The sequence below is a fragment of the Tachysurus vachellii genome, chromosome 4 (genome assembly GCF_030014155.1).
Source record: "Tachysurus vachellii isolate PV-2020 chromosome 4, HZAU_Pvac_v1, whole genome shotgun sequence".
Lineage (NCBI taxonomy): Eukaryota > Metazoa > Chordata > Actinopteri > Siluriformes > Bagridae > Tachysurus > Tachysurus vachellii.
In genome coordinates, this window is record NC_083463.1 from 11,346,993 (window position 1) to 11,407,940 (window position 60,948).

Below are 60,948 nucleotides of genomic sequence, written 5' to 3' on the forward strand. Positions count from 1 at the left end.
CAGTCACTGTGGCGCTCGGCTGGATAGACATGTGTTGCGCCAAAGCTGGAGTTTGGCTCAAAGTCTGCACTTGAGGATAGGGTCTAACCACTACTGTCTCCTGCTTATCATCACGAAACTGCAAAGCTGCTCCAGACAATCTGCCACTAGGCAGAGGGTCTTGAGGGTGGTCTGCATCTCTGGTGCCTTCTTCTCCACCTACAGGAAGTAGACAATGCAGTTCATTACAGTCAAATTTGCTAATCATGTCAAATCATATGCAACTAAATAGTGTAAGAAAAAAAACAGAATGGATATGGCATAATTTGAGCTTTAGCATTTAGCCACAGAAAAAGATTCATTAAATAATATCTTATTTGAAAAAAAAAAAGACTGAGGCATGACATGTTATTTTCCTAGAACAAGTTACAAGAAAGTTCAAATCAATTAACTATACACAAAGGCAAACGCATATGGGTTAATGTGCCGGTTAGCACAATAAGCATGTAAATAGCACGTACTATACTGTTCATCGGCAGCAAATCAAAATATTTGATACTATTGCTGGAACAAACTGGAAATGAGCAACTACCTGGTTGGCCTCCAGGAATGAGGGTGCTGTTGCCAGCAGGTGCTGGGCCTTGTCCCACTCCTGTAGGAGGCAAGGGTGCCCGTGGAAACTGCTGAGAACTCATTTTACCTCCACAACCTAGAAATCATAGTCAGAAATCATACTGTATTCCATATACAGTGCACTATTCAGGAATTCCAACTATTGTTAGAATATTTAACACACTTATGGAATCCCACAATGCACTGCATCTGGTTACTCTGAGGTGAAATTAAATTAAACCCCGTGTGTGTGACTGTTTAATCGACTGGTGGTTTACATTATTTTCAGCTTCATCTGCATGTTCCCTCTTGGTAAATATGGTACCTGGATAAGAGGATTTTCCATATGCAGCATTGCTACTCCAGAATGGCTTGGTTAGCAGTTTAAACGGTAGCACTGCAGAGAATTCTGGATAGTTTGCTAAACTAAGCTGAGCCATTTGTGTATAGATATTTAGGATCTGTGCTGTGCGGACATGTTCACTTAATTAAATATCAGTTAATTAAATTTGAAAATGAACTGAAACTGTTCTGGTACCCGTTATGGAATCCGTACAATGTTGTCCCAGTGATGGTTCTCTCACACACACCTGTTAATCCATCCAGTGTTACCAAATTATAGAACTTGCCCCTATATTCGATGACTTTTTTAAACCTCTTTAATGAAAAAAGGAGATCCTAGCAACAATCTACTGACTTTTTAAACACAAGTGAATGTTTTGAACCCTAATATTTTGAACTTCTCCAGTGCAGATACATCAGTGTGTAATGCCTGTGACCAATCACTGAGCACCACTGTTCCTGATGACGCATCATTCTTCGCTTTTAAACTTTCTTCTTGATGATATTTACTAAGCAACTGTTTACTTCGTGATTACTCACCTTTCACAGCTATGTATGCATGTATAAAATCAAGATTGCTTAAGAAAAAAATATATTATTTTCTATTCTGATAACATTCCTATTCTATTTTATTAGACTACGAGTCTTACAAATCTTTCATGTAGCCTTATTTGTAATTTGGCATGCCAATGACCATCATGAATATTATCACTATGCCAATGGGCTCGTGACGTCATCACGTAACCCTTTTTCAGCACGTTAGAGCTTGGAGTCTTTCAGCAAATATTCAAAACACAATTACAGCGTGTTCCTTCAGGCAGGTGAATCGATTCAGAGTCGAATCGCTTTAAAATGAATCACGATACTGTCGGATCAGAACCGGACCGAGACTACTAGGGTGTTTTGGTCTACATCCGAGTGTGTTTGTTGTGTTCTCATCTGTCCAAACTCACAAAAATAAAACAAAGAGGACAACATAACCAACAACAAAGCCAGATCTACCAAACCATACAGCAAACTAAAAATACCAATTTCGCTCTGACTCGGATTCAGCAAACTGGGAAAATGAGTCGTTAGCGACACTAGAGTTCCTGTGGAGGTGTCTGAGCTTCTCTGAGGTCTTCGTGGTGCTTTTATACATGCAAACAATGTGTACTGATGATGATGATGATCTCCAAACACGTACGAGTAAACAACACAGATCCATTACACTGCACAACAGCAGCTAAATTTACACTTTCTAGCTAGCTAGTTAGCTAATCGTAGCCTACCTAATAATATATATAGCAAAATTTACCAAATGACCAAATGTTTTGCTTTGAACACAAAAACACAAATCATCGGTGCTTAGCATTATAAGAAGTTCTTTAAAACGAAAATTAAGACGAATTTAACTGCAATAACAACGAAATATATTAGTTGATAATCTCGCTAGCTAATTCCTGAACAGCACAGAGCTAGCCTTCAATAAGTTTTACATTTTATAACATTAACAGCGAATAAAATAGCAGGCATTTAATATGTAAACAACAACAAAGTACAAAACAAATACCTGAACTATACAGCTAGGTTTAGAGGCAGCGTCGGATTTAAGTAGGCTAGCGACGCTAACAAATCACAATCTGATAACACACCAAGCAAAGTGCTGACATGCTAAGCTAAACTAGATAATGCTACCATAAACAGTAGGTAACTACCCAAATAGATTGGTGTACTTATTGTCGATATTTTATATATTATATAATATATAAACAGCTCTGAAATCTAACGTCGGCTAGCTAACTTACTAGCTTGTTAGCTAAGTAACAATTAGCTAGTCGTTACTCACTATAGCTAATAGTGATCTGTTTTATGTCGCACAGCGTTTTTATATCATGCAACACCATTAGAAGAACTTGAAGTATTATTAGAAAAAAGATACCGTGAGTCCGTCATTTAGTTCTGCTCCATAACTAGGGGCTGAAAGTAGCAGCAATGCACCTGAGAGAAAATGGATAAAGGGACACGACTTTTTACGATAAAAGTCTAACGTAATAAAAGTCTAAGTCTCACTTATTATTATATCTCGCATATATATTTAGTCTCATCAGTTATTCAAATTATTTATCATTGCAATCTAATTTTCAATCGAATTAAAACGAACGACACCTAGGTGATATTTATTATTTATTATTATTTATTTATTTTAATAATACGTCAGTAATAATATTCTCATAATTTGAGCGTGTTATTGTTTTAATAATAAAGGTTCTGTTTTGGCTTGACTATGTAGTGTTTGACAAGAATAAAATTAAACAAAACCCAAAACAACAACAACCGTTGAATTATTAACATCTTGCGACCAATCAGATTCCAGATTAGTTTTGTTTAAACAACAGTGCTGTTAAACACATGAATCTGATTGGTCGCGTGGTGTTGAGTATTTTTTATAATATCAGCTTTGATAATTGTGATGGCGGTAATTAAAAATCACAACTTTATATTAAGAAGTATTTTTTTAACATCAAGAGAGAGAGAGAGAGAAAAAAACTAGACCCGTGAGAAATGATCATTTGTAGCTTTTATATCATAAATAATAACAGAAACTAACAGCAGACATTCAAGAGCAAATGTTTTGTCATTCAATCTAAAAGGGATATGAATTACGTGTAGGTGAAGAATAACCCCAAAAGCATTTTCTAACTTCTATCACTAGATGGCAGAGTAAGATTAAATGCCATTTAAAAAGTTCCTGCATAACTTGATTTCTGTAAGGTTTATCCTACACATGGTCGCCCAGAACCTGGAGACTATCTCAGGGGATTCAGGGCACAAGGCAGAGGACACCCTGGACGAGATGCCAACCAATCGCAGGGAGCAATCCCATACAGACAATTTAGAGATGCCAATCATTCTATAACTCATGTCTTTGGAATGGGGAGTAAACCAGAGAACCCTGAGCACAGTTCCACACACACATATACGCCAGAGGTGAGAATCAAACCCAACACCAGGCAAGCTTGCAAATCTATGCTGAATTCCGTTAAATTGTGTTTATTTAAATATTTATGCAAAAAAAAAATCTCAGTTTTAGTTAAACGTGTAAACAACAGTTGTGCTGAGTTTTATGATTACCTTCCAAGCTTTCATCGGTTTCACATCAATCCCTACAAAACCAGCATCTGAAAGCGTGTACATTTTAATAAATAAATAAATGAATATGTTTTTTATTATCTATATTTACATAGCAAACCATTATACAAAATTATAATTAAGAACAAGTTAGGATATCTTAAAAAAATGAAAAATATAACAAATATAAGATCATTATTATTTCTGATGTCTAGACATATTTACTTATTTCAAACTTAAATTTGTCTTATTCTACTGGCAGATCATTTTGCTTATTTTCAGAAATGAATGCTTGAAATAAGCTGGCTGCAAAAATGCCTGCCTGTAGAATAAGGCCTTTTCAAGATTAAAATCTAGTATTAAAAATAATTACGTCTTATATAAGTTTAGAAACAAAATGGAAAAATATTAGTTGTTAAATGTGTCTTTACACAAGTTATCTTTACCTACAAAGATGTGTACAAAATTCTTTCAGACATAGAATTTTAATTATTTAATGTTAATTATGGAGCAGTTGAAACTGCTCCGTTTCAACAAACTGAAAAGATTTAGACTTCACTGTTTCTAATCTGGCAACCAGTGAGGAAGTGAGTTCTTCCTTTTTTGTCTAATGTGACATTGTTTCCCATTTTTTGATTGCCGTAACACACTTCCGCATTCCACGGCACATTGTAACAAGCACAAAGCCTGGGTAGTTCCAGTGGAACTGAACAAGCCAAAGGCACCATTTGTATTTGTATAAGATGCACAGTCATCTATTTTGTCATCTAAGTTAAATTCTATTGTTTTGTTGTTAAGAGGTTGACACGAAGAAGAAATCTTTTACATCTTCAGTGGGATTATAAATCATTACTGTTATAAAATAGTTCTAAAAGTGTCCTGAGATGTGGACACAGGACAATCTTTTTGGTAATAGCATCAATTCCTAGGTTCATATAAAGTATCCAGCTGTAAACATCCTCTGCAAAAGGGCAATAAACTGTTTTTGGGAAGTACAAATGTTAGGGTATCCACATGGAAACTGGCCTTTACTATCAGATAGGAGATAATAGATAATCAGATAAGAGCAGGAGTCCATCAAAACGAGCAGAAAGCTCCAAACAGAGGTTCAGGTTATAAATCAGGCAGCTCTGTAGGTCAAGAATAGCTACAGCAGTAGAAGTGTGTATCACATCATACAGCAGGATTGCATATACAGTTTATAGTAATAACCAAATGTGTCAAAGTAACTACTATAATAAACCCAAAATTACCAAACCAAGTCTACAGTCTCAATGATTTGAGACTGATGTTGTATATATTGACCCAGAAGTTTCACAGGTCCCATAGCAGGAAGCCGTTTCCCAAAATATCTCATAGAGTGACCGTCCATAGAAACAGATCAGGAAAGCAAATGGTTCAGTGCTTCCAGCTCACATTCCAGAGCCCTCCAATAATATTTACACAAGGCATTCCTCTATATTTCTCCTCAAAGTCAGTAGCATTTTTCATTCTATATTTAGTACATTAGAACCTTTATTATTTATGCTTTAATCAGCCAGGTAAGTGAGACACAAGATGTCTTCTTTCCTGGACAAGACGGCAGAACAAACTGTTTCACATATAAGAACAATTTTACACATTAAAACATGAACAATACATAAATCAACATAGGAGAAATAGCAAAATGGGAAATACATAAAGGCCATACCAGCTGTATGCGTAACACCTTTCTATTTAGGTCAATTGTGTAAAACAGCAGTTTTTTTACATTTACAGCATTTGGCAGACGCCCTTATCCAGAGCGATTACATTATCTCTTTCTTGAGCAACTGAGCAATTGAGGGTTAAGGGCCTTGCTCAGGGGCCCAACCAATCACCCCTCAGGGTACACCATAACCACTAGGCTACCACATGCCCTACCTTTAGGGCAGTCTGTAAAAGGCCTTTGTGTTTCTAAGAAAATAATATTTTGCATTTAAATGAAGTAAATGACAGTAGACCTACTGCTATAATTGTTAATATGATAAGATAAAAAGCTGAAGATTTAAATAAGTAATTTGTCTAACGATATCTTGGCAATAAGTAGTAATGTGAGGTAAAAAATGTTCTCCTTTGGTATAAAGAAGACCATCCTAGAGATTCAAATGAAATACAATGGTGAGTAAGTTAAGCTGAACCTGTTACAAGGCAAAATGCAGCATGATTATAGAGACAGAATCCAGTTTTTTACACACTGAAGAATAATTTTCACACATATAAATCACATCACCATAATCTAATACAGATAGAAATGTTCTTTGTACAATGTTCTTTCTTGGTTCATATAATCTAGTAAGAACAATGTGTCTACATCAGCTTTAATCATACTCGGTAGAATATAAGTATAATCCCATTAGACTTTCTCGAGATGTTAATGTTAACTAGGTTAATGTTAATAAAGTTAACGTAGATTTTCAACATTAACTTTATTAGTTTATTATTTTATTAGGATGTAGGACTAAATGCAGACTTTAGAAAACAGAAAAAGAGGAAAAGATTTGGGGAAATTGGCTGTTATCAGATGAGTGAACACGGTATATATAAATCATCAGATAATACATAATGGATAACGACTTTGAAAGCTGTTATTTTTAGCACTCCTCATGACTTCATGTCTGTAACAACTTGTGTTTTATCAACTCAGTACTAGAAATGTCAAAACTCAAAGTCATCTCGCATCGTATCAAACTTTCTATTCTTCTGCTACAGGTGAAAAACAGATACCTTTCACTGTATGCAGTTGAAAGACATGATAAGTTCAGCATATGCACAAAAGCTCATGGGATTGTTGGGACCATGATGTCAGGTAAATGACAGACCAATTTGGACCTCGAAGGCCTACAGCAATGTCATAGCTTTAGCATTAGGTTGCTATTACATCATCTGGATATCAGAGCAAGTTGGCAACCCCAGGGTGATGTGTGATCCGAGACGTTGTAGCTATTTTTCCAGGGGACTAGTGTGTTATTTATGGACGTGCATGCTATCCACGATCCCCCTTGCAGATATACAGCCGCCACCACCGAAACTCCTGAGAAAGGTGATTCTGCATGATGCATGTGCTGATGCTACATCAGTCATAGAGTCCTTACCCTAAGCACCTTATTACAATTATGTCCTCAGTGTTAACCTTTTTTTTCTTCAGTTTAATTTAAGTCCAAGTCAGAGACAGAGATGATTTAATCAATGTGCTTTTTGAAAAAAAAGAAAAGAAAATATTGTTTCTTTACATGTGTTACATGTACAAGCGTTACCGTAATGCATTTAATAGCTCATTTCTCTCTTTGATTGGATTTGGATTGCAATGGACAGATAATAAACCCAAAAGGACAATAAAGTGTCCTTTACTATAAAGAACAACAAACAAGGTTTGCAGAGCCATATCCGATAAGTGATGAAAAATTTATGACCATGTGTCCATAAAACCATTAAAAATTTTATCAGTTGTGATTGAGGATAAAACATAATTCAGTAAGAATGAACTTAGATTTTCCAAAATGTCTAGGGTGTTATTAAGCCAATACATAACTGAAATTGAACTTTGAAGTTTATTAAATCTTCTTCCATAACAGAATGACATCTTTTTTACTGTTTACTCTGAAAAATGACAACCTTCACCTTTATGACTGTAGAAAAAAGACAGAGCAATAAAAGAGATTTGATGAATGCCAGATTTTGCTAAAGGAATGCTCCTTTGCCCTACATGTGCAGACGGCAATTTATCTATGAATGAATTACTTTCCAGGTTTCAGAGTGTTGCTGAGCCTTGCTGAACATTAAATATTTTTGCGCAATGCTATGCTGCATGTTGGAATTCCTGGCAGCTTCACTGGGAGAAGTCATCAAACGAGAAACAGCGTACCAAATGATTAAAGATACTGTTCTGGTGAAGTAAATGATAAAAGCAAGACATCAACATGCAGGTGCTCTGAGCTAGAAACAAAGAATAATTGGAAAGAGGAGGAGGATGTCTGTGCTTCTAGGTGGACATTCATGTTTCTCATGATTTAAAAAAGTGTTAGCATGGTTTGAATGACAAGTTTTTTATTTCTGTTTCACTGTTTGTTTCTGTTTAGTTATACTGCTAAGGAAAAAAGGTGGAAAAAACGTATAATTTTAGAATGTTTTATCCACTAATTCACAGCAGGCCACAGCTAAACTAGAAATATGTATGTGCTGTGATCTTTATTTTGAATTAGTATCCCATTGTTCAAATGGCACAATTATCACAATTCACTTAAAGATAATACACAATGAATATTTATTCATTCATCTTCAGTAAACATTCAGAGTCACAGTAGTATGTCCCAGTAACGCTGGCAAGAAAATTTATTCCAGTGCATTTAATGCTCCATTCACATACACATTCACAATTGTGGGAAACCTGATGACCTGCTACTGTATTTGGCCCACCTTGAAACCAGAAAATCTGGGGAAACCCATGCAAACCAAAGGAGAACATGCTAAACTCCACATGAACAGTAACAAGGGACCCTGGAGCTATGACGTAGCAATGTCATAATGCCAACCCTGCTAAACCTGCTAACATTTCAGTGTTATGGTCTTCCTCCACTCTATAGCTCACCACTCACAAATTGCAGGAACTCAAAACATTTATGCTATTTAGGGGGCATTCTTTTTAAAAGCTTTTCGTCCTTAAAACAGTAATGAAATTACTTTACTAAAGTCATCAGTACTAGCACGCAACTCACTGGCCCTGACCCACAATGTTTATCTCGGTATTCCTGTGGTAAGTCATTTTGAGAACTATCCTCTATATAACTCACAAGTTAAATATTTCAAATTTTAAACAATTAAAAAAAAAGTGTGAGTGTTTTGTATACATAAAATGAGTCATGTATCTTTAGGCATGCAGGTTACTTGAAGAAAACCTTTTCAGAGAAGGAACATTTTCATGTTAATGCAATAAATTGATTTTTGAATATACCCAGGAGAGTTTGGTCTGAAACTATGGGGTCTCACCCTGGAATTTAAACGGTGTTTTCAAGTATTAATAAGAAAATACAACAGCTGAAGAAGTTATACACTTCAACAGAGGGAAAAACATTCCATAAAAATAAATCTATGATGGAAAATAACCTTTATAGCCTTTTGTGCGTTATCCTGTGAAATATTTCAGATTCTTCAAGCGGTTTAGGAAGTTGAAGTTGTGCATTGCTGGAAGACACATAAATATCCATCAGTGTCTGCCGAGGTTCATCTGCAAGTAAAATGCACGTGCACATATCATTCATGCCTCCGTCCCACAGATGGGACCTTTGTCCGTATCAGGTCTGCATGTCTCCCTTAAAGCTACATCACTGAAGTTATATGAAAACTGCCTCTTCTGTCCCTCAACCCTACCCGGCTACCAAACTCAAAAAGTGTGACCACAAACCCTAAATATGTGGCAGCATGCCTTTGCTCACCTGTCAGTCTGTGGCTCTAATAGAGCTCTTGTGAAAGAGACACAGGGAACATTCCTGTGTGGAGCCAAATTCCTTACCAGCTTATTATACATGCTCATAAAATAGAAGGTGTGAATGAATAAGTCTCAAAAAGAAATATGTTTCGGAATTGGTTACCTGATATAGGCATTAAGGCTACATAATATGTTGTTATTTGCCTTGTGATATGGGAACAGCTGCATTATACATATAAGCCTTTTAATCTACCAGTAATTTATTTATCCTGCAAGCTTCCTGACCAGTCCAAATGAATCAGGCACCAACACTACTTGATGTGCCAATGTACAGCACCTAATCACTGTATAGACTAGTATTATGACCATGTAGCCCTATTATACAATAACATATCCAGCTATCCATTTTATGTATTGCATATCCTATGCAGGGTCAGGTGGTACAAGGCAATCACCAGTGTACAAACCACTAAGCCACTGTGCCCCCAACATTTCTTTATACACATAATACCTTATTACCAAGACACTTTATTCCACCTGACTCTGCATGCATGTACCCTACTTACTGACTTACAGATACATGTGGAATAAAGTGTCTAGCTAATAAAGAGTTAATAAATGAATGGATGGAACCTGAAATGTCATGTATAATATCTGTAATTGTCTGTCACAAACATTACCAAATAAAGTATCTATCTATCTATCTATCTATCTATCTATCTATCTATCTATCTATCTATCTATCTATCTATCTATCTATCTATCTATCTATCTATCTATCTATCTATCTATCTATCTATCTATCTATCTATCTATCTATCTATCTATCTATCTATCTATCTATCTATCTATCTATCTATCCACTCACTACAGTACATGGCCAAAGGTTTGTTGACTCCTGATAATCACAGAGATATGTGGTTCTTCCCCAAACTATTACCACAAAATTGGAAACACAGAATTGTTTAGAATTAAAAGTTTTTCCTTCACTGGAACTAAGGCCAAAATCTGCTCCAAGCATGACAAGACACTTGTACACAAATGGTTAGCTACGGTTGGTGTGGAAGAGCTCGAGTGGCCTGCGCAATGTCCTGACTGCAACCCCTTTGAACACATTTGGGATGAACTGGAACATAGATGAACACCAGTGCCAAGCCTCACTGATGCTCTTGTGGCTGAATGTGATCCACTCCCTATTGCCACACACCAAAAACTAGTGGAAAGCCTTCCCAGAAGAGTAATCGTTATTATACTAGCACAAAGGGACTAAATCTGGAATGGGATGTTCAACAAGGGTGATGGATGATTGAACTGGTTTCCTCATAACCCAGCTTGTTGGAGCCAAATAATTACACAATGTACCTATATAGCAGATATAAATAATACAATACCAAATAATAGTGATTACATAGTTTACATTTAGGTAAAAGCTTTAACAAGGTTTACTAACTGGCAGAAGATTTATTGCTTTGGCCAACAAAGTCTATATGAAAAACTGTTCATAAGGCTAATATAAAGGAGTTTTCCTATGGAAATTTTGGACTAATGTTGCGTATATAAAACACTGCAGTTGAACACCTGGTTTTGTGGTTCTGTGTCTCATTGCTTCACCAGTACATGGCAGCGTGACTCACAATCTGGTTCGGCTAATCTATACACCGCTAAAGTGCGAGACTCAGTTTCACTTCACCTAGATGTTACAGCTCAGACAGGAAGGCTCGTAAAACACTGTAATGCCAATTAATTTCTCATTTTCCTTTGTGAAAAATGTCTCTGTCTGGTGGAACTGTTTGACTCAGAGATGCAACACCATACCACTGGGATGTGTCGTTTGGGAACAAATGTATTTCACGGGTTACATGACACACTAGGATTTTAAGATATTCCAGGAACAAGCAAAAAATAATGCCGAAAGGATTTTTTGGCGGTTTGGTTGTCTATGCAGCATTCTTTATGTAGTAAAATTAGACGTTGAAGGCAATAAGAATTAATGTGTGTCTGACAAATAGATAGACAGAGATATAGACAATAGGTTGAGGCCAAATGACAGAGGAAGGGGAATTTTTCAGCAGGAGAAGGAAGAAGAGGAGGGGGCAGATGCATTCCATGCACAAACCAAGCAGGAAGTTTTGGAATCTCCATGGAAATCAAAGTACAACACAAGACTTTACTGAGCCATTTTGTCAAATATTTTTGGTAGAAATCTTGAACAAAATGTATGTGTAAAGGTCAACATCTCAAGCTAAAGCTCTGCTCGTTTCAATGTGTTTTGGATTACTGATGCTAATAGAGAAACAATGTAATAAAATCCAGTAATATAGTTTCTTTCTACTTGAATATAGAAATTAAATTTGGCCCTATTTTATTACCAGATTTATCATCTCTGTGATTTGTATTTCCCTGGAAAACTAGTCATTTCTTGGTATGTATCTGAACAATGGCATTCTGCAGAAATGTTAAAGGAAAAAGATTTTGATTGTGAGAAGGTTTCACACATAAAGATCAGAAGATATTTACATTGAGTTGGTAAACATCTTCTTAACAACATCACCTAAAGTGTAAAAAAAGCTGCAGAAGATTCAAATGAATACTAAAAGCAGTCAAAGCGAGAAAGTGACCTTGAAGCATGCCTAGACCACCTTGTTCTGCTTAGTAAGGACAGAGTGAGACATTCCTCAAGTAACTTTGCTTCAGTTTCCCCTTCCTGAGCTGAGGAAAGTCACACCCTTATGCCACAAATAAACCCACCACCCAAAAAACCTGCAAAACTTTTAAGGAATGCGTAATTGCGTTTATCAACAAAAAAACGCACTAAGGATTTCATGTGAAAATCAAGACCTTCAAGGAATACTTTATAATAATTCACAGACTAACATTTTACTCATAACACACATAAGGCTTTAAACATGTGCAACACACACACATACTCTCTCTCTCTCTCTCTCTCACACACACACACACACACACATAAACAAAGTTCATCTCCCGCCTTGTGAATCAACCGTCTGAATTCTTGAGGTGACTATTTCAAAAATGTGCCGAATGCCTAGAGTAAAGAGTTCATGTGAGATTATCACTACAGAAAGAAGCCAAAAAGGGAGGAAAGGTGAAACCATTCCAGACAGATTGTCATCATTAATCACTGGCGTAGTTTCAACCATAATAAAAAAACACACGAAGTAGTGCTCTCACAGTGTTGCCTGAGGGAACAGTTACAAGCACTAAAATGTAATAAAATAAACCTTACTATTGTGGGCTCACCTGGTTACTAACCTGAGTTCCCCACTGTTTAAGTGGAACATTTTACTCTATCAAGATAATATTAAATCCCAGATGTTCATCTGTCACTCAGTGAACAATCATTTCTCATTGTGCTAGCTAAAGATCATTTGTCATTGTGTAAAGTGCAAAATGCTTTGTTTTTACCACGGCTGCACTCAGAATGTGAGTAATGCTTTTCCAGTACTGAGCTGTGTTGTACTGGACCATTTACAGGGAACTCCACCCTGAAACATGTGAAATATGTTTATTTTAAAATATTTATGTTGTGCTTAGCAATTCTGGTGCTAATTATTGATTGGTGCTGTATTTTTGTTATTGCTCTGAGAAGTTTGTGGTTGTCTGCTGCGCTAACATTACACATGGACATGGATAGCGCAGTTATGATGCTGTTTAATAGGTGGGAAAAAAATTCTAAAATATCAAGCATGATGGACAGGATAGCTGACAGGTTTCCTTGTTGGCTCCTCAGATTTAAAGTGTCTTTTTTTAATTAAATTCACGTACTGGCTATGTATTTAGTTTATTCGAAATAAAATAAAATAAATTTATAATAATAAAGTTATTTCAGTGAATGATTTTTTTTTATGTTTCACCTCCATTATCAGTCACTATTAATTCCTTAACATGATAATTGGGGGGTATATAAGCTGCTGCTCATTTACTAATTTAGATTTATAAAGGAGACACTGCCACGTGTGTGGAACAAATTATGACACTGGGAAGAGTCTGTAATTTACATGACTTTGTTGAACAGTAATTTGGATAATTAAGAAAGCTAAGAAAGTCTTTTTTTCATTGGCGTCTGTATTCATCTTCTTATGTTCATTCTTATGTTAATCTCTTGAAATAAAATTTGTGTATGTTGAAACATAATCAATTATGACAATCACAATCATTAATATGTATATCCGATAAGCATACAGAACATTAACAGCATTACCCTAAAGTAAAGTTATTTTAGATTTACTGTTTTAGATTAGAGAAGCTGAACGGTTCAGAGACTTCGATTTGTGAAAAGTCAAGCATTTTCTTTGTTTCGTGAAAACTCTCCAAAAATTCCAGAGCACTGTGAGTAGTATGTGAGACCCTTTGTGTGAGCATTCTTGCTAAAGCATGGTGACTATAGGGGCATGAGTCGAACCTGAAGTGATGGACATATTCGAAATGCAGGTTTGCCCACTTGCACTCAAGCTAGTGGTAGAATTGTTTTTCTCATAGCAAGCCTGCTTTCTTCCGTGCATGGTGAAAGATACCATTCATGCCTATGAAGGGACTCAGATTAGAGAAGTTTGTACAGACTTGCACTGGTGAAAAAAAAGGCAGTTGGTCAGAGCAACAACAATCCTCCTTCTTCCCCTGAGTACATTCCAAGCAAGTAAAAAAAACAGAGAGAAAGAAACAGAGAGAGAGAGAGAGAGAGAGAGAGAGAGAGAGAGAGAGAGAGAGAGAGAGAGAGAGAAAGAACCAGGCAACACAAGTTTTTGAAAATATATATTAAAGTTTTATTCAATTAATGAAATGTTAATGGCATACAAAAATCCCATTCCAGAAGTTCACAGCAACATCTAAGTATGGGTCAACCAATTTGAGCAAGGTGTTTACACTTGACCTTACTAATTCTAATATTCTTATTATATAATTTATTTGTAATGCAAATCTTTGGCATTATGTTCATGTCACTAGATACTATAAAGGCATAATAATATACAAAATATATTAACATCTTTTCTTTTCAAACAGCCCTTTCTGTAAACAGTCCAATTTGAGCGTAAAACATTATGCCTCCTACTACAAATAATTGGCCAGCAAATAATTTGTGTTGGAGACAGGGTAAGGGAGAAAAGTAGCACTCAGTGACAGTAAAGGACATGGTACAATACTGATTACCCACATTTCCAGTCTAGAGTGAGAATGGCTTTCCACAATGGACAAATGTGTCTACCCTTATTTTACCATCAAATCCCACACAGCCTTACTAGAATTACTAGCAATAAATTCGCATCACACAGCTCACACATGCAGCCACTTTGACCACAGAAATGCAAGTTAGACAGTAACAATTTTATAATAATACCATATCAGATCAACTACCATTTTAGCTGCATTCCCTATATAAAAGGTATGGTTTTTATTATTAGTACTATAACAACCAAGATGATGAAACATGGTCAAATATGAAGATGTTGTTGCATGTGGTAGAACCAGCTACCATAGCGCTGAAAAAATAAATAGACCCAGAAAAAAAATAATGATGTGAATGCCACTCATTTCACACAGACCAGAGGTCAAGCAGCAGAGAGCCTTTTTCACCAAGCAGGAACATTCTCGCATGTCAGACTGTAGCTCCAGCTTGTCAGGACAGAGGCATGCTGAGTAGATGCTGTTGATGATGATCTGGTATTTAAAACATCAGCCTCCCCTCTGTGCCTCAGACGAGTGACATCTCTTAAGTGTCACTAAAAGAGACAAGTATGTGCCCAGCAGCCTAAGTCCACAAAAGGAGGCTTCTCATTCCTCTGCTTAAAACAGGGTGAGAGAAGCCCATTGGCAGGCAATTATAATAAGAACACCAACTGTAATGTTAATTTAGTCAAAGGGAGTGTCAGAGTTCAGTCAATCGGTATTTACCCAACTATTCTGGTAAATGGTGTAACCCTAGGCCTGCCAGTTTACACTATACTTGGCTTTCCACAAACCTTATCGTTCTTTTTTGGGACACTTAATTGTCAGAGTGACCAAAGAGACTGTGTGTTTTATCCAGGAATGCAGGATAGTCTTACACAGAAAGCTATACTAAGATGTTTCAGAAACACTGCCCTTGGATAATGCTTCAAGGAAAACTGGACAGTTGGGTGTCAAAAACAGACATAGAAAAAGGTCTTACTACAGTTGTTCCTACTCACATACAACACTCTATATAAAATCTCACACAGTTCAGCAGCAATTATCATAAATAAAAATGCATGGCAAAAAGCTCACAGATATACTGTATTATATGTTCTTATGCCATTTCACAGCAGCCTCTTGGAGTTCTGCACAGTCCTGTACAAGTACCTCAAATTTGGAGGTCAGCCAGGGGAGAGTTCCCAGCACTGTCTGTTTTATTTTAAGAAAAGGGAGCTCAGCTCTCCTCTGTGCTGGGCAGAAATCTGGGGTTCCTCACTCTCTTTTAGCTCATTTAGTCCATCACAAAGCAGGCCGGCTTCTCGAGCACCATTATAGATGAGAAGATTTTGCTTGGCAACGCTTAGACATTTTTCACAGATTTAGTTGGCGTCAAGCTGAATGCCTTTAACGTGTACATGAGACAAAATCGGACTTGGTTGAGTGTTTCCTTTCCAAGGTTTTTAGATGAGGATCTCCAACATATCACTCTCTGCGCTCTTGGTAGCACTGATAGAAGTTTGGATCTGAGGCTTTTCTGTGGTAGCATCTGCAAAGATACACATCATCAGTTAACATACATATTTCTTAAAAGGCTGGAGAGAGTCCACTTTAACTACAGGATACTGTTCGGCTTTGCTGTGTTAAAAAAAAACAACATGTGCTGTCTTTGTTGGCAGAAGGAGCCACTAACCAAATAACCAAAAATTACTCATGTTTGTTTACTAATATAAAGTTCTGAATGAACTTCAAGGAGTAGAGTATTGCCAGGTACACACCAGAGCTGGGTGCGATTGTGTGTTGAGTAGCATTTGTTGAAATGGCAGGCTCTGTCTGCTCTTCACACTGGGTGCTGCAGTCTCGGTTCTGGGTCTTAACAAGTACATGAGCAGCAGAAGGCATCGTCACGGCTGCCGTCTGGTCATCTGAGAGGCTCTTCCCTGTCAACGAGACAGAAAAAGGAAGCAGTTTAATTGCTGGCTCCCACACACAAGTGTTCCTCCACCCTTCCCTTAAACACATCTGCTCTCCTGTAGACATCCCTATCTATTCTGGCTAGTCTATTCCAGAATGGGAATGGGAGTTGAAAGCGCATTCCGATTCACAAGACCAGGCCTATTTGAGGTGCATCAACAGCAGCCTCTGCAACATTATTTTGGAAAAGCACGTTCTTTCCAGGGCAACTTTACATAGCTGTCTATTGAAGAAGCTACCAGTTGTCAGGATAAATGTACACACAGTATCACTTTGGCATTTCTAAGCCTGGCTTGCTAACCCCTGACCCTCTCACCTTTGGGCTGTGCAGTAGTTGTGGTGGAGACGGTGTTGATGGAGGGGACGGATCGGGCTGGGCGGAGGCCTGCAACTTCAGGACGAGCCTGCTCCCGCCGTGAGCGCTCCTGCAGGACCTTAATCATGGCATCCTTCTCCAGAAGCTTGGCGTACAGGGCTCGGATTCTAGTCAAAAGAACACAATTGTTTGAACTGTCATGGTCGCGTACAAAAAGTTTTACTGGTAGCATAACCCTAATAATGTTTGTCATTCAACTGTGAACTAAAAAAGTACCTGTTCTCCATCTCCTGATGTCTGTGGTCAGACGATGGCAAGACGCCATTGAAGCTGTTATTGGGAGAATGTCGGGGAGAATGGTTAATGATGGTTGTATCCCTGCAAGAAAGGAGCAAAATATATTACAGTCATGCTTAGATGGTTAAGATAGTTAGATCTCTTTTCCTCTGAAGGTACGTTATTAGAAATACTGACCGCTGGGCAGCAGCAGTGGCTGCAGCATCCATGGCAAACTGTCGCATTGTGCTCTCTTCCAGATACTTCTGTTCCCAACGAGTGATGTCAGCCTCCAAAGCCAGAATGCGCTCTTCTCTCTCCCTTAGCCTCTGCTGCAAAGAGATGACATTCAGACTGGATGTGGAAGTGCTGATTGGCTGCTGGCCTTGGGAGTTCCACTGAAAATGAGAAAGAGAAATGGTTAGTTAAAAAAAGAACACCCAGCCAGACTGTTATCTCCAACATATGAGTGAGGATTTACCTGCTGTGCTCTGAGGCTCTTCAGCTCCTGCTCCAGTCGAGTGCGAAGCTTCATTTCCAGAGCCTCCCTTTTCTCACATGCGGCCTGAAGCTGGGCCAAAGCACTTTGCAGCCTCTCCACCTTCTCAACATATGCCCTCTTCTTACGCAGCTCTTCCTCCAGCTGTCTGTTTCGGGTCTGAGCAGACACCAAAGCCTGCTCTAGCACCTCACGACGCCGACACCACTCCTCCCCAGACGCCCTTAGACACTGCAACTCACGCTCAAGCTGCTCCCGTTCTCTCTGATGCTCCTCACCTAAACATACAAGAAAGAGACAGAATATGAGACTTTTTGACTTTTTTTTTGTATTGTTTTTTTTTGTATTTTACAATACTACTACAGATGTACTACAGAAGCATTTTGGCATGTATCCTCTTGTTCTCAACTTGAAATGAACTGCGTCATTGTGGCAGAGATACTGAGCATAGTTGTTAAGAGGGCCACAAAATGAATAGTAGCACTTAAGTTCTAGGGTGTGCCTGCAGCATTCCACAGGCCTCAGCTTCATTCTAACGGATCCTTATGAGACAACCTTCCCACAGGAGCTTGGAACAAAAGACGACTGCTTGATTTACACATGTCTGTCTGGACTGTCCTCTGACCCAACATTCCAGAGATCCGGCAAAATTCCCAGACTACCAACTAAAATACAATTTAGTGCACCAAATTCAGCCACTCCAATTAGCACTTAACATCTTTTATTATCAAGAAAACACTCTTTTTTGGGGGCTGGACATTATTTATTCAGCTCTCCCCAGAACACAAGCCCTGATTATACGACCCAAAATGCTGAACTGGAATGGAATGTAGACTTCCTCTTATCCACTTACTCACACAGGCACATCTTCATATCCAGTGAGACTCTGGAATGCCTTTGGTCATGTGGTAAACAAGTAAAAGAAAAAGCTTCTCAAGGTCAAAGGAGTGTTATTGAATGCCTTGCTTCAAGATATGAGGAGCTGAATCACCTTCACCCTTGAGCTAATAGTAGATTCTAAAAGTAGATATCAGAATCTGCCATGCTGAAAAATGTTAACACTTGCATATTAATATTTATACAAATAGCCATGGTGCCTTTAAGACAAACATCTTAGTACCTCAGGGAAAGCTTTCCATCATATAACAAACTAGGATCACTTTGAGCAGATTACTTTCCAGCTCAAGGTCCAAATTAACATTCTTGTGAAGGGCTGTAATTCACAAAGGGTCAAATCAAACAGCTTGGCCCGAGCAGCGGGGGTGAGCAACATACCAGAACATACCAGAACCCCTTCAGAGATGCCAGTGCCATCAGCAACTGAAAACCTCACTCAGCATTGCACAATAGCTGTTTACTCCATGCCTGTTTCTGCATTCTTTAACACCACTATGCCCAAACAAGGAATGAAAGTGAGCCAGGTATTGCTTAAATCTGGACTGGGTATCTTAGGCTTCCACAGAAGGGTAATCTGGGCCTCTTCCACTGAGCTGAGAGGGTGGGAGGCATTCCAGGAGCATGGAATAGCCCAAAATACCTGAAAATATTTCTGGAATCCAGGCCACATTTACTGACGCTGTTAATAATGGCTGGCTCTCAAGTTCTGAGAGCAGCTCCTTTAGTTGGATGAGAGCATGTTCTCCCTTTTACTGGGCCTCAGCTACCACAAACTAGCCACAACTCAACGTGCTACTATAATTTGTCACAGGAGAGCTGGCCTTTGCAATGCTAATGGGCGCGTAATCTTGGAATGTGATTTGTCAAAACAAAAGCTTTCTCAGGAATTACAGCTATCATAAACATGTAGAGGAGTGTTGCTTGAGGAATGTTAAGGTATGTACCAGTAATGACAAAAACTGCTACAGCATACGTAGGGTTGAACAACAAATTAAATGAACAATCATCCGAACTGAATTTTTTACGTACTTTGTTCAGCCAGTTTGGCAAAGGCATGCTGGCTGTGGTCTTGATCTTCCATGGCTGCTCTCTGTTTATTAGCCGTTTCCAGGCGGTCTAAAATAAGACACAGATGTAATGTAAATTCATATTTGGCAGAAATCAAAGCATGTAGCCAATGGCGCAATGTAAAACAATATGTTGTAAATCAAAACAGGATTAACTGATGTATGAGAAACATCTTCCAAACAGAACATACCCCTAAGGTCTCTGTTGAAGTCATGAAGTCTCTTGATTTCACATTCAAGCTTGTTCCTCATGGTTTTCTCGAGTGTCTCTCTCTTTGCCGATCCCTTCATAAGTGTCTCATATGCTTCGGATATCCTCTGAATCTCCTGCTCCAGCTGGGTGGAGAGGGAAAAAAATAAGCCTTAAGTCAAATATTTTCTTTTTACATTTGATCACAGGAATTCCTCAGTGGCCACCTGAATAAGATTAAATTAAACTCTTTATGTGTTACACCTAAAGGTAATTGAGCTGAGATCAGTGAAAATGATAGACAGGGAAGTAAATGCTCAGCTCCAATGCTCATTGTGTTTTCCTACAAGTGAATTATTCTCAGGCTCTTTGGGGACTGGGAATTGAATCAACATTCCAGAAAGAGTACTTATGGGTCCCAGGTGTTTGCACACTCATCTCTTCTGCATGACATGGCAAGTCAAAGGAACAAAGGAACAGGATACATTAAAGACATGCCATTCATTGTACACTTACTACATATACCAAAGAGATCAATCACAAGTACAGAACAGAAATTCTGCTTTGATTTGCCTGCTTTACAAACACAGCAAAAAAAAAAAAAAAAAAGACAGAGGCTTCCATGTGGGGTCATGCTTTGGGGTAAAAGTGAAAGAGGCCATTCAGTCTGGGAATCCACAGCTGTGAGGTTCAACTAGTCAGTTGCAGGCTGCCCAGAATCCTCTCTGTACTCACAGGGACACAGGGATGAGCTCAGACATCTGCTTTAACCAGCAGACAAAAGAAACCTCAGAAGAGCTCAGCAAAGCCCCTCCTTTTTGTTCAGTTTATGGCCTATTGATTTAGAAGAACATGGTCTGCTCTAGAGAATCTGCATTATCATAAGCAACTCACTTTTGGGACAACAACAAATTGGTAGCCAAGGTAAATTTATTTTTTTCTCCCTTGATTTACCATGCCATCCTACATTTGGTACTGGCATAATCGTATTACAAGAAGATGCAGGGAATTTCAGTTATAAGTGAATTTGTTGAGTCTTTGGACAATAAACAATATTGTAAATTATATCACCCTGTTACTGAGAATGAAGGTGTTTTAAACTAAATTTAATGTGACTCCTGTACTGGTCATTTTATGGGGTAATGCGCTAATCTCCATGCAATGTAGAATGCTGGTTGTCATTAACACACTTCTTTCATCTATATCAAGTTCCAGTTATATAGCAATTGTTCAAAACCCAAAGTGACTGTAAACAAATGCATAAAAACTAGGAAAAAGACTAGTATGAAGAAGAAATGGAAACAAAAAATTTATTTTTAAGATGCTAGATTTAGCATTTTACCAAGCAGTTACCTTTTGCAGTCTTGCGGCTTTCTCACTGTAACTCTCCACTTCCCTCTTCAACCTCTCATTTTCTTTTATCAGCTGCTCCATTTGAGAAGCGGGAGCAGGGATACTGTATCCTCCAACTATCACCTCCTGGCCAGCAGGGGTCATTGTAGGCAGGACGTTTTGTCGAGCCACCTGCGTTTGAGCCTGAACGTACCTAGTACAAACAGAGTCAGATTAGATTAATTTGATGAATACACTGAATACATTAAGTCGATGAATTCAGTGTGAAATGTGTTGTACTGTAAGGTGGCTGAATGCTGGCTCATGTACCTGTGATGCTGAGAATGGAAGGAAGGAGGTTCCCTGTAATAGAGTCCGTTCTCCTGAGAATGGCTCAGCATATATCCAGGGGCTTTAACCATAAATGGGTACTCTGGGGGTGGCCCACGTTGATCGGGCCCATCATGCACAACAACAGCAGCACTGCTGGACAGCTGGGGGAAGCTGTGTGACGAGCTTATAGACACCTGGTCATGGGCCCCATTCCTCTCCAGCGACAGCTGCATGAGGCGCTCACTCAGTGAACGAGCGTGCTCCCGTTTCATATCCCACATGTTCTGGTCCTGTTCAAGACCCAAATCTGGACTGAGCATCTCTGGACGAGTCAGCTGAAGGCCAATCTGACCCCTCTGCGCAGCCAAGTACTGTGAGTGAGCCTTTGCCTCCTCGTAGGTAGGCAGCTCCTCTGTGTGGAGCTGGTAGAGATGGCACGCTGAGCTCTCTGAGTGCTGGTAGTCACTCTGGTGCTCTTGTCCTTGAGGCTCCTGACGCATGGATGTCTGGAGGAAGTGCGACTCCTCCTGTGTGAGACTCTCCAGAGATGAGCGTGGGCTCCCAGTGCCTCCACCACTACTGCTGCTACTCCCACGAAGAGCTTGCTGCTGTATGGCCAGGAGAGCGCGAGTGTCTGTAGGGTTTCCGTAGCGCAACTGCTCCTGGATAAGCCGGTGCAGCACCGTGCCTGATGACTCCTCTGCAGTTCTCATTTCAGTCACTTTGTTGCACAAAAAGAGCACTTTATGTACAGGTATTTCCCTATTTTGCCTGGAAAATCTGGAATAGAATAGGAAAAACATCTAGTTAACACTACACAATCAATAGCATAATTTGCACTGTGGACCGTTGGAGGTCTGAAAATATCCGCAACAAAACAAATGTATTTTCTAGATCATGATCCTATTATGCAAAAATTCAGTTACAAAATATCCAGCAGACTATTGGACCTCAGGTCAATAGTGGAAAGTGAGTAGCATTTCTGCACCAGTCATTGCGTCAGTTATTTCCTGCTGCAAACGTTTGTGAATTCTTTTCCATTGCCTCACCTTCTACTATACCTCCTGGATTATTGTGAAAAAGGCACTATTAGAAAATCTATATAGTTTATATATACACATATATACACACACACATATATATATATATATATATATATATATATATATATATATATATATATATATATATATATATATAATTGTAATAAATTGCTTCATAACTATAATCCAAAGGCTATTGAGTGCAACAAGTCGACAATTGATTCATGTTTGAAAACCATTAGACTATAATTTATGCTCTTAGAGAACATTTTAAACATACCTAGGATTACTCTTAAAGTACCAGCACTGAACATCAGGGGAAAATTTCCATTATAAACCACTTGAAAAAAAAAATTCTGTTTTTTATTTTTATTCAGCAAAGTGCATAAATAATAATCAAACAAACATCAAGACTTTGATCCAGATGTTGCAGCACAGCTTCTGCTAATAGTCTATTCTAAAACATCTGTAACTATAAAGTTCATTGTTAAGATCGCACGCTTTGGCTTTTGTGAAGCAACACAAAAATGCAAACCTGCGGGAGTTTCAGCGACGCTTCCATTTAAAAAGAAAAATAGAAAAACAAGAAGCTGGAAACTCACCGAAATCAGTCTCATCACGGATGAAAGAGAGGTTAGGACGGCGTTATAACTTCTGAAGAATATAATCCTAAACGAAGAGAAAACCCAGAGTATATATTCCCATTAGTGTTTCCCCGTTCAGCTCCTCCGGTAGAGTGAAGCCCAGAGAGCTGCGCCACTAATAAAGCGCGAGGCGCGATTGTTCGCCGCGTCTGGAATGTTTGGAATGCGGAGCTGCGCGCGCCCCCACCGGTCCAACACGCGGCCACGGGAGCGCAAAGAGGAGGGGGAAGGGGGGAGGGGTGGAGCGCGCGTACAAAGGGACCTACTACAACTCCACACTTACTTTCCCTGGAATAATAATAATAATAATAATAATAATAATAATAATAATAATAATAATAATAATAATAATAATAAAAAAGAAACGGTCAGAAATGATACAAATATAAGTCGAATGTATGTTTATTGATTACTTGAAACTTATTTTATCCATTTCTTTATAAAGTAAAATAAAAAGGAAACGGAAAATAAAAGTGCTATGAGTTTATGTATAAGACCCAATACAGATAAAGATGCTGCATAGTGTACTATAATAACCATTGTTTCTTATATTAAATACGAGCAACGTCATAGTTCATTTACAGACAGTCATCAAACTTTTCGTTTCTTGTTTTTTTTTTCACGCTGTTTGCAAAGTAATAAAAAAATAAAGAGTGAATGATTGTTAGCCCTTAAACATTATGGAGAATTTTTTGTTAGTAAAGTGCTGAAAGATCATGGGGACTTCTGTGGTGTCCTGTTCAATAAATTACAAATTAGGTAAAGAATTGATGTTAAGCTTTTGTGTGTGCGTGTGTGTGTGTGTGTGTGTGTGTGTGTGTGTGTGTGTGTGTGTGTGTGTACATATATGTGTAGTTTTTGTGTTCAAGGCATGCTGCCTGCCAGCTGTCCATAGAGTGAAATAGCCCACCCCCTTATTAAGCTTTCAGAGACACGTATTGTTATCCCCAAGGCAGACATTACAGCGAGAGGTCTACCATCTGCTCCTGAGCAGTCCATCCCCCATTACATCCTGATAATTTTTACACACACATGCACCCACTGCTCCATCATTCACATATATGCAATGTCAAAATGCATATATATTCACCAACACTATTCACCACCATTTATGTGCTCTCTTACTCATAAATCCAAATGTTGCCAAATGAGCTTTGTTATGGCTGAGTCTGATCTCATTGCAGTTACACAGAACATGCCTGAGGGACAGCAAACGGCACGAGCAGGTTCAACACTGAATGAAAGCACATGGCTTGGGCACAGCAGCTATGTAGAAAGTTCTCACTTGTTATTGTGCGCAGTTACTTTCCTGAATGTGTAGGTACACAATGATCAAGGGATATGTTTCCAGTCAATGGGCAAAGCTGGACAGAAACAGAAATACCTGATTGGAAAGGAAAAGTAGCAGGTTGAAAGTGTAGCAAAATAAAGTTTATTATTAAGGCTATATCTGTGTTTTACAAAATATAGTGATATATAATAAATGCTTACAATATAATAATAAGATCTAACAAAGTTTAGTGTTGTGTAGTGGTGCTTATAGGACCACAGTTGTAGTAATTATGGGTTGTTGAATATTAGCCAAAGCTCAAAAAAAGCAATTTTCAAATTGATCTATGAAGGTGAAATAATATATCTCTTCAGTTATTTTTGCTAATGTTAAAAGGCTAATGATACGAACAAGTAGGGGGGAGGTTATATATACTAGATTAGCATTGTGTGTCTTAAAGTTCTTGTTTTAAAATATTTATTTTATTTAAAAAAAACATTAAAAAAACAATAGATATACATTTACATATTATACTGGAAGTACAGTATATGAACACATGACAAAGTCCATCTTTAAATGTTGGGGTATGGCTCCTTCCTGACACTTTTGCCAAGTGAAAATATAAATATATGCTGAAAATGGTGGGATCTTTTGTTGCTATGTGAAATACTGTTGTCTTTTGTATTAGAAGTTTTGCAATGTTGTAGCCTGTTGGCTATGTTAGCCATGAAGCTCCAGTGTAAAATTAATGCAAAAACCATTTAGGTGTAAAGGGTGAATTTAGAGGTAAGCAATTACCCTTAGAAAATATTTAGTTCATTTATCTTTCAAAAGTAAACACATTAAAGTGTGTGCTCAGAGACAGGCACATACCGTCCAATTTTACAGTCCTTTGAATTACACTTGTCCATGTGTTAATGATTAACCATCACTAAAATGTGAATCACTGCACAAACTTGAGAAATAATCCAATCCTCATTGTTTCTCTAATCGATCTAGAGATTAAAATCATTACTGCATATTCAATCCATTTCTTCAGGTTGTGTAGTTGGCAGGTAATGATGATGAAGCCCTCACTTACTTTAGAAATTTGCTATATACGCATAATTGTAATATGCTAAGGACATACTACTAATATGAAAAGAGACACACAAGGCATCATTTGTCCAGCAAAGATAGGTCAGAGGTGAGAGAAAGATGGACCCGACTGCCTCGACCTTGACTCTCTTTGTCTTCCTCCACAGGGAGGAAATGGCTGCATTCCACACATTAGCATGAGCAAAGGGGGTCGGCATGTTGGCTATTATGCCCAGGAGAAGCAGGGCGAGGAGGGGTGCTCACATTTTCTACTTAATTAGGCTTTTCTCTACAAACAACACTTCTGCACGCTTGAACGCCTGAGCTGCCACATGTACACCACACAATAGCAGCTGTGTGTGTGTGTGTGTGTGTGTCTATATCCTTAAGGGATAGAGATTACATCAGAGCAGAATTTACTTCTTTTCCATGGACTACATGATACATAACAGAGATCATATCCATATAAAATTCATATGAATCATTAAAATTTATGATTTAAAGTAATTAATACACAATCTTATATCTAACTAAGCTACATTCATTCATTCATTCATTCATCATTCATGTAAATTATGTTGATTTTTTATTCATTGTTTATGTTGTTCATAACTAAGAGTAATATTTTTAATAAATAATCTATTTGTTATACAAGACATCTGAGCAAGAGCAGATTCTAAGATATCTCCCTCTCATTTCTGTGCACATTCTTTCCTTCTGTCACATTGCAGTGAAGCTGTGAAATATGTAGATAAGCACCTTTCAAAGTTATATAACTCAATACAGTAATCAAGTGTGGTTTTTATGGCTGTGCTCAAACAATAAACACATTCCTGTGACAATGTGAGCAGGAAATAAAACACAGCATAAATTAGTAAAAGGTTTTTTCTTTTTTTCACAAAAGTGCTAACTTTCTATACAATGTACTGTACATGAAGTATTTCATATAATAAACAATAAAAAAAATTATTATTATTATTATTATTATTATTATTATTATTATTATTAATCAGCACATTTTAACACAGTAATTATAATAACTAGGATAGTATAAATAAGAAATAAATAAAAGTTTAACAGCTTATCAGTTAAATACAATGGTAAACAATGTTTTCAAGAGTCTGATGAATGGCAAAGGTAGGGCGTTGTTGACTCTCTTAAATGAAAACAGAGCTCTTACTGTTTGCTAGGGCTGTAACAGACAAACAGCAAACACCAGAATAGCGCGAGGAGTGTGTTAAACAACTGGTCTTAAACTGTATTTACACGAGCGTGTGCCGTTGAATAGACTCGCAATGCACCTGCCTACAGCATGAATTCCTTACCAGAGCACTGAAGACAAACAGATCGTCCATTGAAAGCTGCTCAAGCAACCTCACAGACCATTTCTATTAGCAACACATAGTGCTTTTTATATTTGTACTGACTTTATTATTTAACTCAACAATTGAACACTGAATCAAACAACACCCTTCCACTTAACCTACCCTCAATAGTGTAAGAGAACCTCTCTGCTCCTGAGACATTCATTAGTATGCAGAAACTCTTAAAGCTCATTCAAACCTCTAAAACTGCCACGGTTTGGATTTGCATATTTCCACTCAATGTCACAACCATTCGTTAGAGCTTATCAGAAAAAAGCTGTGCACCGAGCCACTGAGCCTAGAGGTCATATCTTATCAGGGGTCAGAGTGCAGCTGCTAGAGGAGAGAAGATCCTTATCAACCATATTTCCCCTAGCCCATTGACCTCCTATTTGACTAACCAAATTCATCTTTGCCAGAGGGCCACCGTGGTCCACTAATGGCTCAAGGAGCCCCCCACCCCCACACAAACATGACAGCTGCATGCGTCCTTGAGTCCCTCTTAGAAAACTGAAATTGTCTGTGACCATCCTCATCACTGCCCTGCATTGTCCTTGCTTCTGTCTGAGTAATCTTGCTGGTTTTCTCAGCTGTCACTCAGGTTCCCTACATCATGCTCAACATGTGTCACTATTATGTATATCACAGGTCAGTGTGTTAACATTTTGAACAGGTAGCACCGCTTTATAAACAAGCAGTGGTTATAACACAGAGCCAACTCTACAATAGACTTTAGTCAGGTGGAAAATGGAAGGAGAGGAGACTAATGAGAACATCCCGGAAACTAACAACAACTGAAAGAGACTGTGGTAAAAACCTGTAAGAAAGCCACAGTTTAGTGATGTCACTGAGTCATAGGCTTGATACAGGTATTGTAAACAAATGATATACATTTAAGAGTTTAAAAATTTTCTATTTATTTACAAGACTTATCTGTTTCCATGTTTTTTGCCTAAAAATTGGCAAAAACATATTTATTCCATGCTACCTAGAAATTTGTAACCAGAAAATGTTCAGTTACACTAATCTTGTCAGATTATGGCACTTGTGGTGATATACTGTATTTGTGGGCTTGTGTATGTTTATGATTTGTTGCCGGTTTATTGTATATTTTGTAATTGTACTAATACTAGTAAATCTTAAAGACTTTCATACATCACTGAAATGTGGGTGCTGATCTGGGCCTGAATCCTAAATATCGGTATCAGTTCTCCAGGTGTATACCCAAAAATAAAGTTCATTTCCTGCCCTCTGTGACATATATATGACGTCCGCTCCTTCAGATCTTCAATGGACCCAAATATCCCACTGACAGCCACCTTCAAAGGCAGGTTACAACTTTCTCCTGGATCGTAAAAAGAGTACAAAGGCATCTTTGGCCTGCGCTTCAGAATCCACACAAAGAACAAAGAAGCAGTGTGTGTTTGGGACTGAAGCTCTGATCAGTAAGGCATACTCCCTGACATTTACTATAAAAAAAACACAGGCAAGTCTGAATCGACATATAATTACATACTTTTCATTAAACACCTTTACAAGTAAGAGAGAATGTCTGTGTTACGTAAAACCTGTCGTGCAGTGTGGATGCAGTATTTTACATACTGGGTTGTGCTTATAGATTGTGTTTAATTTTTTTTTACAGTTTTATTTCTGTTTTAACCTTTGTGTTATTGGTACAACAGAACATCACGGATGCTGAACGTTGAAAAATGAGTCATGCTGGAACTTGCCCTTACTTTAACTGCAGGTAGGACATTCCGTGACATCAGTGTCGCATAAAAGTATTCCAGTACTCTGAGATCTCTTGTTTGTATTATAAACACAAGCTTTTTACGTTCGGACAAGATTCCATTTTTTTTTATTATTATTATTATTATGATGTTTGAGGACGAAGCTAACCCATCATCAGGCAGTGTTTAGTACACACAGGGTCAATTATTGGCTCTACAAGCATGCGATTCATGTTTTAACTGATCGGTAAGTCTACCAACATTAACACATTAAAAATGCTTACAGTGAAAGACGTGTTCCATTTAGGAAAAAAATACATTTAAAATATAACACATCACTTATGCATTGATGACATTTGTGTTTAACAATTCATTAAGGGCTCTTTGAATGTCTTTTCAAAAACACAGGCATATTTGTGTCACATGTGCAGATGATTGATGAGTGACTTTGGATGTGGGATTGGTGGGTGCTGCTGTTTTTGTGTAAACAATGCCAGAGGAAGTCGAGCCCGCAGCTTTAGCAGGAGCTGCACCTGTTCATCCTCTAGCACCATATGGTGTGTGTGTGTGAGTGTGTGTGTACATGCAACATCGCTTTCTCTGAAATGTACTTTTACAGTGTGGAAAAACCTTACATATTATTCAGTTACACATTTTTAGAATTTAATGTAAATTGAAGTCTCTTACAACACATCAGAAGGCTCTGTGGTATAAAAAAACAGTCCATCACATTGATCCCCATTTCCTGGCTGACTTATTGCTGCTTTAAACTCGACTCCTTTAATGTGTTTACCAACAGTCCTCATCCCCCAGCCAGGCCCGGACAAAGCCGTAGCCGCAGCACCTGTCCTTCTCTAAGTAGCTTTATCAATGAGAGGTATTCTCTCACTTTCGCTCCACATTCCTCACGCCTATTAGAGCAGAAGCAGGTGGGAGAACAGCATGGTCTGAGGTTCCTTGTAGACTCTCTACTCTGTTTCACAGAACAACCAGCCTCCTCAACTTAATTACTGTACTTTGAAAACTTTGTGAAAATGTGTTATTTCTCAGCAGCCTATTTTTTATTATTATATGAAATGATTTAAAAGTGTTGTGCTTAACAGAGTCCTGAGGAAATAAGGATTCATGGTATGTGATGTTTTCAAGTCTTACACCTACACAGTTCATACATAAGTAGGCCAGAAAAAGGTTTTAATGTAAAATAAAACAGAGAAATTGTTTGGTATGTCTACTGCTCCTCAAAGCTTAAGGACAAAAATGTATAGTTTTTATTTTATTTTATATAGTATTATAACATACATGAATAATTGATAATAAATATTATTTAACAAATCTTAAAAAAATGTTATCACTATTTCACAATTTTTTTTACAGAGTTTGCATATTATGTACTGTATGTATGTATGTATGTATGTATGTATGTATGTATGTGTCTATCTATCTATCTATCTATCTATCTATCTATCTATCTATCTATCTATCTATCTACCTCTCTCTCTCTCTCTCTCTCTCTCTCTCTCTCTCTCTATACAAAGGTTTAATATTATACAAAGATTAAAATATGATGAAATCTAATGATGGTTTACAATCTAAATTTGTGATCATTTGATTCTCATTCATGCTAACAGCACGCCTACTCTTCTTAATGTTTAGTATGTGTTCTGTAAAGTGTGTGTGCTGTGCCACACCTGATATTGGAGGAAATGGAGGAAAAGGAGTTTTGCGTGCTGTGCTTGTGTTACTCTCCTGATGTGTTATCTACACTAGAAGAAAGAAAGAAAGAAAGAAAGAAAGAAAGAAAGAAAGAAAGAAAGAAAGAAAGAAAGAAAGAAATTTCATTCGAAAGAAAGAAAGAAAGAAAGAAAGAAAGAAAGAAAGAAAGAAAGAAAGAAAGAAAGAAAGAAAGAAAGAAAAAACAAAGAAAGAAAAATACATGTTCCGTCACCAAAAGCACATTCTGGTCTTGTCCTGTAGTAACTTGATCATATGTCATGAGTGGAAGTGACTGTAAACCTGCCTTTTGAGTTATTACGCCTAGCTTTGTCTTCAACAGAAGATCGATAATAGAAGGGTTTCAGCAATAGAATAGATCAGCTTTCATCTCTCTGCAGATCCCTTTAAGAGCAGATGGTCCACTAAGCGATCACTTCCAGGGCAGATAAAGTTGTCTCCCAAGGCCATACGGTCCAGAGAGCCTCAGGCACCTCATCAACGGCTGAAATGAGATGGATGCTTTTAAGCTTGTAGCCTAGTGACAGTACACACACACACAGGCCAGGTGGTGGGGTGGTGGGGATGGGCGGTGTGTCACAGCACCCAGCTGCTGAATGTAATCTCTTTGTATTGTGCAGAATGCTTACAGCACCTGGCATCTACAGCATACACATCATACAAGGGGCATTTACTTATTAGCTGATTTAAATCTGAGGTTTTTGGACCATTGGCAAACTGAGACTTTTCAAATACATAGTCAAGTCTGGAATGTGCTTTATTCATACTAAGATTTGATATAGTGAATGGTTCAACAATGATGTGTAAAAGATTGATTTCAATATGGCATGGTTGACGTTTTCAGTGCTATTTTATTTAGCAAATTATTCAACAATATTATATATATATATATATATATATATATATATATATATATATATATATATATATATATATATATGTTTAGACCATAAGCTTTCAGTTTCTTGTTTGTCATTTTGCCTTCTTTTTTTGTCAGTTTTTCTTATTTAAGCTAGCTGATAAGTAATCCGTTGCATATAAGCAGCACTTCACATTGTAATGATAATAACTATCATTTTTTGATGCTATAATTAACATTTCCTTAATTAATGGTATTAAGAGAGATCTGTTTGGCTTTTTATACATTTACTAAAAGGTAAAATTGCAAAGGCATGTGGACAATTATCATGAATTTTCTTCCTGGTATTTCAAAGTGTAATTTCTGTAATTTTCCAGCCTGCCAAGCAGAGCAAGCACTTTTAACGGCACAGACAAGACATTTTTTATTGCTGGGTTTTTTCTATTTGCAGTGATCACCCTTGTTGTACATGCTTTACAAGCATTCCTTTTTTTAAAGGAAGTCAAGAGGAATTAATGCAAAAAGAACAGCAAAAAGAAAACAAGTACAAGAAAATGTTATACCCATAAATAAATAACACACAAAATGCACTTAATTTTAGCTAAAATGAGATCAATTGATCAAATGAGATCAGTTTTATCAACCGCAGTTGATACCACTGTACAGTCACCCAGAGTAAGTATGATTCCAGGATTGGGTACATTTACAACTGTATAAAGGTGAGAGTCATTTAAGACATAGGTAAAGTGTCCTTCACAGTGTTCAGGTTTCAGCTTGAACCTATCTAAAGCATTTGTGCCTATCCCAGTTTGCTGCTCTACAATTTTCTCAAAATATAATCATCAAAACACTTAAAAACCATATTACATTTGCATTCATATTACTATCTATACCTCATGTACTGAAATATATCATGTATATTCTTTTCTATGAGTCATCCATTAGTCCAGATTAGTGCACACTCAGCCAGTTTACTACAGGTCATAATTTCAACAGGAATTTGCAACGTCCACATTTCCTGAAGATCATATATATATATATATATATATATATATATATATATATATATATATATATATATATATATATATAGATAGATAGATAGATAGATAGATAGATAGATAGATAGATAGATAGATAGATAGAAGATAAGGTAGGATAATAGATATATATTGATGGTGGATGCTAGTTATCCACATTTTTGTGCACTCTTTTGTTAGTCATTTGGACATAAAATGTAGCTATTGACATCGAAAGAAAGAAAGAAAGAAAGAAAGAAAGAAAGAAAGAAAGAAAAACGAACCAAAGAATGAAAGACAGATAGAAAGCTGTCTTGACTGAGATCTTAGAATTTCTTAATATTTAAAAATTAACTTTTAGTTTTGAGAGTTTGTACTAATCATGGAATCACCCAAGACAAACCACATGGTTATTGCATAAACATTATTGTTATAGGCATTGTTATTTGGCCTTGCAATAACAGCTATGAATATTCTGTATTCCCAAATAATATATATATATATATATATATATATATATATATATATATATATATATATATATATATATAATTTTCTGATTTATATCTCTGGTATAAACATTAGATCCTGAAGGTAAACTTAGCATCTAGGTATTGTTGTGCATTGTGAGTGGTCCATCCTTCACTGCTGAATGTGGATGGGGGAGGAATAATAGCTCTGACTCTACAGCCCCCTCCACCTCAAGCCGTCTGTCTGACTACGTGTTTCTGCCACTCTGCTTCCATTGTTCCCCACTTCCTGATAGGAGGCACTCGGGTCGGGAGGCTCACTCAACTGCAAAGGAATGCGGACAAAAATTACTGACAGTTCCTGAGATTTCAGGGTGCAATTCCTGTCGTTTTGTAGCTCGCTGTCCGGAGCAAGCACTTCCGGCTATACACACGCACCCCTCAAATCTCGTGGTCGTGAAAGTGGGCCACATACATCATGTGAGACAAATATGCACCCAAGGACAAAGAGAGTATGTGGTTCAGTGTATGGGTGTAAAAAGGCTTTTGCAAGTAACAAAAGTTCATTAATGAATAACGCCCCGTGAAATAGCTTGCATAACTGTCTCACAAACACATCGCATGGAATTTTACTGGAAGAATTTTAGCTCTCTTGCAGGCTTTACTGCATCTGAAATTCAACTGTGGGCTGTTGAATGTCAGAAAAAAAGTATTTCTCATTCAGTCTAGGCTGCCATGTAAAGAGAGAATAACATGACCAGCCCCATCCTAGACATTCAGACCCCATGAAATTCACCTTTATTTTCTATCATTTCTCCAGTGGTGTTGTGTTTCTCATCAAAAGTCAACTTACCTTTTAACATTAGGACAATTAGCATTCAGTGGGCAGGAGGAAATGGGGCTGCAGACCCGCAGGCCAAGTGAGCACAAAGGAATCTCAGGGAAAGACAGTTCAATGCTTTTGACACCAAGTGTCTCACCAGCCTTGGTGTCAATGACTCAAGCAGACTTTCTTTCTTACTGAAGTTACCTGAGACCAAAAAATTCTCACCCCTGAAACCCTTCCCAACCCCCAGGCAACAAAAGGAGCAACAGGAAACCAGAAGAGACATTTTATGTAGAAAGAGAGATGTCGAGCTATTGACATTTAAAGATCCGCTTCTGCATACGGGGAGTATTTTAGTGTCTATAAATCCTTTATTTTCTGAATGTTAATCATAATGAAGAACGTTTCTCAATTTCCACAAATTAACAAAATGGTTTTGTGGCTTTTTATCATTTAAGTCTGAAAACTGACAGTTCCTTATATTGTAGATTAAAGCAGATAGGTCTTAAAATGGATTTATCTTTGATTCTTTGATAACCGGATCTTAGTCACATTATCTTTCAAAATGTAAGTTAAGCTAAAGGAAACTTCTAAAATTAGACCAAGATAGATAAACACAGCAGAAAAGAGAGAAGATACTGCTACTGAAATTGAGTGTCCACTACTGTGTGTTGTGCAACATCAATCAACCAATAAAGACTCTAAAATTCTATAATAAGGATTTCAGATTTCAGGAAAAAGTTGTTGGGCTTTAAACAACAAAGAACAAGACTGTTTCTACGACTGCCCTCTTCTTTGTTGTGTTCAGTTTTAACTGGTAAGGCATCCTCCATCTGTGAAATATGCAGCAAGACCCAAAGAACTGCACTTTTCTAAGAACTGCAGCCTGATGTTTTCATGTCACTTCTCTGTAGTGTATTTTCTAGAATTACAAACACTTAGTCAAACAGAACCATCATACAATACAGCACTGTGCATAGACTGTAAATAAAGTGTATATGAATAATGTTCACATAGTGTTATGAAGTGTACATAAAGCCCTGGAAGGCATGTGAAACAGTAAGAGAGGGTCACATGTTTAGCTGGCAACTTCACAATTTCATGTGTCACCTTGTAGGATGGTAAACTAGCTGAAAATAATGGTACCTCCAGTATGCATGTTTAGGGTAAAACATAGACATATGCTAATCGATGAAGTGACAGTTGGTTGTACTCAACTGACATAATAAAGAAGGTCACATGGCAGAAGATAATACAGTACAACAGTACAACAGTACAAGAATTAAATGAACATTCTTGCCTTTACTTAATTTTACTCAAAACAGTTGGAAAATAAAATCTACCCAGTATTACCGTTATGCAAATTTTGGGCAGTATTTAGCGATAGTGATAAGGGATGGTACTAATTTAAATAGAAATCTAGTAGTGTGGTACTAGATAAACTATTCTCAAAGTTACTAATGACAAAAATGTACACTTCATACATTTTAAAAAAAGAAACTGTGCCAAATCATAAATATGTGGACCAGATGATCCCCTGTGGTGACCCCGAGCAGGGAGCAACAACAACAACAACAACATTAATATAGATACATTTATGATAACTAGCAAGCTAGTTATTTCCTGAAACAAACTAAACAAAGAATAGTAGACTAAGCACACTCTAAAATCATTTTTCAATGATTGTTGTTTTCTCAGTAAGAATGGTGTATTACTATTTAGAAGAATCGAAATCTCTTTGTTATAGCATACAAAAGCACATCGTACATGTACATCGTAATTGAAATTGAAAAATGTCACTGTTGATTATCTTCACTTATTGTCTTCTCTTATCATCTAGTTTGGCACAGTATCTTTAGAGTAGTTTGCTTTTTTGTTTACTCTTAGTGAAGTCAATTGACCCAACAAAAAGGTAATACAGCTTTAGCGTTGCTACTTTAAATCATGTAGCATGTAGCTTTAAAAATTATAGTTGCAAATCTGCTTCCACAACACTTGCACTGGGCTATTAAGTCAATGACATTGCTAACAAACTATAGGGAGCTTTAATCACTGGTTTAGCATTGTACAAACTACAAATTCTAAACTGACCTCAAATAGACTTGCTTATTTGTTTCTTCCACTAAATGAGCTAATAAATTGTCAACAAAATCAAGTCACATAGATAGACACAGTAAGAACAGCCATTTTGCAACCAGAATGTGTTCCTTCCTTGTTTTTATGAGGAAATTTCAAAGGAACACCTCACTTTTGTGGTATTTTGTTGATGATTCTTAATATGTTGCAGTAGTTTGATTAGCACTCAATGCTAAGTGTAATTATAGCTGTATGCTGGCTTTCCTTAGTAATCTATCAACACTTCTGAGGAAAATATTGATAATCCTGGTAATCCTGTTTCTTTTTCACTGTACATCTGCTTAGTTTTGATCATGATTGGATCCATATTTTTCTATATTTTTCCATATTTCACATGCTCCACTTCATATCAAAGACAGAAATCTATAAGTTCCCTTTGAATTAGTTTGTTATCAATCTGCACAACTCTTGGGATTAGGTGTGGCTTAAAAGTTAAAGATGAACTTGTATGCTTTGGTTTCTAACAATACTATAGTTCTAGTGTGATTCCTAGTTTTATTTGTAACAGAATATTCAAATAGTTTTACTAATATCAATAGCATACAATGTCTTGTTAGCTACGTTGTTAGCCTCAACTTCAGTAGAAAACTAAACTACACTAAAACTTTTCACACATCTACAACTGGAAAAAGAAATCATCTTCATATTTGACCACACTGTCCCTTTCACAAAGACGTCCAATTTGGCTTTTTGTAAATGTACTTTATAAAAATAGTACCCCAAATTGCATGATTTAGGATGCAAAAAATAAAATAAATAGATAAAAATGCTTTTGTGTTGAGGCACGAAAAAAAAACACTGGAATCTGGAAAAGGTGCTAGGGAATTTTGTGAACAGTGTATGAAGATTACAAAATCAAGCATGAAATCTTTAGTGTTACAAAGTTGAGAGGAGTCATAATGTAAAATTCCATCTGAACTAAACATCATTCCTTTCATATAAGCTGTCTTTCAAATTTTTTATCTGAGTTCCTGTCAGCATGATAGCTATATGAAACTTCCCTCTTTGAGGGTGAGTTTTCTCAGCATTAAACCTGAATTTCCACATTCTTATCTTACATTGTTGAGCAAAGGACGAGCAGAAACCGGTCTCATATGTCTCTCGGCATGAATATGTACCGTTAACGTGTGTAAACAGCACAGGGAGATTTTGTACATTCTACTGTCATGTTAATGTCCATAAAAATCCTAAAAAAATACTTTTATTTCACTGCTCTATTCAGTATGTAATATACAATTGACTCATCCTGTGAATTATATCATTGCACATCTGAAATATGTAATATGGAATATGGAATAATAGAACAGTGCTGAACTAAGAATCCTGCTAAAGACTAAGGCTCTCGAAGATGCTGAGACACAGTAACAGCAGACAAATTTATCACCTTCCTGATCTCTGATCAGGGGATGAGTGGAGCTTGCTTCTCTATTCTGGCTGTATGCTAATTATGTCTGCTTATTTCTCAGCATTCCAGTGATGCAGCACGGAGTCTAAAAGTGGGAAGTGAAGGAGACTGGAACCGGAGACACAGGGACAGCATGTTTACTGTTCCGCACTGGTCTCCATTCCAGGGCCTTCCACCGTGTGCTACATTTGGCAGGAGGCTTTACATGACCGACATTCCTGTTCAGAGCAGCATGGACACTCACAAAAGCACACGTTTACAGCCAATAACCAGGCCTCAAGGTCGGAGCTAATATGACTCTTTCTGGCAAATAAGCTGTGCAAACATTAGCCTGGCTTAAAAATGCCTTTCTTAATAGATGTTATATAACTACAAGTCTAAATATTTTTGTACATTTGAAAGATTAGATAAAGATTAGTCTCATATATAAAATATACAGCAAAATGAGTATAACTATTCACGAACATTTTATATTTTATCTGTATGGCTGAGCATAGTGCTTGTAAATAAAATGTGCTGTAATTAATAAAAATAGATGCACACTTTGAACTGTATTTTGGACCATACCGGAAAACATGTGCACATCTTTCTCTTTCTCTGTTATAGTTATAGCTAATATAAAGTATAACAGAGAAAAAGAGAGTATTAAGTATGGAATCAAAGATAATATTTAGGCATATTGCTAACTTTTTTCAATAAGACAAACATCAGACCAGTTTGTGTATTGTGTATAAGTAATTTGAATATGACATGCAGGGATTTAATGCCATAAATGTTTATTTATTTATTTATCTATCTATCTATCTATCTATCTATCTATCTATCTATCTATCTATCTATCTATCTATCAAGTCTTCTTCTTCTTCTTGATCCTTAATGTGCATTTGATCCTTGCTGAACATTCCTCCCTCAAGGTACAACCAATCACACAATGGTTTCATAAAACATTAGGAAGTTTACAACAGTTGTAACTTTGGCTTGCTCATGTTACAGCCATGATAGCTAACAAGTTAGGAATCTCTATCAAATGTTAGTATCATAGTAAAAGCACATTTGGTAGCATAAAATGACCACTATACGAGGCTTGGCCAGTTTAGAATGGAATATGAAAACATAAAAATGATGAAAGTTTGCTTCACAGAAAAATGGGGCAGTTTTTAAAACAGAAAGCTTTTATTTTCAAGATGAAAATGAGGATAAAAGCAGGAGAAAGTTGGAGAAAGGTGGTGCTTGTAAAGTTCAAACATTATCAGACTCTCAGTATCGAGCTGTTTCCCCCTCATGAAGCATGTGTGACCCTCACAAGTACAGAGCTTGGCCTGAGAAAACACTGCGGGCCAACTGAGCAAACATCGTATGGTTGTCCATGGGAATGCTCCTGCTGACCCTTCATTAGTCCAAAATCACCAGAGCCAGAGAGGTGAAAGAGGGGAGGAACGAGGGGGTCTGTGACAGGAATGAGAAAACATACAAACACACACGTGCACACACATACACACAAGAGGTAAGAGGTCAGGAAAGTTCTGCATGTTCGAATGATGAGCTGTGACATCTTCTTTTGTGCTCTGTGTGTGTGCGTGTGTGTGTGAGAGAGAGAGTGAGAGAGAGAAGTATTGTGAGGTATTGAGGGAATAGAAGAGGAAGGAGAAGTGACTCTGACCCACTGATAGCCCTCGTCAGACGGCCGATGGAGCGGCTGATGTCATGCACAGGCCTGGAACTTTCTCAGGCAGTGCATCAGCAGGCGGCAGATAAGACGTGCTCTCAGTACCTCTGCCATCTGTCCATCAGACAGAGAACAAGAAAGAGGACATATCAGTAGAGAGAAGGCCGTGGGAAAGTGCCCAAGCCTGTTAAAAACACACCACTGCTTCTCCTGTTTTTCCATCCAACAAAACCAAACAAGAAACAAATTATGCTTGGCTGTAACTATGGATAACAGCCTTACTTGAGAACACCGTGTGCATAGTTATGAAACTTTAAGAACGACTCAGAAAAGTGTGTGTATGTATAAATATGTCCACCATCCATTCATGTGAACAATGTAAAGATCAAAGTTAACAGCTGTCCTATTGACCATTAACTATGTAGGAGTTTGCAGGCTTTATGTGAGCACACATTAGCATTTTCACTACTATTGTATGCTATCCTGCTGGGGATCTGCATTCCTCAAATTCCTCTGGCTCACCCTACAGATTCTAAGATGCAATGTGCCATGATTTCCTGTTCACAGATGGATGGGACAGGACTGTATATGTGTCCTTTCCTATGCAGATGCTTCTTTCTCCCAAGATATTCTTTTTTCCTAAGCTCAGTCAATCGTATCTGTAAAATACGCAGGATTGCTGCTGAAAATAGTGTTGTTAAATTTTCATGTACTTAGGAAAAAAACAACAACAGAAAACCAGTTTAGTTAAAAAAAAATCCCAGGTCAGTTCTTGGCACAGACCATGCTGACAGTTTTGGCATTTCTATCTCTGGGGTTTTCCAGTGTTTCTATCTGACTACAGATAAACGTGCAGATATGAATATTTGGAGCACTAGATACAGACAATGGTATTCTGTTACACCCTCTAAGCAAATATTTTAAAATGTTCATTTACAGAATACAACAACTGCTCATTGACTTCCATTATAAGAGAGTTTTATTTTTCTAATCATCCATGTACCACAGATGTAGTGGAAAGATTGTAGGCTGTAAGTTTCAGCACCTTTAACTCTTCATCTTTTTCTTTTTCATTGCACTGTTAATGTATTTGTTCAGGTATGAAAACATTTGTCATGTGAGAATGTTAAATACATTCTTGAGACACACGATTTACGTCACTTGGATTTATATACAGCTAGCCTGGCAGTGGGTGCAGCATTTGGATGTCAATCAAACTGCTTCCACATAAAACTATTTATTTTCAGATTCTCTTCCAGCTCATGTCAAAGTATTGAAACATCAGAGAATAGATAAAGAGAAAATTTCAGAGAATGTTCAGAGCATTGCTTATAAGACAACACCTAATAGCTACACATAAATTAACCTACAAAGCTTCTTGTCTCACTACATGTTGTCTGTAATGTTAGTTGTCACTAGGTTGGTAGTTTGCAATTATATGATTCATTCCTGCATTCTTGAGTTAATGATGTTGTTTGCTGAACACAATGATGTGACAGTTACATCCAGATTACAGACTTGAAATTAAGCTGGCTAGGACCCATTGTTTTCTGTAATTATTTTCAAGCATGGAAACAATATTCTTTTATTTATTTTCTCAGCAAACATACCTGGGAAAGTGATCGAACGCCAAAGAAGGCCAGTGTGTTAGCGATCAGAGAAGCCATGCTGATTTATGGCAGAGTTCCTCACTGGAGTTTCCCCTGCAGGTGACTAAACTCTGCTCTCTCATCTTCTCTACGAAACACCACTTTATGATAGGCATAATGAAGGCTTTACAATGCTATTAGGACTGAGTGGACATGAGCGTAAAACACAAAGAGAATCACTGGTATGCTTTTCTTACAATACACTGTTTTGGAGGAATGTAAAAGAAGGGCTAAAAGTCAAACAAAGAAAAAGATGTGACACTTTCAAGAAAGAAACACAGACATATGACTTAAAGACAAATGGCCAAAAAGCCTGAAAGTGCCTCAAGCGCTTTCTGAAAGAATCTAGAAAGCACAAAATTATTAGCGTTTGCATCAATCCAAGCTAAAACGAATGTGAACAGGCAATGGCTGTCACCTTCACAGGCTTCTATGGATGTGCTGAAATGTTAGACATGTACAATGTGTGTAAGTTGCTTGTATTTTACCCTTGCCGGCCTGGAACACCCTCTTCTTATAGTGCTTTTCACATTCCAATACACAATCAAACTTCCTTTCCGCAGTTATTCCAGAGGGTAAACAAGTCTGTGACACAGGATCACCAACACTTGAGAGAGGAATGTACACCAGGTATTTTCTGGTTAAGATAAGGCCGAGGTCACGCGACATTAAATCGTTGCATAACTTAACTCTGAATGATAGGTCGAGGCAGTTCTGCACTTCAAGCAATCAAATCTGAGTTACTATGACTTGCACATACAATATTGTTTCATACAGTAGGTGAAAGTCTACTACATATACAACACATCCAAGGAACTGCTATGGCTGCAAAGCTGTTCGCAATTAAAAAGGAATCTGTTTCGCAAGGATTTAGGAATGATGACTATTTCCTTTTTCCCTTCCAAAAAGACACGTCCCTGCATTTCAAACGCTCAGTGATTTCTGGATGTTAAATTTTGCAATTTATTCCTGACAGATGTGCGGAAAGAAGAACGAGGACATGGTGAAGTGAGGATTTTACTGGTAGCGTTATGGGTAGAAAAGCTAAAGACAGCAGTCATCAGGTGGCTTGATTATGAATAGCTGCCTGTAGTTTGGACCTGAGCAGCTGGCATTGATTAGCAAATGAGCACATTCACATGTTTAACTGTTCCTTTAGTCTTTACTCAAAACAATGCAATCAAAGGGGTAACATTCCTCTACACACATTAACTCCAGTTACTTCAAACCCCCACACACACTCAGCCATAAGATTTTTAGCATGCATTTTTTTGCCGATTGGACTTACAGTGCTTGTACGTAATACTACAACAAAGACATGGGCATTTGTGCTAAACAGGATGCTTAAGGTTGAGAGCTTGTGATATAACCCAAGGACAGAGCAGCGGAATGCTAACAAGGTTAGCATCCGTTAGTACACAAGGCATTCCAATGTAATTAAGGCCAGTATTCAAATGGTCGCCTTAATTAGTGGTCAAAGGAAGAGACACACAATACACTTTTGCATAACAGAGGCTGCTGCCAAGCGTTACTAAGGGTGTGCACTTGAATCTGAATGCCACAGGATATTTCTAAAGATGTCCTGAGGGGAGAAAAATACCTTGAAGAACAGAACATGACAGTTTTCCTGTATTAACACTTGGGTATAAAAAACAACTCTTGACAACTATTTCATGAAAACTGTAAGAAAAGCACAATTTTAATCCGAATTGTCCCGAGACAAAGTGCAAGGGCCAATACGCAACTTTTGACAAAAACACTACTAGTTAAAGATTTTTAAAAACTCAAACATCATAAATAGGTCTGGTATTGATTGGAAGGTTTAAATAAGAAACCATATAAAATTATTAAAACTACAAAGGCAACTGATGTTTATACACAACTGGTTTGGAATTCTGCACTGCTTATCCTACACAATCAATTTCAAGATGCTAGTCAGGCTTTCTTTGGATTGGAAGAGGAAACAGGACTCAGCAGAAATGCTTAAAGCACACTTATGTGTATCTGTTAATTTCATCTTTTTATGTCAAGCGCTTTGAGATGCTACTTTTAAAGGTGCTATACAAAATTCATTCATTCATTCATTCATTCATCTTCTACTGCTTATCCGAACTACCTCGGGTCACGGGGAGCCTGTGCCTATCTCAGGCGTCATTGGGCATCAAGGCAGGATACACCCTGGACTGAGTGCCAACCCACGCAATCACACAACGAACAATTTTCCAGAGATGCCAATCAACCTACCATGCATGTATTTGGACCGGGGGAGGAAACCGGAGTACTCGGAAGAAACCCCCGAGGCACGGGGAGAACATGCAAACTCCACACAAACAAGGTGGAGGCGGGAATCAAACCCCCAACCCTGGAGGTGTGAGGCGAACGTGCTAACCACTAAGCCACCATTCCCCCTCCTATACAAAATAAAGTTTATTATTATTATTATTATTATTATTATTATTATTATTATTATTATTATTATTATTATTATTATTATTATTAAAAGTCCACACACACAGGCTGAATGCAAGAAAACAAAACCCCAATCCTGGTTGTGTGAAGCAACAAGATAACCAATAATCCACTGTGTCCTCAGTTTTGGATTTTTGGATTTTTTTTAAGAATTTATTTTTTATCTAAATTTGGCAAAAAGAACCAGGAAGTGTGTAGTATGCTCCACCATTGTGTGTAAACAATGTGTTTCTTCACACAGGTTTCACACTATACTTCTTTTATTACTATGACCTGAAGGCTGATTATTGTGAATCAAAAGAATGTATTCATCCAAAGTGTGTGGAGATTCATTTCTGTGTACAGTACATTTCACCATGAGGGAGTATATGCTCATGCTTAGTTCGAAAGAATACATACAGAAAGGTCTGAAAAACTGGAGATTGTCCCTTAGGAATTAAAATACTCAAACTGTGAAAATGACCAAAACCCATTTCTACAGATTCTCTCTTCAGGAAAATAAGTGTAATAAGAAGCATAAGAGTCATTTCTATGATTAATTCACTAGTGTGTACATCAGGGCATCCATTGGCCATTGACATGACAGGTATCTAACCTGAGGGATGTAATGCAAACAGCAATACTGTATATGTAGTTGGAGATGATTTTAATCTAAAACACAACCACAACACCACAGCAGCACTAGATGGCACTGTGCAAGTCTTTGTAGTCACTGAGAAAATTCACAGCATGTGTGTGTTAGTTTTGGAAATTTTTCTCCAGGCTTCCAGATACACATCTGTGCCATCTTTTTCACATTACTAACAGGCGCCAAAGTAATCTCCTCATTTCTCTCTCTTTCCTTCACATACACCACCACTACACATGCCATTCCATGGCCCAAGTCCCATAACTAAAGCTATCTTCCAGCATGTTGCAGATTGGCATCAATCACCTATCTGATTTTCAGGGAGGCCTGTTTCCTATCTAGATACCAACAGAACGCGGCTTGGCCCATTACCTTTTTATCATGAGACACACTCCAAGTGTTTGCAGGAGGACTGCTGTGGATATTAAACCATTAGTCAGTCGCATTCCAAATACACCTCTTCTATCTAGGTTACATGTAAGACTCAGATAAGAGGCAACTACAACTGGTGCTTACTGATGCTCGAACAGACTCCCCCTGGACTGAGAGATAAGAAAATGTAATCATAATGGGGTCAAATGGAACTAGACAAGAGAGGAATGACCACAGCACTGGAGAGGGTGTGTGTGTGTATGTGAAAGGGTGGAAGTGGTCATTTCCACATCTTTAGTTCTGAGAATCGCTGGCGTCTCTCACACACAAACATGCTCTCTTTGAATCACGCTGATAAGACACCCACCCTTCTGTCTCTGAAACTCTGTGAACGTCCTGTCGAGGGTGTGTGGACCATTCGGCTACACCGAATTCAGCAGGGATAAACGATAAAAGCACAAACATGCAAACATACACAACAGGAAGTCGGACAGGGATGCAAGGCAATGCCAGGCTACAAGATGAATAAAAAGGCATGAGTCACGGATGTACAGTAAAGCGGCAGACAATCCTGGGAAAAAAGCTATCGCTTCAACTCTTATCTCTCTGAGGAATGTCAGACAGTTATCCTAAAGCAGAAATATGCCCCAACACTTCCAGTATATCAATGACCCAGAGTGGGTGTGTGAAAAATGTGTAAAGCAACACAAAAGAAACAACAATCATTTGTTGGTTTAATACTTAACTAAATCTGAAGAAAAACAGCACCACAATGTCCTTCTACAAAGATCTAGGGCAAACTAAACTCTGTTTACCCTTGGAGCTAGTGTAAGGGTAAACAGCCTTTATTTTACCCTGCATCTTTGCAGAAGAACACTGTGTGTACTAACACTTTATCTTTTTTTATGTGTTATACTTCAGTCACAGTCTAGCAGTAATTTTTTTTTTTATTTAGCTGTTGCTTGTATCTAAAGAGATTTATAACTGAGGCAGAATCCAATAATGAAATGAACTGACAGCAATACATGTTCTTCTTCAACCCTTTTAATCTGATCAGGGTTGTATTGGATTCGGAGCGATTCCAGGGAACGCTCGATGTGGAGGTGGGGATACACCATAAATTGAACAATCCATCACAGGGTAGCTTTCACAAACACATTTACAACTAGGAATTTAGCATAGTCCACCCATCTGCCAGCATATTTTTGGACAGCAAAATCAGTTTTTGCCCATGAACCACCATGACCTCTGGCATGCTTGGTGAAAAGTATAATAAGGACTGCATCTGATATCTTTTGTACAATATTTTGGTGAATTATTGGTGCTTTGGTCCAAGACTTTAAATGTCGATTGATTGCATCATAAATGACTTAATAAGACCAAAAATAAAAAAGGTTGCTTTGTTTAAGAGCTACATGTAAAAAGCTACATTAAAATGTCCTCTAGGAGACATCTAAATAGACACAGAAACAGTTAACATAATCTTTGTGGATTTTTGGTCTTAGATTTTAATTAAAAACAGAGCGTCTGCATGCACAAAACTAATGATATTTCAGTACACTTTACTGATTGATGGATAATAATATAAAGAATTTAAACTAGCATGAAATGTTTTGTATGAAAGGTTTGATGGATGGAATGGAAATTCTAATAAAAATGTTATCCAGTTCGTTCAGATTTTAGAAGAAAAGACTCATTGATGTTAGTCACTGCAATGGAGGCTTTGACAAATATTAACTGTGGGGGTCCCAGTAATTTCACAATGTGTGTAGAAGTAAAAAAAAAAAAAAAAAAAAAAAAAAAAAGAAGAAGAAGAATGCACTATTTGTGCCAATACTTTTGGAGAAGACTGAAGTACCACATGGTGGTGATATCCCCAGGCACCATTCACTCACAGAAACATTGGCCCTGGTGTGTAACTCCATATGAACACGATTACTCTGTCAGACTTGAGTAATCAGTGAATTGAGATAAAGAAATGCCGAGCATGTTTAATAGACACACTTCCTTCTCCATTCAGGGTTTTCAAAGGTAATTTGGCCTTGATAGAATAGCGTAGTCCAAGAGCTTAGAGAGAAGAATGTGTGGCTAAAAATATAAGCAGTGAAATATTTGCAACAAGCTGTTAACAGTCGAAATCCACATTTTAATTATACTATCAAGAAACAGACTTGGGTTAAGCAGCTCCACAAGCTGTGAATTTATGGAACGAGGAAAACCCATGGAGAAAAACAACTCGGCACGCCACAACGAGCAAAGATGTGGCAGGCATCTGGTTTGAGATATGGCCCTGTTTGCTTTGGCTGGAGTCCTCAAATGTCCCAGTGAGCATCAGAATTCCCTTCCCTTCCCATGGCCACACAATATACAAAACTCTTGGACTTTCTTTTGCTCAGCCAGGTCACCATATCATCAGAGCTTTTCTCTTGTGTTTATGCATGATATTGTGGGGGAACAGCTTTTTGCAAGATTGTGGCTGTCTCAAATTGTTGGATAAACACAGGTCTGTTTGATTTGGATGATCAGGAGGTTAGCAAATACTCGAAATGCCTACCTCCTTCTGCAGGACATGTGATGAGAGAGAAAGTCCAGTGCTACATATTATTCTCATAGTAGCAATGTTTCATGCAGCACTCTAGCCGTTATCCTCCATAATTAACTGCGCTTGGGTGATTAGTCAAGAACGCAGCATTCTGCACAATACAATCTGCTTCACAAGGCAGTATTGTAAGCTGGAATGCAACTTTTAGTACTTCGTTCCAGTTTGACAAAAATATGTTCTGTACAAACATTTCTACACAATCAAATCACAGCAGATTTGTGATTGTGTGTTTTGGAATGTGGTAACCGTCATCTGAACTTGTTTTGAATGCTAGGTAAGCACAGGCTAGTGTGGCAAGTGTGTGTATGTGCGATTGCATGTGTGACTGCACATGCACAGATTAAAGAGGATTGTTGTTATTTGGCAGAAACAGTGTTTAGGCATTGCAAGGAAGGGAGTTGACACCAGGAGTTGAAAACAACAGACTTGCGACAACACACTGCACAATGCACACTCAAACACGTCCGTCTGTGCGGCTGATAAGACAGATATGAATCCAGCTGTGCTCTTGTCAACACCTAAGAAATGAGAAAGAAGAATCAAGGTCAAATCCAACAAAACACATATATGACACATCAGCACTGACGTTTGTGAAGCACAAATGTTGTAAATCGTCACGATTCTCATTTAGCTACTGACAGATCTGACTTTAACTAACAGTCCCGTTACAAAACTTTGATTACAAAGGTCTGGATTAGCGACGTGATGTACTGTAACAGTGATAACAGTTTAGTGTTAATGATTAGTTCATAGCTATAAATAAGACAGTCAAACTACATATTATTTTTAATATGGGGAACTTGATCAATATGATCTTTAACTCTTTTGCTTAGTGCCATATCTTCTGAATATTGTAACAATAAACATAAACTCCCTTATTCACTGACTCGGGCAGCAAAATTTAGTTTAGCATCAATCTGACCAATTTTCTTTACAGAAGAAAATAAGAATACAAGACCCTGTATACCAGAAAAGAAGAAGAAATGGTGTACAAGGATATAATATACAGCTCTTAGTGCACAACAATCTATGTTAAAGCTGTGTAGTCAATTCATCACTCAATTCATAGTCAATTCATAAAATAAAAAATGTGAAAACTCTTTCGGACCCATACACAGTTTCATCTCACTAACTAGCTAGTCTTTGGTCGGATGAACTGCTTTCAGGTAAATAATTTACATAAGATTTATGCAATTGGATAAACCACAATGTCTGCTGTCACAAAGGTTCCTGTTTAAAAAAACAACAAAAATGTATAGGCAGTTTTTATTATATGCTGATTAGCCCGTATATAGAGTATTTTATTATTTGAAGTATTTTAAGTACTTCAGTCTGCTGACATACTATGCTGGGTGTGCATGTGGACCGGAGTCCACTTGTTAACAGCCCTTAGACTGTAGACCTTCTTTGTGTACAGAACATTCCTGCTCTTACTAAACACAGCTGGCTGTATGTTCATGCTTATCTTTAATCACTATAAACTGCACAACATACATATAGTGTTCTTTAGCCAAAGTGTTTGATCTTTACATATACCTATTTAAATACAGTGCATTTCTCGAAGAGTGAGTTAGCAACTGGTGATTTAGGGTAAAGTAACTGCACCAGTTGAAAAGTTATGGTCATCATTTTGGCGCCCTCTATTGGGGGAACAGTAAAGACCGCATAGGTAAAGCTTAGACATTTTTCATATATAGCCTTTTTAATGTACACCATTTAAAACTTGTAAGACTCAGTCATAAGAACACTCCATAAGAACAGGCCACATCATATTGACCAGAATATGTGTCTGGAAAGTAGGTCTAGAAAAATTGTCATAATAAATTTGTCTGAATTTTAAAAACAGATGGTATTTATTACAAACAATTTGCCAAACATTCCTTAAAATAAAGCAGCAGAAAACTCCATGGCACTAAAGATTAATCCTGATAGGATCCATTCTCGGTTCCGTGCTCTGACATTCCGATGTCACTTAAATATCCGCGCAAGTCATTAGGTCTTTAAAATAATGCTGCAAATCAAAAACGTTTCTTTTTCTTCTTGAGAGACAGAGTCAGCGGCTATGCTGCCAAATTCCTCAACATTGTTTGTTGGGCCTTGCGGCTGTTGTAGCCTGGGTTACCAAATACCATTCGGAAAAGTGCTGGACTAAAGCCTAGCGAAACATACTTCCAGCACTTGGTAATCTTAGGAAATTAAGACTGAAGCAACAAAAAAAAAGGGAAAAAAGACCCCACAGATTCCACCACAAAACAAATCTGGGATAATTGTACCCCCCTTCACTTGCACCTCATTATGACTAAAGCAGAGTTTCTCTTAAAAATGCCCGTCGTGCATCACTGCTTCAATAAATATGACTCTTTACCAAGTGCATCACATCAGTAATGGGATTTCTGGCCACATTACAAGTCCAAAATCCCACACCGATGCTATTAACATACCCTAACTGGTCTAATGACGTATGGTATTGTTTAGGACATCAAGACAGCTCTGGCGTGGCTTGTACATTCTTAGAATGAAGCTTGGTTAAATGACTAAGATTACATAGTTTGACAGAATTATTGAGTCAGTAAGGACATAGAACAGAGGTGGAGGTCTGTGATGTGCTCTGTTGATGTGTAATCCACAAATGTGTCATAGCTTACTTTCCCAGAGGACTTGTTTTTAGCTATACAACAGTAAATGCCTGTTTTCAGTAAAACAAAGCAGTAGGTACAGTATTAGAGAAAACTGATGTTTACAACATAAGTGGAGTAATTATATGTTCAGTATAGCCGTTAGAAAGTGCACTGTTTAATGTCCACACCAACCATGGTCCATCTCTAGATAGATTTCCCAAAAAGGTCTTGAAAAGGTCATGTGCATTATTGGTGTATCACCAAAAAATCTACCGTCTACAAACAAACAAACAAATAAATAAATATCAAGAAAAGTGTTTTGTCCTGCCTTTTCTTTAAGGACAAATCATAATTACTGCTTCAAACTTTTTCTTCCTTTTTTTTTAGCTAAATATTATTTATTTCAGAGCCCAATAGTTTATAAATTATACATCTAAATCTACATCTTGTACATAAATCTACAGGGTGTTCCATAAGACCAGCATCACAAAGTTAATGTACACTAATGTTAATGTATTTTGTTTTTTATTACTGAAGCTAGGAAAGACAAATCCAGATCATTCTACTCTACAAAACAAGTCAAAGACAACATTATGATAAATAAAACCTTTTATTTAGCCATTTTAATTTTTTTTTCCTTCATTGTTGCTGAACCACTAGTAAACAACAGTTATTGTAAATTATTTTTGCTCTTTGAGACCCTGTGTTACTCAGAATGACTGATACAGCAGTGTGTGTGTGTATTTGACATCAGCCAGACATCTATGCCCAAAGATGCGGCCTTCGTGACCACATGTAATAGTTCGTGTGCGGACCGCATTTCTCCCAAAAGCACCACAGTGACATGGAGGATGAATCATCCACATAAACATATCCACTCCTATAAACACATTGCCAAAATAAGCTCATTTAATTCGGTCACTCCGACAGGCTCTTCGGTACATCAGAAAAATAATAAAAAACGCTAAATTTTTCAAACACAAATATATACCATATCAAACAGAAGAGAAAGAGAAGAGGATAAAAAGTGAACAAAAAAAGGGGAAAGGCACAGAATAACATCATTCTAAAGTGCTACACAATAAAAGGAGAGACTACAGTCAGGAAACAAAACCTTGTAAATCTGTGGTCAGAGATTAAAGGTCATAATGTAGGCCCACATCCAGGTCATTCAATAGTGCAATAGCTAACGAGGTATTGTAACCTTCAGTGGTGTGTGTGACTGCACAGGCTACCAAACATCCAGCAGTCAAAATACGGTCCCAATCAGTTTGGCTATTCTTCCTCTTTTTTGTTTGGCAATAATCATATTTACTGACAATGATTTATGATCCTCCATGACACTGAATACAAATAAAATCCCTTAGCTGATTTATAAAAGGCACTTTGTGTAAGTGTGTGTAGGATCAGTGCTGGTTGCTGGGGCTGCTGTCTTTGGCTAGGTACTTGCGGACAGTCTTGACATTCTCCTGCCTCATGCTATGGATGTGGTGGTCCAGTCGCTGCAGCAACTCCTGAGAACGCTGTGTCTCTTCCTCTTCAAATCGAGCAGCCACAGAGCCTGCTGGTGAGCCGACACAATGCTCCTGCATACCAGAGAAATAGAGAGAGACAGAGAGAGTGAGAGTGAGTGAGAGAGAGAGAGAGAGGCTTAATAAATCTCTCACATTACTCACACTCATGTGTGCATCACAGTTTATGTGCAAGCCTTTATCTCTAATTTACCAAAGGCAGTGGGTCTCCAACAGAACCCGAGCCCTGAGTTCTCTCCTCTTTAGCTGCAGCGCTCAGTAGAGCCACTATCTTCTGTGCTTTACTATCTGAGGAAGATGAGGACATGGAAGACGAAGCTGAGGGTGTTGGTGAGATGGCAGGTCTGCTCTCCTGTGATTGGCCATAGGGTCGGTGGGGAGAGGAGGAGGATGACAGGTCCTCCAGTTGCTTGAGAAGTGTCTGGATCTGAAGCTCATAGTGTGAGGAACTCTCCTGCAAGTGACTCTTCATGGCCTTCATCTCCTCCTCACACCTGTAATACAGAACAGCTGGAGGAATCAACACTAATGCACTCGGAACAGAGGACTAGAACAAGGCTACAGACCGTGTGTTGATACCTGGTTATACTATAAGCTGCAATATTCAATAAGCAAAACATCATTGTTTGCAGTAGAACTAATGTTCTACCGTATTTTAGTCTCATATAATGGCTGTGTTGCATCATTATAACCATTTAAAATGATTTAATAATTATTTTAGTTCTTTACCGAAGCCTTCTGTAAGGAGTTTCACATGCAAGGAGTCTATGCACTGGAGTAAGCATGCCTTCAGTATAGAGAATAATAATGTGTAGCTGGTAAACACACTCGGGGCATGTCCACGTTTAAGCAGAACATTTGTCTACCTTTCCTCTATGTACCAAAAGCACAACATCATGAAACATTATTAAACAGACAACTAAATTTACATATGATAATACAGGATGCTTGTTCTAAACAAAACAATTTGTGAAATCTCCTTATTCTATAATAAATAATATTCATATCATACAGAATCCCCCAAACATCCTGCCACAAAAAAACCACTAATTATACACAACATTCTGACTGAGTAGACAAGAGTCTGTTCTCGTAAGACTAGAAATGACCAGCGCAGAGGAGCTCCTCTGAGAGGGCAGATTCAAATATAATGACTGTGGTTCTACCCTCATCTGGTTGGTATCGGAACTACAAGAACAAAATAAATCTTAGAACTCGCTCTAACATAGCTTTTTCTGGATTAATCGGTGTTACAGTAAAATATTAATAATAATGGTTTAAAAATAAAAATATAATAATAAAGAAAAACAAAAGCAAAAACAAAAATAAAATTGTTGAGCAACACTTTATACTTCTGCTATTAGTAAATGGCCACATTGGCTTGTGTTGAGTACCTGTCATGGGTGTGCAAATTCTTGCTGTGGCTCTGCATCAGTGCTCTCTCATATTTGTCCTGCCAGGTCTGGTTGCTGGCGTCCATACGGGCACGAACTTCTGCCAGATCCTGCCTAAGCTGCTGATTCTCTTGCTCTAGACTGTTTAGAGAAGAAACATAGCTGTCCCTCAGGCTCGCCAGCTCCCCATCTGTCCTCTTAAAGAGAGAGAGAGAGAGAGAGAGAGAGAGAGAGAGAGAGAGAGAGAGAGAGAGAGAGAGAGAGAGAGAGAGAGAGAGAGAGAGAGAGAGGGTTGTGAACAAACCTTTCAAAATAAGAAAAAATATGAAGTTTAAGATAAACAGCATTATTTTTAAGATGGTAGTATGTACCTTTGGGGACCGGGACTCAACCCTCTCTAGCAGGTCATTCAGGTGCTGATTTTCCAGCTTTAGGGTTTCCAGCTGTACTTGTGTCATCTGCAATAAGCACTGAAAGTGTCTCAACACATTTTTGAATGAGCTTAACCAGAGCTTCTTTGTCTAAAAGTACTGTACCTTTAGCTCTGCTGCTCGGCGCTCTCCCCGCTCCACTTCAGCCCTCAACTGGCGTTCTACGCTGGAGGTGGATCCTGTAAGCGTAGCAATGGTGATATCACGCTGGTGTAGTTCACTGGTGAGCTGCGACACCTCCTTCCTCATTGCCTCTACCTCAGCACAACGAGTCTGCTCAGCCTGCTGGAGCGCCTCACGTAGCTACACATACATGTAAACAAGAAATATTATACCCATGATGGAACAACAACAAAAAATTAGCACTAAAGTGAAATATCCAGCAACAAACCCGCTTGATTTCAGTCACAAAATGAGCATGCTCCTCTTCCAGCTTTCTCCATTCCTGCTCTCTTTTACTTGCTTCTGTTTTCTGCTTCCGTATGCTTTCAAGCCTGATCAAAAGCACAAACATAGCCACCTCTCAACTGGCACAACATTCACAAAGAATCTTACTAATTAGATCATTTAGAACTACTTGCTTTTCTCTGAGTCGGGAGACTTCGGTTTTCAGGTGTGCCTCACAGGTTTGAGAACAGTGAAGCCTTGTGATGATTTTCTCCAGTTCCTGTCTGATAGATGCCAGACCTGGAGAACTCCGAGAGGTCAAACACTCTTCCAGAGACCTGTAGTTAATAAAAGGACAAAAATAACTGATCTATTGGCTTTCATCACATTGTTCTTTCTCAGTAAGCTTAAAAAGATCCTGGGTTTCATCCAAAATATGACATCTTGTCGTTGTGTTAATCTTCGTTATAAATACAATTTTTTAACTCTTATTTAATAACTCAAATAATAATGTTGAAACATTTGGCTGATTAAGTAGAAAAAAGCCCCAGCAGCCTGTCAGTGCTGAGTACCTGATGACATGTTCCTTGGCCTGCAGCGCCTGGTTAAGGCGAGCCACCTCGTTGCGCAGCTGCTGATGCTGCAGATCTGAGCTCCTCACAAAATGATCCTGAGCATCCAGTGTAGCTCTCAACTCCTCCCGCTCCTCACTCAGAATCTAATCAGTGACAACCATACAAAACACTCCTCATTCTCCAACTGCACAGGAAATGTATTACTGAAGAAGGCTAGCAAGCGAGCAAGCGTGCTACAGAGCATTCTATCATACTTTAAACTCTCCTAACATACCAACACTGCTGTATATTTGCACAAGCTGCACCAATACTATGGCTTCCACCACCATTAACAAACTGAAACTGCAATTTATTATGACTATTTTTCCTCACTAATCCCAAATGGCCCAATATATGCATAAGCCATAGTGGTGGCATACAAAGATTTATCAATTAAAGACATTAGTAATTAATATAAACAGTAATAAAAAGTGAGTCTCAAAGTAGTAAATGAGAGCAATATTGGTGCATCTTTTGCATAATCCTTGACCCTGTCTGACTCTACCTGGCATGAAGCATGAGCTGCAGCACCGCAGCTGACCTGCTGTTCTCTTCGAGAGTCTCCCAGTTCGTCCTGCAGCAGCCGTAATCTCTCTAGCTCTAGCTCTTGTGCATGTAGGGAGTCTTGAGCCCGCTGCAGCTGTGCCCGCAACTGCTGTATTTCCCCCTGCTCCTGCATCCATGTCGCACCCTGACTCTGAGACTGAATAGGGGATGCACATATGCAGGTTTCAGCCACTGTTATGTCTTGCTGATAATTTACATGATCATTACTTGCTCCATCACTATTTGGGCCATTAACATCTGACTGCCTAACTCAAGAATTTGAGTTTCAGAACAGAAATGTTATAGTTTATATTGGAAATAAATAAACTCTTGAGTGCTTTGTCCATTTTTACCATCACCTGCATTTTAGTGAACTGCTCTGCCAGGGTTTTCCTCTGGGCCTCTAATGAAGCAACCTGCCTCTGATACTGAACCCGCTGCTGCTCCCACTCTGCTGAGCGCTGACGGAACTCCTGCAAATACAGGACATGTAATGAGACAATCTGGGGAAGACTTATTTTAAGGTCACCCTGCACTTCATAAAACATAGTTATTAAGATTTTATTTTAATTCCTCATTTTACATAAATGTATTACAGTATGTAGACTGGTCAAGTATGAGAATTGCCACAGCAATGGCTCTGCTGAATCTTTTTAACAGAAAACAAAATAAATAAATAAATAAAATACTTTACACACACTGACACATTAATTGGTGGATGGGTTATGATAATATGCCCCAAATGGGGACTAAATCTAAAATAGGATGTTCAAGAAGCACATATATTTTCATTATACATTCCCCCTTAGTTGGGAACAGAGCAGACACAATGAGAACTGACAGTATCACTGTGACATTACTATCCCAATTTCACAATAATTACAAGATGTACGATAATATAATACCATTGTGCAATATCATACTATGTGCAGTATGTTATTAGTTCTCTAGCAGCTTTTCGTCCTCTTTTTATGTACTTTTGTACATATTTTGTATATCTAGAATATTTCATTATATTTACTTCTCTTGTTATCTGAAGCAGTCTCTGGCAAAAGAATTTCCTTCAGGATTAATAAAGTTTTATATTATCTTATATATGTCAGTGATTACATATCTGCACACTTTGATTGCTAAGAATTTAACAGATAAGATACCAAAAGAAAGGGAACGTGTGTATATTCTATTCCAACATGGTAAATGAAAAACGTGCAATTATTGCGAAAACTGAGCCATGCTGAATGCATCTCCAAATTACCTCCAGTTTTCTGTTCAGGTGCAGAACTTCACTCTTGTCCTCCTCTCTGCTTCGAACTCCTTCTCGTGCCTCCTTTATCTGCTTGCGCTGGAGTTTCTCATAGCTGCGCTTTAACTTGGACAACTAGAAGAAGTGGTTTTATTTTGATGTGAAAGACAATCAACAATTATGTACATAAAGACAGAGTACTAATAAACTATAACACACACTCCATTATTTTGACTGCACTAATTTAATTGCCTAGCATCTAAAATTCTTGTTTTGCTCATTTTACTCAGGCAGTAACAAATGAATCACAATGTTTATCTACAAAGAAGTAATTCAGTAACTCTAATAATCACTCTTTACAACCTGGGGTAGGAGAAAAGCATCTTATAACACACAGCATGTTGAACTGGAAGAGACTGGATAAATTAATAAATGAAGATATATACAAAAAATTGTCATGTTTGGCCAATGGCCAATGAGTCTACGTGTATGTTGAGTAACATTCAGTTAGAGATATCATGTTGAAATTGCTTACCTCCTCTTTCACATGCTGCAGCTGCCCTTCATACTTTGTGACCAGTTCCTTTTTCCCAGCCTGCATCTCATCTAGCTGCTTCCCGAGCACTTGGACCTGACGGGTGGTTGTAGGGAATCGTAAAGCAAAGGAATAAAGTATTGATACAGTTCTTTATAGAAAGGATTACCCTATGAAACAAGTATGTTAGCTTCAGAATACCCTTGCTAAATATGATAGGAGTTTTATTTCCTTAAGCATTAATTCCACATATTCACACAACCTCTCTTCGGGGTTATTTGGCAGATTAGTGGTATTATTGATGCTTGAACTAAGGCAGATGTATATTCAGGGCCAGTCAAAGTACTAATCTCAAGAGCTTGATAAAAGCTGAGAAATTATGAGCACAGACATGGTGAGAAGTGTTAGGGAATAAACCCTGCTGGCCATGCAGCTAAGAGCTTTCCTGTTCGGCAGCAACGTGCCATGCAGATTCACCTGCATTAATCCCTTCTCCACTACCAGACATAAATGCTGGAAGCCAGAGTCTTGGAGCTTCAGCAAAGAGACAACAGCCTCTCTCACCCTTAGCATCTGCCAGGGTAAAGGATTAGGAGTACAGAAAATGTACAAACCAACAAACAACCTCAAAATGTGTGGGAAATTTCTAAAGGGTTTTTTTTTTGGTGCAACAACACAAACTTGGTTTAAAAAAAACAACAAAACATTTTACTGTATCCAAAAGAAGCAGCACAACTGAGTCACAATTTATACTGAAATATTTGGTATATGCTTTGTAATTCTGGTGCTCATTTGTCAAGTTGCTGGTTACACTGATATCACAGGCAAACCGTGTCTATAATGTCGTTTAATAGGGAAAAATATACAATCTCAAAAGATCATGGTCACATTTGGTTCACACCAAAAAAACAAATGTGCAGGTGCTTCCTTACAGTGAAAGCAAACCAACAATTCAACCAACATTCCAATTTCAACAAAGTCTTTAAAAAAATGCATCTCAGAATTTTTTAAAATAAGATTTTAATTCTAAATACTGATATGCAAGTCTATAAATCAGGGTTGAGTTTTCCTTTAATACGCATGTTACAAAACCACATGTTATATCTACATTAGTAAGCAACTAATGGTTGCGTTTGTTAACTTATTAAGCACCTCCAAGTTCCTTTTGTCCAGAAGGTCCCTGGCCGTCTGGAGCTCTTCCTGTCCATTACGCAGCCGCAAGTCCAAGGCTCGTACCTCTGCCTCCCACTCACTGCGCTTGTGATTAACCATGAGATCAATCTGCCTCATGAGCTCCTGGAGTTCAGGCTCACAGGATGTCAGGACAGAGCTGAGGATAACATGAAGAGCATCACATCACATATATGACCCACTGATTGAAGTCAAGAACCAATCACATAATAGCTGTGTTTTAAAGGTCTTACATATCTGTCAGATACCTGACATCATGATCCTGAAGATTTCCCAAAAATGCATCCATTTGGTTGTCAGATACTTTCTAAAGACATCCTCGTGAGAAGAACTTCCAGTTATGCATATGAAACCATAAGGCTGATCATCATCTCACTGACATTCACACTGGTTTCTCAGGAAGAAGTGCTCTACTGTGGCTCACACTGGTTCCTCAGGAACACTGGTTCCTCAGGAAGAAGAGCTCTGCAGTGGATCACACTGGTTCCTCAGGAACACTGGTTCCTCAGGAAGAAGAGCTCTACAGTGGATCACACTGATTCCTCAGGAAGAAGAGCTCTGCAGTGGATCACACTGGTTCCTCAGGAACACTGGTTCCTCTGGAAGAAGAGCTCTACAGTGGATCACACTGGTTCCTCAGGAACACTGGTTCCTCAGGAAGAAGAGCTCTACAGTGGATCACACTGGTTCCTCAGGAAGAAGAGCTCTACAGTGGATCACACTGGTTCCTCAGGAAGAAGAGCTCTACAGTGGATCACACTGGTTCCTCAGGAACACTGGTTCCTCAGGAAGAAGAGCTCTACAGTGGATCACACTGGTTCCTCTGGAAGAAGAGCTCTACAGTGGATCACACTGGTTCCTCAGGAAGAAAAGCTCTGCAGTGGATCACACTGGTTCCTCAGGAAGAACCCTGACAGAATATAAATAGGCACCATAGTGTTAAAGTATATAAACTAAACACTCCTTCACGCACGAGACGCAATTCTAACTATACAGCTACATAAATAATCAACTAACGTTAGCTATGTTAGCAAGCAGCTTAGCAAACTACTTTAAACTTAAATAGACTCTTACAATGTAGATCACTGATGTCGGATGAGTTATAATAAAAGTGATATATAAAATATAACGACTTACATTTAAAGTCATCTTTAAACTAGATCAGCTTTAAGCGTTGTTTAGGAAGTTGGACCGATTGTGTAGTACAGCAGCTGTAGGTTACGGTTAAGTGCAAAGCATTGTGGGTAAAATGTATTCTATTTTCAGTTGGCTAACTAGTTAGCTTAGCTTAGCCGCTTAAAACAGCTGTCAGTAGTGTTTAAGGAAATCAAAATGGGGGATTTTGAAGCAACATTACATCTAACGAGTTTGTTTAACAGTTGGCATATAGAACCTCACAACGAATCGCATAATGTACACAGAATGATAAGTATTTATACTAAAATGGGTCACCGTGGACCCAACATTAGTTTGGTTATATAGACTGAAATCGGCAGATTACACACGCGGCTCGTTGGTCTAGGGGTATGATTCTCGCTTCGGGTGCGAGAGGTCCCGGGTTCAAATCCCGGACGAGCCCATTTATTTTGGATCCACTTTCTAAAACATTTCACGTTAAGAAAACTGCAGTCTAAGCTGTGTATGATGTAATTAACAGTGGTTTCGTGTGTAATGCTTAGATATAATAAGTGGTCCGTGCATCTTAATCTAAAATACAGGGGTTTTTTTTATGAACAATTGGAAATTCTATTATTCTACTATTCTCAAATCAAATCAAATTTTATTTGTCACATACACATACATACAGAGTACGACATGTAGTGAAATGCTTTTTACGTCCTGTATTCAAGAATAAAAAGGAATGGAATTAAGGATAAAAATATAACCAAAAGGAGGTAGATACATAAAAAGTATAAACTATATAAAATATATGAAAATATATGTGAAAATATATGTATATACATAAATGCATATGGTTTTAATGATTGTCCTTAAAGTGTCCATGTGCAGTATAGTGTGGTATAAAGTGGTACTGTGCTGTGATGGAGGGAGAGGTTCAGTACTAGATCCTGGGTGTTTCCTGGTTTAAACTCTGCGGGACTCTGCGTTAAATGGCCTGCGGGAAGAAGCTTCTCCTCATTCTCTCTGTGTTTGCTTTCAAAGAAAAGAGTCCATTGTTGGGATGGCTGAGGTCCTTTACAATCTTCCTGGCCCTGGTCCCGCAAAGCATGCTGTAGATGTCCTGCAGGTCAGGGAGCTCGGTGTCGATGGTACATTCAGCTGCATGGTGCTGTTCCCGAACCAGGAAGTGATGCTACCTGTCAGGACGCTCTCAATGGTGCAGGTGTAGAAAGTCTTTAGTAGTTAGAAAGTTTTTTTTTTTCCAGAAAGTAGTTTGAAGTCCCTTAAGTGTTTCAGAAGGTACAGACGCTGCTGGGCCTTCTTCACCAGGGTGTTGATGTGACAGGACCAAGACAGGTGTCCTGTGTGATGTGAACACCTAGGTACCGGAAACTGTCCACTCTCTCCACTGGGGTCCCATTGATGTTTAGCGGTTGGTATGACCGCTCCTGCTTCGTGCTGAAGTCCACTATCAACTCCTTAGACTTGCTGACGTTTAGGAGAAGATTGTTCTCCTGGCACCATCTCTCCAGGTTTTTAGTCTCCTGTAGGTAGGCCGCCTCGTCTTGTTGGAGATCAGGCCCACCACAACAGTGTCGTCAGCAAACTTGGGATGATTGTGGTGGAGTTGGAAGTGGCCACACAGTCATATGTGTACAGTGAGTACAGCAGGGGGCTCAGAACACAACCCTGGGGAGCTCCAGTGCTGAGGGTGAGGGTGGATATATATATATATTATATATATATTCTATAGACATATATAAGACATGGACATATATTTATTCTATATATAGAGTGGTGAACAAAAGTGCTTAAGTCTCTATCATTGGATGATTTGTTTTATCCAGAGGAAATCTGATGTCTGATCTGATCTGATCTGGTTGATTATGTAATTGTTGTGTAAACAAAATGTTGTGGTCCATTATGTGCTTCAAGTTATAGCTGAAGTAAAATTCTTAACAGAAAAAGAGATATTTCCTGGTCTGCAAGAAACCAAAGAAGGAACACTGGGACAAAGTGTTAGCATTGATAAGCTCCACAGTAGCAATATTTATTTTATTTATAAACATGCAGCATTTTACATTTTATTAACAACTTTGGATGCTGACACTCACAGGCATGTTTGGTCTTTAATGTGCAGTAGTATATCTCTGCTATGTGGCGGCAGGTTTGATTGACAGGTACTTTGTGTGCATGTGTGCAATTACTTTTTCCTCACTTACTATGTTTCTGACAAATTATTGTTGTTGCATCCATTATGGTAAGAATATCAGCTGTAAGAGAAGCCAGTCAAGCATCCAGGTTGAACTTTCTCTTTTTTCTGTTTCATGTAACCGAAAATCATTGTACAGAGAAGGAATGACTCTGTCTGTCTTAAGAGTTAAAGTTCCTTCGACTTTTCTCTCAAGCTCAGTATTGTTGTGAGACCATCTCTGGAGCTGTTGCCACCTTTCCTCACAGAATCATAAATATCTTGCATATCTAAATATCTTATCTAAATATCTTATCTAAATATTTTAATAGCATATCTAAATATATTGATGGATCATCTTATGTATGTACTGCATCAGCTATATATGTTTGAAATGACAATAAAAGTTTCTTGACTTGCCTTGACTTTACTTGAATTGACTTTACTAATACATATGAAAGGATTCCCAGGTTTTAAATGCAAAGGATTATTTTCATCATCAATTTAATTTTGGCTGTCAGCCTGGTAGCTGACAGAGAAATTGATCCAAGGTAAGGGAAAAGATCCAAAGTGGTTGCTATGTCTTCACCTGCTGTACAGAGACAAAGTAGACATATTTATAATGTTTATACTGACCCAGAGCAACA

The 60,948-nt window shown here is 38.0% G+C and overlaps 3 protein-coding genes, 1 long non-coding RNA gene and 1 other non-coding gene across 15 annotated transcripts in view; 1 reads left to right on the forward strand and 4 right to left on the reverse strand.

Moving 5' to 3' along the window:
• Positions 1–2,965, reverse strand: part of sap130a (Sin3A-associated protein a) — a 14,378-nt gene extending 11,413 nt beyond the window's left edge. For 5 of the 8 annotated variants that reach the window (XM_060867741.1, XM_060867740.1, XM_060867739.1 and 2 more), the window contains exons 1-3: positions 2,855–2,965; positions 572–688; positions 1–198 (exon numbers count right to left, since the gene is read on the reverse strand). The exon at positions 1–198 is cut by the window's left edge and continues 65 nt beyond it. In XM_060867741.1, coding sequence (XP_060723724.1) covers positions 1–198; positions 572–674 — 301 coding nt within the window. In that variant the 5' untranslated portion in view covers positions 675–688; positions 2,855–2,965. Of the gene's footprint in view, positions 199–571; positions 689–869; positions 937–1,129; positions 1,575–2,485; positions 2,511–2,854 lie in introns of those variants that run through there. The other 3 variants (XM_060867737.1, XM_060867736.1, XM_060867735.1) reach the window with 3 other exon arrangements.
• An 11,282-nt stretch (positions 2,966–14,247) lies between these two features.
• Positions 14,248–23,368, reverse strand: amotl2a (angiomotin like 2a). The gene is made up of 11 exons (XM_060867743.1): positions 23,183–23,368; positions 21,535–22,317; positions 21,226–21,418; positions 19,874–20,018; positions 19,645–19,731; positions 17,701–17,996; positions 17,418–17,617; positions 17,220–17,321; positions 16,944–17,110; positions 16,432–16,593; positions 14,248–16,202 (listed from the first exon to the last, which is right to left on the reverse strand). Exons 2-11 carry the CDS (start codon positions 22,248–22,250, stop codon positions 16,117–16,119), a joined length of 2,154 nt encoding a protein of 717 aa, XP_060723726.1. The 5' UTR covers positions 22,251–22,317; positions 23,183–23,368; the 3' UTR covers positions 14,248–16,116.
• Positions 23,369–38,329: 14,961 nt separating this feature from the next.
• Positions 38,330–41,022, reverse strand: LOC132843933 (uncharacterized). Its single transcript, XR_009648318.1, has 4 exons — positions 40,915–41,022; positions 40,388–40,514; positions 38,772–38,891; positions 38,330–38,557 (listed from the first exon to the last, which is right to left on the reverse strand). It is a non-coding gene; the product is annotated as an uncharacterized LOC132843933 (long non-coding RNA).
• Positions 41,023–49,706: 8,684 nt separating this feature from the next.
• Positions 49,707–58,254, reverse strand: cep63 (centrosomal protein 63). Of its 4 annotated transcripts, none has more exons than XM_060867747.1 (15): positions 58,126–58,254; positions 57,237–57,898; positions 56,950–57,127; positions 55,798–55,893; positions 55,275–55,397; positions 54,379–54,492; positions 54,015–54,176; positions 53,432–53,577; positions 53,054–53,197; positions 52,864–52,966; positions 52,578–52,775; positions 52,413–52,499; positions 52,042–52,238; positions 50,841–51,141; positions 49,707–50,701 (listed from the first exon to the last, which is right to left on the reverse strand). In XM_060867747.1, the coding sequence occupies exons 2-15, from the start codon at positions 57,275–57,277 to the stop codon at positions 50,522–50,524; spliced, it is 2,070 nt and encodes a 689-aa protein (XP_060723730.1). In that variant the 5' UTR covers positions 57,278–57,898; positions 58,126–58,254; the 3' UTR covers positions 49,707–50,521. The 4 variants fall into 4 exon arrangements, with proteins under 4 accessions (XP_060723730.1, XP_060723728.1, XP_060723729.1 ...); XM_060867745.1 differs by having other exon boundaries at positions 53,979–54,176; XM_060867746.1 differs by having other exon boundaries at positions 57,222–57,898.
• A 241-nt stretch (positions 58,255–58,495) lies between these two features.
• trnap-cgg (transfer RNA proline (anticodon CGG)) lies at positions 58,496–58,567 on the forward strand. Its single transcript has one exon. It is a non-coding gene; the product is annotated as a tRNA-Pro (tRNA).
• The last annotated feature ends 2,381 nt before the right edge of the window (positions 58,568–60,948 follow it).

Coding starts and splice junctions, on each gene's coding strand:
- cep63 (XM_060867744.1), bottom strand. CDS start 57,277: ATGGATGCATTTTTGGGAAATCTTCAGGATCATGATGTCAGGTATCTG. Junction 54,177..54,378: donor AGCAGTTCACTAAAATGCAG/GTGATGGTAAAA, acceptor TCCCCTATTCAG/TCTCAGAGTCAGGGTGCGAC. Junction 52,776..52,863: donor TTGTGACTGAAATCAAGCGG/GTTTGTTGCTGG, acceptor ATGTATGTGTAG/CTACGTGAGGCGCTCCAGCA.
- amotl2a (XM_060867743.1), bottom strand. CDS start 22,250: ATGAGAACTGCAGAGGAGTCATCAGGCACGGTGCTGCACCGGCTTATC. Junction 17,618..17,700: donor AGAGCCTCAGAGCACAGCAG/GTAAATCCTCAC, acceptor TCTCATTTTCAG/TGGAACTCCCAAGGCCAGCA. Junction 17,111..17,219: donor CATCAGGAGATGGAGAACAG/GTACTTTTTTAG, acceptor TCTTTTGACTAG/AATCCGAGCCCTGTACGCCA.